Below are 72089 nucleotides of genomic sequence, written 5' to 3' on the forward strand. Positions count from 1 at the left end.
TATGGTTATATGTTATATAGTTTTATGTTTTTGAAATTTTGGGGTTTGTGCAATATGAGCATTGTGTTTCTAAAAGGCTTGTGAATGGAGCCAAACTTTCTCTAGGGTCATTATCTCATTATCTCTATCTGGCAGGCATGTGAAATGAGCCTCAGGCAGGTTTCTTTGTTAAGAGAAAGAAAGAAAAACAGCATAGCAATTTAGGGCTAGAAGGCTACTAGCAGGTCATCTAGTCCAACCCCCTGCTGCAGCAGGAAACTTACATTGTATGGATTATTTTGGTGCCTCTAACAGAGAGGAAAATTGCCAGAAAGAAGAAATAATTTACTAGGACAAGGCTGCCATGCAGGGGAAGGCAGAGATAGTCCTTGATTTATGACTACAATTGAGCCCAAAATTTGGTTGCTAAGCAAGAGCATTGTTAAGTGAGCTTCACCACATTTTACCCAATCCATGACATCTCCTGGTGAGTGACATCAAGTTGGCCACTCCCACCCAGTCATATGACTGCCAAGCAACTCCTACAAAACAGGCCAGGCCTACAGAATAGGTTCTAAAAAAATTGAAACCCACCACTGGGCTATAAGTATCACATTTATGTGGGGATATCACACAAGGGATGGAAACTTGTGAATTGATTTCATGTAGCACAGTTTTATTTCATGTGTGGCACCAATTAAATACAGAGCATAATAATACAATTTTACATTTTATCCCATACCTCAGTTTCAACCCTCTGTCAGCTCTTTCCACAGTTATTGGTTCTTTCTTTTTAAATATGACAGGCAATATGAGTTAACTCTGGATAGATTTGCTCGGACATTTGAATTAATTAATATGGATATGCAGTGAGAAGAGAAAGAGTACCCATAGTGATGTGCAAAGGGTCCAGGTCAAACAGCTGTGCATTTGCCATGGAAAGTGGGCCTCTAGAGATTAAAATTTATATTTACAGCCTTCCACAATTAAAACTGCATGTGTGTGCTTCAGATCACATAAGAGAAAAGCTAGCCAACTGCTTGTCTCCAGGGATGCACTAGAAGCACCAAGACCAATCTGGCCAATTTTCAGGTATATTATCTCTTTTCATGATTTCTCTGCCACACCAAATTTGGTTCCATCTTCAGAAAATTACTGCACAAATTCTCTTATATAACTTACTATATCTTGTATCTTTCTAATGAGCCACTGGGTTGAAAATCAGCATACTTATCCAGAAAATACTAGAAGCATTCTCAAACACTGTGTCAGCTAGCTGGATGTTTGCTGCCATAAAATAGGGTGGGGGAGAATTGTGGGGAAGTTTACATTACAGCTTTGCAACTACAGTTACTTTCAAGGCAATGTCAGTTTGCTCTGGTATGCAGTGGCCTCCAGCTGCCTACTACAAGGGGGCTAGGCTGTATAATGTATCTGAATCTGTGCTGATTCCGCTCTGTGCCTCAGAGTTTGCTTGAAACCATTTGAATTCAGTTTGTTCCTAATAAAAGTACTTTTCTCTAAATCTATGGAGCCAAGGATTTTCCTTGACAGTTCATCCCCTCCTTTGCAAAGATTGCACTGCCAATCACCTAACTTTTAAAAACTAAGGGTAAGGGGAAATCGAAACCGGCCATTTAAATGGACCATGGAGAGCCAAGCAGTGTTTGAAAAGCTCAAATGATTGTGCACAGCAGAACCCGTGAAGCACCCCAACCCAGACACCCCATTTGTAATTCAAACCTCCTCCCCACCTTGTTTGTTAGCCGCCCTAAGTCCCTCGGGAATAGGGCGGCATATAAGTGTAATAAACATTGAACATTGAGTGATATGGCTGTGGTGGTGGTGTTACTGCAAAGGAATGTGCGGGTGGATTGTACAGTTATGTGCATACACTTCTAAGAAACTCACCGAGATGAAAAAGAGATGGGCGATATGGGAGAAGGAGGCATATGCAGTGCGCTGGACCCTACTCACTTAGCGGCATTTCCTGGAAGGGGCAAGGATGCCATTTGAGGTATGGACTGACCATAAAATCTGGAAGCCCTGAATACTCTGCACACAGCTATCTCCTAAGCAAATCCATTGGGCTCAACACTTTAATTGTTTCAACTTCATCCTGCATTATGTCCTAGGGGGAAGAATTTTATGGCGGATGCTTTGTCTAGTTTGCCCCAATACAACGGTGTTAAACCTGAAGTGTTAAACATGTTATTCCCTTGAAGCAACTAGCAGCTCCAGTAACCGCTAGAGCTCATGGGAAGGAGGAGTCTGAGATTCCAAATGAACTGTGTGAGAAGCTCAAAGATTCACTAAAAGCTAATGAATAGCTTACTACTCACAAAAATGACTGCACCATGTGTGATGGACTGGCTTGGGTCGGGGCCAAATTATACATGCTCTCAAGCTTGAGTGATACTGTATTAAAGGGTGCCCATGGCTCTTAAGTCAGCAGGATATTTTGGATTTGTAAAAATTCTGTACTTGGTTAAGAGGCAGTTTTGGTGGCATTCCACCAAAACATTGAAAGGTATGTGGCCAGCTGTCCAGTTTGCGCTGCAGCAAAGAGGGCTCTGAGGAAACCCACAGGGCTTTTATAGACTGTGGCTAACTCCCAGTCCCTATGGAAAGAAATATCTATGGACTTTATTGTGAAATTGCCTGAAAGTATGGAGAACACTGTTGTTTGGGTTGTTACGGATCTTTTTTCAAAACAGGTGCACTTTGTTCCCTGCCCCAAAATTTCCTCCGCAAAGATGTTATCTAAACTCTGTACAACATGTGTATAGGTTGCATGGTACATGCATGGGGGTTTGTTCATGCATGCACAGGGGGGTTGTGCATGCATGCGCAGATGGGGGGCACACACAGTTTTGGCACACCTTTAGAAAAAGGTTAACCATCACTGGGATATATGCTAAACATGTCCATGCGCCTAAACTCCTCCAAACTTGTTTTTCCAATATATTTTTATAATTTTTACATTTAAAACAATGCAGTACCGCGAAGTCGAAGTGATCATACATTCACATTATATACAGCTAGTCTCAACCATTAACAATTAGCCTACTTAATACATTGTCTACCCTTCTGTCCAATCACAATATATACAGTTTGTTCCAGTCTTGTCACCTTGTCTTATACCAGTCATAAAATCTGTTCCAGACTTCAAAATATTCTGATTTCCTTTTATTTTTAAGTTCAAGGGTGAGCCTATCTGCTTCCGCACACCCAACACTTTTCTGATTATATCTAGCTCTGATAGTATATTTTCTTTTTTCCAATATTGTGCATAAGTTATGCCCACCGCAGTTAGTACATGTATCATTAAATAAAGTGTATCTTTCTTAAACCCCTCTGGTATGATACCTGGGAGAAAAATTTCCAGTTTAAACAAGAGTTGGTGTCCCACCATTTGTTCTAACCATGATTGAATCATTTTCCAATATTTTTTGCCTCATTGCACATCCACCACATATGATAAAAAGTGGCTGGTGTTTTTTTACACTTCCAACAATTTGGGGCCCGATTTTTAAACATTTTGGAGAGCCATGTTGGGAAGAAATGCCATGTGTAGAACATCTTATAAAGATTTTCTTTATATGCTGTAGCCATTGTTAATTTCTGATTAAGTATCCAAAGTTTTTCCCACTTAGCCAATTCCACATTGTAACCGAAATTTTTCGCCCAGGCAACCATAGTTTCTTTGACATGTTGCTCCTCTAGCTTGTATTCCAACAAAAATCTATACAACACTTTGATCAGCCTGTTTTCTGTCTGTATCAAAAGTTTATCTAATGTTGTGTAATCTTTGGCAATACCTTCCTTCTTCCTATCCTGTGCAAACCTTGACTGTATCTGTAAATAAGACCACCATTCTACTTGTACCCCTTGTGATGTCAATTCTAATCTAGTTTTGATCTTCCCTGTCTGTTCAATAACTCTTTATATGTAACTATATTTTCCATATTAATTAAATTTGAGTGTGTGTATGCTTCCATCGTAGATAGCCAAATGGGTATTTTGGTGTAGTGGTCGTGTTTAATTTTGTTCCATATTAATAACAGGGACTGTCTGATATAATGTCTACTGAAATATTTATGTGCAGGTCCTTTTTCATACCAAAGGAAGGCATGCCATCCTACTTGGAGGTCATGACTTTCCAATTTGAGTAATCTTTTATTTCTCAACATTATCCATTCTCTTAGCCATGGTAGAGTGGCTGCAGTATAATAAAGTTCCCAATCTGGTATGCCAAATCTTCCTTTTTCCTTAGTGTCTTGCATAGCCTTGAATTTTATTCTTGGTTTTCTTCCCTGTCAAATAAATTTCGAAACCAGTTGATTCAAATCCTTAAAAAAAACCTTTTTCTAATTTAATGGGAATATTCTGAAATAGGAAAAGAAATTTTGGTAATACATTCATTTTTATGACTGCGATCCTACCCATCAGGGACAGTTGTAGGTTTTTCCACCTTTCTAAGTCTTTCTTAGTTTTATTGATCAAATTAGTATAGTTATCTTCTTTGATGGTCACACACCTCGCAGATAAATGTATACCAAGATATTTGACTTTTTTGACAGTTTGGATACCCAATTTCTTCGTTAACTCCTCTTTCGTTTTTGATGTCATGTTTTTAACCAACATTTTAGTCTTAGTCATATTTATCTTTAAACCTGCTATTTTCCCATACTGTCAATTCCTCAATAAGTTTCATACCAGACTTTATAGGATCCTCTAACACAAACACTAGATCGTCCGCAAAAGCCTGTAACTTAAATTGTTCCTTTTTGATTTCTAGTCCCTTTATCTATTCCTCTTTATGTACATTTCTGGCTAAAACTTCTAAGGTTAATATAAACAGCAGCAGGGATAGGGGACAACCTTGTCTTGTACCTTTCTGGATTGCTATACTTTGCGTTAATTCACCATTAATTATTACTTTGGCTTTTTGATTTGTGTATATTGCTCTAATTGTGTTTATAAATTTATCCCCAAATTCCATGTGTTCCAATTCCAATTGTTGATGCAAAAATTCCCAGTACACATTATCAAATGCCTTTTGGGCATCAAGAAAAAATAGTGCAACCTGTTTTTCATTATGCACTTCATAATATTCAAGAATGTTTAGCATAATTCTCATATTGTTTTTAATATGTCTTCTGGGGAGGAATCCATTTTGATCTGTGTGGATGAATGATATAAGGAATTTTTTCAGCTGTTCTGCTATTATTAGAGCAAAAATTTTGTAATCTGCGTTTAGCAGTGAGATTGGTCTGTAATTTTGTATAAACATCTGGTCTGTGTCCACCTTAGGTAATAATACAATATTAGTCTCCATCCATGATAATGGTGTCTTTGCCTCTTTCAACACAGCATTATAAATGTCCAACAGTGTTGGAACAAGCACATCCTGGAATTCTTTATATATTTCCGCTGGCAGCCCATCTGGCCTCGCAGCTTTATTATTCTTTTGTCTTTGTATGGCTTCAATTATCTCTGATGTTGTAATGTCTTCATTGAGCATATCCTTTATTTCCTCTGGTATCTTTGGCAGATCTGACTTTTCCAGATATTGTAATATTCTTCCTTTGTATAGTCTCGGTTTTCTCTATATAATTGTTCATTGAACTCTTGGGTAATCCTTTTCTTTTCCTCTAGTTGATAGCAGATCTCGCCTTTTTCATCTTGTAATTTATTGATCCAATTCTTTTGCTTTTGCTTCTTCAGCCTATAGGATAGACACTGCCCCGGTTTATTTGCATTCTCAAAGTTTTTTTTTTTAATAGACTGTGCCAATTTTGCGTTTTCAAATATAGCCAATTCATGTTTGATCAATTCCATACTTCCTTTTATTTATTTATTTTATTAAAAGTTTTAATAAATTTTACAATTGTGTATACCTTTCCCCTTCCCTCCCTCCCCCCAATCACACATCCCCCCAACCTCCCCCCAACCTCCCAGAGCAAATACAGGGTATAAACATTTAGCAATCATACACTAAAATAAACTAATTAACTTTAGCATCGTCCCTTCACTTGTACTTTAACTCCCCTTTTGTAAAGCTAACTTAGATAAGTTATAACATTCCTTGTTCATTCATTCATAAGCTAACTGAAGTTTCTTAGTCCCATATTTATTTTGAATATAATCAATCCATCTTCTTTATTCCAGCTTGTATTTCTCATCTGAATAGTCCTTGAGGTATGCTGATATTTTAGCCATCTCTGCTAAGTTTGTTACTTTTAACGTCCATTCTTGAATAGTAGGCAATTCTTCTTTCTTCCAGTACAGCGCCACCAACAATCTTGCTGCCGTTGTGAAGTTCAGAATCAAATTAGTCTCTATAACTGTACAATCTGTGATTATACCCAGCAAGAATAATTGAGGAGTAAACTTTATCCTCTTTTTAAGAATATTTTGAACAATCCACCATATTTTTATCCAAAATGCTTTGACCTTTTTACAAGTCCATCATACATGACAATACGTAGCATCAGCACAATCACATCTCCAACATTTAGATTGTAAGTTTAGATACATACAAGCTAATTTTTTAGGATCAAAGTGCCATCTATAAAACATCTTATAAAAATTTTCTCTCAAGTTTGGGGTTTGTGTGAATTTTACATTTCTTACCCATATCTTTTCCCATGTTTCCATCATTATTGGTTCTTCAAAGTTTTGTGCCCATTTTATCATACAATCTTTAACTATCTCTGTTTCAGAATCTATTTCTATCAATATATTATATAACCTTTTTATATGCATTTGACTCTGGTCCCTAATTTGTTTTACTAAGTTATCCTCATTTTGCATAATACCAATTTTCTGGTCTTTTTTCCATCTAGCTTGTAGCTGTCCATACTGAAACCAGGTTTGAATTACCCTTTCCTCTTTTAATACATTCAAAGGTTTTAACTGTAGTACACCTCTTTCTATGGTGAGAAGCTCTCTGTATGTGGTTACATCCTGTTTTTGTTCTATGCTTATATTCTCTATAGTGTATCTGGGTACTGCCCACATAGGTATCTTATCATTTAATTTATATTGGTATTTTTTCCAGACATGCAATAGAGCATTCCTTAAAATATGACTTTTAAAAATCTTATCCACCTTCTTATCGTATATTAAATAAGCATGCCAACCATATACCAAATCATACCCTTCAATGTTCATTATTCTATCTATTGAGTTAATCCAGTCACTAATTGTTGATAAAACTACTGCTTCATAATATAATTTTAAATTGGGCATTTTCAAACCTCCTCTCTCACGTACAACTTGCATTATTTTAAGTTTTATTCTCGGTTTCTTCCCTGCCCAAACAAATTTATTAATACCCTTCTGCCATTCTTCCAAATTTGCAATTTTTTTGAGTATTGGTATCATTTGAAAAAGAAATGGAAACTTAGGCAAAACATTCATTTTTACTTCTGCTATCGTTCCCAACAAAGACAGTTATAATTTTTTCCATTTGTTCATTTCTATCTGTATTCTATGCCATAATGGTTCATATTTATACTTACATAATTTCCCATTTGAGGTTGTGATATAAACTCCTAAATATGTAATCTTTTTTACTATCTCGCATCCTGTTATTTTTTTCTAGTTCTTCTCTTTGATTTGTATTCATATTTTTTATACTTCTACTTTGTGGTTTCTTTTGAAGTTCACTCTCTAAATTTCTATACCTTTCTTTCAACTCTCTTATTTTTTGATTCTCAATTTTTTTCTTCCTAGCTGTAGCCGATATTGTGACCACTCTTATAAATGCCTTAGTTGTGTCCCATAGGTTTTGTATGGATGTGTCTCCTGGCCAGTTTTCTTTGAAGAAAAGTCTTAATTCCTGATTAACTCTTTTAATATATTCCTGATCCTTTAGGATTGTTCTATTGAATAACCAACGATAACTGCCCTTTTGTTTTTTTCCATATAATCCTCATGGGATTGTGGTCGGCCCATAAGTTGGGTTCTATGTCTATCTCCTTCACTTCCGAAATTAACTCCATCTACATCTAAGACCATATCTATCCTTAACCAGGATTCATGTCTATTTGAGTAGAAAGTATATTGCTTTCCCTCTGGACATCTCTCTCGCCATACATCATAGATATTAAGTTCTTCAGCCATTTGGAAGAATGCCCTCGGCAAAATACTCCTAGCTCCTTTTCTCTTCTTTCCACTTTTATAGTCCCATTTCTGGTCAACTATAGCATTGAAATCACCCATTAAACAGACATTTTCATTTCCCATCTCTCGAATAATGCTATGTAGTCTATAATAAAAATTTTCCTGACCTTCATATATTACAACCAGTGACACCTTTTTTTGGTTTAACATTATTTCTACAATTACTATTCTCCCTTCCTCTTCATGATAAATTAGTTTAGTCTGGATCGTGTCTTTAACATATAGTGCTATTCCTCTTTTCTTTTGATCAGCTAATGCCGTGTAAAGTTTACCCAATTTAGGATATTCTAAGATCTGGATCTGTCGTTTAGTTATATGGACCTCTTGCATTGCAATTATGTCGTAATTCAAATGTTTTAGTTTATTAAAGGTTGTTTTCCTTTTCTGGGGTGTGTTTAGACCATTGATATTCAATGATAGAATCTTGATTTCTCCTGACATGATTCTATGTGTATTTAGGTCGTGTGCTTCTTGTTGCCCTTATCTCACTCACTTCTTTTGGTTCTTCCCCTTTTTCTTCTTTCTCCTTTCTTGTCTCCACTAGTTCCTTTTCTCTTCTTATCTGTGCCCTGAGTCCTTTCATCCTTGCTCCTGGCTGTTCTCCTTCGTCTTCTTCATCCTCCTGCCCAACAAGATTGTTGTAAAAATCTTCCACTTGTCCCACTGTGTCTATTCTGAATCTTCTATCTCTCCAAGTTACCATGGCATCAGCCATCTGAAGTTAATTTCATATTTATTCAGGACAAATGTTAAAAATTGATAGGGCCTTCTTAGTTCTCTGATTCTCCTTGGTACCTGTTTTAGGACTGTTAGTTGTCATTGACTGTGTATTATTGGATCATCTCTTGTTCTATTCAGCACCTCATCACGTATTGATTTTTTAACAAACTTTACATGGACTTCTCTCAGTAGATTGTTCTTTTTTGCATAGTTTGTCTGGATTCTATATGTCTCATCGATCTCACTTGCCATCTCATCCTTTCCTATTCCCAAAGCCTTTGCCATAAGGTCTGCCATCGTGTATGGTAAATCCTCACCTTTTTCTTCCTTTACATTCTGAAACCATAGAAATTGGGCTGCTTTCTCTGATTCTAATGTGAGGACCATTAACTCAAGTTCTTTGTTTGCCTGGATCAGCCTAGAACTCAGCTGCTCCATTCCCCCCCACTCATTCTCCAACCTTCCTTCTATTACATTTATTCTTTGTTCGTGTTTATTGATCTGTTCCTGGAACTTCTCAAATTTATCATCCATCTTCTGCATCCTCTCCTTTAGTTCTCCAGTATCATTTCTTATTTCTCTAATATCCTTTTTTATTTCTTCATGATTTTTAGCCATTACCTCTTGCATAGTCTGTAATATCATCTGAAGCTCCTTAGTTGAATTGGATCTTTCTCTCTGTAGCATATCCTCTGAAGATCTTTGGTTCGAAGGGCTAGCAGCCGCTAGAGATGGCTGGGATGCTGGCTTCCTCCCCAACTCCTCCAAACTTTCCATAGAAAAATACCCCGACAAACCCTAAAGGGATTGCCAGTTTTGGTGTGATGTATTGTATGTTGTAACTATATACATGTTATGGGGGGCTGAATGTCAGCTAGCTGGATGCCTGCTGCCATAAAATAGGGGGGAGTTTACATTACAGCTTTACAAGTGTGGTTACTTTCAAGGCCATGTCAGTTTGCTCTGTTATGCTGTGGCCTCTGATTGCCTAGCTACTGGGGGGCTGAATCAGTGCTAATCACACTCTGTGCTTCAGAGCTTGCTTCAGTTTGCTCCCAGTAAAAATACTTTTCTCTAAATCTATGGAACCAAGGATTTTTCTTTCCTAGGAATTGAACAGAGGCAGCCTTGACGCAATGTATTTTTGCCAATAGATATCCTCTTTATTCAGGTAAATGGGGAAACTCATTGAGATACTTTTCAACAGGTGAAAAAAGTTCTCCTTTGTGAATGGAAATAAATCCTACATGTAAATAAGTAAACACAATGATCAAGAACCATAGTCAGAATCAAGCTGATGACTGACTCCCTGATGTTTCTATGCGAGTCTTTGAAGAAATACTCTGGATTTTTTCCCCTAATGACCATGTTACTTGGGTGAAGATTAGTGCTGCAACCACTTCCTGAAATATTTCACTTTTCTTTCTATGCATTGGTACAATTTGTTGCAGCAAGTAGGTCAATTCTTTCCCCACTTTACTTTTTCTTCATTTTTACCTAATGTTTTTAATCTAGATATGTCCAGAAGAAAATTGTAGAAGAAATACAGCCAAGCAATTTAGTAATATATATTTTAACAAAACACATAAAACATTTTTGTTAGTTCCTTCATTGCTTCTTCTCTTATTGTATGCATAGAATAAACTAAGGCAACTCTGCTTACTTTTGAGTTCAGCCCTGAAATGAAAGCAGGGATGCTAAAAACACTTTCATCTTCAGATGAACTATTTAACTATTTAGTCCAACAGATAAGGATATGAGTTTAACAAAAGCCACTTTTTGGGGTGATTAGCTGGAGAAGAAAGAAGACTGAAGGAAAATTGCATGCAACAATAAATTGAAACTTTGGCAGAGATTGAATGTTCCCAATGTGAAGTCTTTGTAATAAATTCTAAATGTAAAAATATAGATATTTATTATTTGTAGCTAAGTAAATATAATGTTGCTTCTAAGCTTATAACCAGTTAAAGTGCAGTAAAGATCAAATTCCTTATAATACATTGCCATTACATTTTTTGTTAAACGTGTATACATAGGTATATGTCTCATTATAAATATCTATATATCTATGTTTAAGTAAACACAGATGCACACACAAAACTCGAGGGATCAATGGATTATACTGATTAAACCTTCCCTGAGATGAATCTATTAAACAATCATGAACTGGCATACATAGAGCAACTGATCTCTGCATCTCTTGTCAAACCACTTTCCCACAGCCACTGCAGACAATGCTACACAGTTTTCTTGCTTCCCTCCATCAGGTTGGGTGGTGATTTCTGTTTCCCAATTCTTATAGCTAATGCTGCTGCTTGTCATGTCCACCCATTTGCCCTCCACTGCCAGGTCATTGATGCCAAGCCAAATTTCCACCTCATTCCCCAGGGTCTTCCTCACATAGTCATAGAGAGCATCATTTTCATCACCTGTCTGTGGTGTACTGAGGGTGCCACCCTGGGAAATGCAATCTTCATTGGCCTCATGATAGGTCTTAGCATGGGAAAAAGCCAGGACACATTTTAGGTTGATCTTTGTACCTTTCAGGCAAACTAATAAAAAATAAGAAAAAGGGGAGAAATAAAATATTATCAAAATTCCATATATGAGGACTTTTTTTAAAAAAAAGTTTTTTATTTTTTTCATTTCCATAAGAAATAACCACATGTATACTGTTACATAGCCAACATTTTTTTATATTATTAAATATTAACATCAATTCGTCTTACCGTCAACCCCCAAAAATGATTATTGGGTCCTCTGCTCTCCATACACCATATTTGTATGGTGTCCTGTCCATCACTTTCTTCTCTCTCTCCTCCTCCTCCTCCTCCCTATCTCCTTTCTTCCCTCTGTTATCTTCTCTTCTCTACTTCCGCTTCCTCTCTTCTTCTCCTCTCTCCCCTTTCCACTTCTTTCTCTCATCCTCTTCCCCCCTACCATCTCTCCTTACCTTCTCTTCTTCCCTTACCACTCTCTCTCTTCCACACTCTTCATCTCATTTACTTGGTGTATTTCAGCCTCTGACCAAGCTCCATTTTATGTTGATGATATTTATAATTTCATGTCAATAAACATCTTTAATCTTAACATCTTTTTTTTGAAGAAATGAAGAAAAAAGTATACATATATAGCAATTATATTTTTAAAAAAACCCATACACATATTTTTGGCCGGAATGTGGACCTGATTATAATTCCCAGCTATTCTCATCATAATATTGTATAGTTATATATCATTACCCACCCCAAATTTTTAATTCTGTCATTATAATCTCATTATAAGTATATTTCACGTTTCCCCTCCATTTTTCCATATCTTAACTTAGCTTACATTTAACAAGCAATACACATCTCACTTTGTTCATCTTCTTAAGAATTCTATATATTTCACATATTTTAACCTATATTTAATTGTCTTCCCATTATCATATTCAATAAACTAATAACTCAGTTTAATTATTGTGTAATATAATATTTCATATATTTTAACCTTTATTTAATTATCTTTCCATTATCTTGTTCAATCAGTTAGCAACTCAATATAATTATATGGTACAGGAGTAAATCACATGCCTCAACTTTATATTTTCCACATAACAATTTATAAATATCTGATTTTTGTCCCAATTCTGTATTCCTGTCGCCCCCCTTTTCTTTGCTGGGACATGTCCACCCTTTTCAATTTTCCCCAAGCCACTGTCAAGCCCAGTGAACTCTTTTATTTGCTTATTATTTTCCATCATTTCTACCATTTCATTACCCACCCCTTTTCTTCCTTCATTTCCTGCTTCTCCTCATTCAAAATTCTGTTTAAACTTAATTTTAATGATTTATGCATATTTTTATAATTTCACGCAATTCTTCAAATTCCCACCTTTCCACAATGTCCAGTTTCAAAGTTACAATTAGTTATACAGTTAATTATAATTTAAGTTTTAAATTTTCCAAGATTCTTTTTATTTCACAATTCCGGTCCAATTTATATTCTAATTCAGTTGAAATAGAGAGGTTCTGATCCAGCTATATATTTCAGTTCAGCTAACATGGAGAGGACAAGAAGGGGGGTGGGCATCTTAATCACGTCACTTTCTTTGTTCTTTAGTCTTTCCTACAATGGGATTGTAGTGAGAGAGGGAAATGGAATGATTATGTATGGTATGTGTATGGTAAGATAGGGAGTGTACCTGAAATTTGCTTGTTTTTGATGTAATTTTTTTGCTCTGAGTATTTTCATCTGGTGTGAGCTCATTTATTATCATCTTTAACCTTTGGGGAAGAAAATGTTAGTAATTTGATGTTTGTTACTATGACCCCTCTTTTTTCCCCACTCAGTTTCTTTGTCAATTATTTGTCTCTGAACTTCCTAGTTTATTTTATGTGAAATAGGTGTTGAAGTTGAAAACTATGAGTTAAAGAATATTTCAACATTTTGAAACCCACAATCTATCTCTGATTTATGCTGAATTTTTGAACAAACATTTATGGGGGTTTTTTTTTTTGTCTAATTAGCCCCAAACAACATAACAGCCATTTTCAGAAAATATCCATGAATCACTCAATATAGCAAATATATCCACTAGTCTAAATTTTTTGGGCCTCCTGAAATAAAACCTGTTTTTTTTTTATTTGTTCCACAACCAAGTCAATTTTGTGATCTAAAAAAGTTACAATGGATGGATTTTATACCTGTTTGAAGTGCTTGCTTTTCCTTTAGTAAGGCCACCTCTTGGGAAAGATTCTCTAGTTGCTCTTTAATGTCTTCAATCATTCTGAGGCTTACAGCATCTATTAAGTCAGTAACAAGATAAAGTTTAACATCTGATTACAACTAATGACTGCATTCAAACTGATGAGTAGAATGAGAACTTCCTCCTCTGTTGACGAGTAACCTCAAGTGAAAAGAAGCAAATTATGTGTACTTGTCCTAAATTTGTATACTCATATACTGTATGTTTTATAAAGTTATCAACTGAAAATATTTCATACATCAGAAACAAAAACAAAATAGCTCCCTCTTTTTACTGCAGTTTTTTTTAAAGAATGAATTAAAAAACAGCAATTCTAATTCCTTGTATATGTTGTCTGCTCTTTCTTATAAATTTATTTTACCAAAATAACATATATTTCTCAAGCATTCCCATTTGGTTTTAACAGTATATTATGTACCATATACAATTATGTAATTTTCTTCCTTCTATTAATGTCACTGTATAATTCTGCAGACTGTAAAACTCAAGATTCTTGTGTAAATCAAACCTTGTTTACATGTACTTTACTTCTGGTTGCCACAAGTTTTAAATCACAATATAACTCCCCTAGGTTTCAAATTACATATAATCTACTGATGCACAACAGCTAAAGTGGGGCTTATTGTTACGTAACTCACCATCTCACAATGAGGGAGAAGTTAGTAGTCTCTAATTAACTAGACTTTCAGGAAACTTAAGCTTCTAATTAACATTTAGATACTGTAAACAGCATGAAAATATAGTAACTGAACTGTTTCTGATGGAAGATCAACAACCATATATAAAAGTTTGCCTACCACAGTGATTTGGAATGTTCCTAAGCATCCTCCTTTATTATGGGCTTGTAGAAAAGTGACTTTTGAAGAAGAATATATAAAAGACAGTTTTGAAATGTAGTAAATATCCTCAAACCTGACTATTTTGTTTAATGTTATCATAATAAAGTGATACGGTCAACTCATTTCTGTCTCATGTTGTATTTAAGGTTCAGTTTTCATTATGAGAATTAAAAGTGCTTTACACATGGGAAAAAAGCATATGAGAAGAGGATCAATGCCAATGGTTCTTTAGGCACTGGTCAAATTCAATGTAATCAGTTAGTCACAGTCATCACAATGTCAGCCTTGTTTTAAACTGTGTTCTTCTTGCCTCTTTATGTAAAACTATTCTAGCATTCTAGTATTTCAGTTTAATTAATGTAATTGCTAATAATCAGAAAAGTATTCAATGTTGACATCTCTTCCAGAGCAATGTTCCCTCTAAGCTGTGCGGGTGTGTGACCGCGCATATGGCAACAAAACACCATGCAGCAGTTTCCAACTGCCGCGCAGTGGTTTTTGTGAGACGCCTTCCATGATAATAGGAGAGGAGAGCCAGCCTGGAGACAACAATCAGTTTTAGGTCCACAAGGCAGAAAGTAGCTGAGTGAAAGGGTGTGGGGGTTGGGAGAAGGCATGGGACGGGCTCCCAGCAGCAGCTGCTCGGATTTGCCAAGAGAGAGAGAGAGAGAGAGAGAGAGAGAGAGAGAGGGAGGGAGGGAGGGAGAGAATCCCTCTTGGATTCTTGGAATGACCTGGCTTGGCTCCTGTTTCACCTCTCCTGCCTCGTCTCTCCTGCCTCTTCGTTTCTCCATTCGGTCGTTGGGCGGCAGATCGAAAGCGGGAGCCAAGCCGGGTCATTCCTTCCAAGAGGCAAGTTTCCCATTGAATGACTCACTGCCGTGGACTCGGGGAGACCCTTTGCAGTCCCTCTTGTCTGGCCGGGATGCCAGCTAGAGTGTTGGGCTAAAGGAAGGAGGGATACACATTCTCTCTCTCTCTCTCTCTCTCTCTCTCTCTCTCTCTCTCTCTCTCTCTCTCTCTCTCTCTCTCTCTCTCTCTCTCTCTCTCTCTCTCTCCCTCCCTCCCTCTCTCTCTCTCTCTCTCTCTCAGAGAGAGAGAGTTAGTTGGTGGGCAGACTTAGCACTTTGTTAAGTTTGTTTCTCTGTGTGTTGTGTATATATACATGGGTGCAATTGTGCAAGCATTTTTTTCCTCTTTAAAAGAATTTTTGGATTTCTCCTCACCAAACCTTTAAGACTGAAAGAGTTAGAGTTGAAATATAAAGAGATTGTCAATCGCCATACTGTTAGATTGATAGGCAATTATGGACTATCTTGATTATATCCTCCTTGGAAAGAATATGCTACTGTATGGTTGAGAAAAAGATCAAACTTCATTCCATGGAAACCCAAAAAAGTTCATAGGGAGGGTTTCTTTCTATGATGGGCTTCTTGGGTCAACAATGAATATCAGTTATCAAAAATGTAGGTAGGAAATTAAGCAGACAATAGGAAATTACAAAAAGGGAAGCCAACTTTCTGAATTCTGTTTCTTTGCACTTAGTGACTTATAAATAGACTAATGTTCTGAAAACCTGACCTAAATTACTATATATTTTAAATAGCTGTAAAGCTATGCAGAAAAAGTTGTTCTCAAGATATTGTGATAAATTCAATAAAAAGAAAGAAATTCTTAATGAACTTAAGGAGAAATGAGAATATTGGATAGTAAATGGACAAATAAAATTACCAATCAAAGAGAATATTTGCACCTCAGGATTGAAATGAGATGTTCTCTCTTACTCTTACCTCTTCCTCTCTTCTCTCTCTGTCTCTCTCATCCTCTTTCTCTTTGTCTCTCTTCTCTTTCTCTCTCCTTCTTTTCCATTCTTCTGTCACTTTCTCATTCTCCCTTCTCTCGCCTCTTTGTCTCTTTCTGTCTCTCCCACCCTCTTTCTCTTTGTCTCTCTTTCTCTCTCCTTCTTTCCCACTCTTCTGTCACGTTCTCTCTCCTTCTCTGTCTCTTTCTCTCTCTTCCCTCTTTTTTCCTCTCTTCCTCTCTCCCACTCTTTTATCACTTTCTCTCTACTGCCTAACCTGTCCCCATACTTATCTTCGACTGATCATGTTTGCAATAATTTACCTTTTCTAAATAGGCGCAGTTCCCTTACCAGATCCCTCCCTTGCTCACTCAAACACACACACACATACACACACAAAACCATTTTTCTCCATTCCAATTCGGATCCTATAAATCAATTGTTCTGTGAAACATCTGTGGAAAAAATTCAGGTGCTCAGGCATGAAAATGTGCTGCTCAAACGCTATACTTTTCCACATACACTGGAAAAAAATTAGAGGGAACATTGCTCCAGAGGTCTGTTGTTCAGTGTACCACTGCACCGACTCATTATAAATGAATACACCTCTTCTCCAGAGGTGGGCTCCTACCTATTCGGTCCGGTTCGGCATCTGGTGTATTTTTCTGAACAGGTAGTAATTGCAGCCTGCCCACACCCCCAAACTGGTTCCCTGGTCACTGCTCGCTCACACCACCCCACCCAGTCTCTGCTCTGCAGCTTGCCTGCCTGAAGCACTGTGTCCCTGATCTGTCTGCCAGATAAGCATGCAAGTCGTGGCTTAGCTAGCTGCCCCTGCCCCCTTCCCCATGGCCCTGCCATGCCTCCCTGCATTCCACGTGGCCTTCCCGGTGTCCCTGTGGCCAGATTGCGAAGGCAAGCAAGTGGAAGGCTGCGTGGAAGGCAGGGAATAATGACAGGACTGTGGGGAAGGGAGCAAGTAGCCTACTCCCTTCCCCATGGCCTTGCCATGCTTCCCTGCCTTTCACATGGCTTTATCAGTGGTCCCCCATGCCCGCTTGCCTTCTGAGGTCGGCATCCAACCTGGCCTGGCCAATGGGTGGGTGGGCAGCCCTTGGTGGAAACGCAGACGCTGTGCTGGGGCTGAGAGAGGCAGCAGCGGTGATGCTGCGGGAGGGCAAGTGGACATCCTGGGGCTGCTGCACACGCACCCACTCTATTTCTGCAAAGGCAGAGCCCCCCATCCCAAGAAGAGAGGAGGATGCTGCAGAAAACACTGCCTTCCACTCGGGCCCACATGTCTCTCATGCTGGCTCTGTGGGGCTTCGGACTCCAAAGCAGCCCAATGGCTTCCCACCCATCCACCTGCCTGCTCCTCGGCCATGGCGCTGCTTACCACAGGTAAAGAAGTGGAGCAAGAGGCAGAAACCACTGGTGGGTGGGTGGGTGGGGCGAAGCCCCTCATGCGGGGAGAGGGATGCAGCTGAGTCTTCTTCCCCCCCAGAGCATTGGACTCCACTGGCTGCAAAGTGTGGAACAAGGGGCAGAAGCCTGGGATCAGGATGGAGATGGACGGGGCGGCGGGCATTGCACATGTGAACCCCATAACAGGCCTGATTCCAGGTGGGTGGGCACTGCTGTTACTGGAGCAGCATTGGCCCATTGGGTTCGGGGGCTTCTGCCCCTTGTGCCACACTTTGCAGCCAGCAGAGTCCTGTGCGGCCCTCTTCAGGATGCTGGCCTTCTTGGAGCAGCATTCAGCCCTGATCTATTCTATTCTTCTTTAGAGGAGCGGAGGCCAGAGCCATGTTGAACCCCCCTCCAGCCTCAGCTCCTCTGAAGAAGCGCAATGTCCGCTTCCTTCTCTTTGAGAGCTGCCTTGCAAAATGTCAGAAAATTCCCCATTTTGCAAGGAGGCTCTCAAAGAGAAGGAAGTGGGTGGGGCGCTTGTTCAGAGTAGCTGAGGCCAGAGGGGGATTCAACATGGCTCTGGCCTCAGCTGTTGCGAAGAACTGCCGCACCCACTTCCTCCTCTTTGAGAGTCGTCTTGTAAAATATGGAATTTTCTGACATTTTGCAAGCAGGCTCTCAAACAGAAGGAAATGCTGTGGCAAGCATTGTGTGTGTTTGTGTGTGTGTGTGTGTGTGTAAGGGGGACATGGACTGTTCACTGTAAAAGCAGTAGCAGGAAGGGGGTGGGGCAAAATGGGACTTCCGGTTTGCTCGTATGTCCATTTTTAGTCCTCCCGAGGCTTCAGGGAAGCCTCCTGATGGTCCCTGAAGCCTCTGGAGAGTCTCTGGGGGGCAGGGAGGCTGTTTTTGCCCTCCCCAGGCTCCTATAAAGCCTCTGGAGCCTGGGGAGGATGAAAAAAGCATGTAAAAAATGGGGGGAGCACCTCTCATGTGTGCATGCGCACTGGGGGTCATGCATTGCATTATGGGTGTGGCACACCCATGCATGACCCCCCCCCCTTGTGGCACGCGAGCCAAAAAAGGTTCACCATCGCTGGGATAGGGCATAGCAAAACGTCTTCAGTTTTGCATATCCCATTCTTCAATACATCCAAAAACCAAGTTATTGTATTTGGTGATAGAGCACTGGAATTTGCTGATGTCTCCAGAGTGATAGAAATAGATCCTAGGGCTGTAGTTTGCTTATTTTGTTATAGGTCTTTACTTGGTTAATCAGGAATGGCAGTGCAAGACTTGAGGAAGAAGAGCAGGGGTGGGTTTCCCTTTTTTTTACTATCGGTTCTGTGGACATGGCTAGGGGGCATCTGACTGAGTGAGCATGGCCAACTTGACATCATTCACGCACATGGAGTCATATTCCGCTCCCCACCTAGCCACGCTCACAGAACCAAGAAAATTTGTTTTGCCAGCTGAGAGGCGGGGGGGGATATGACTGCATGTGCGTGAATGATGTCAAGTAGACCATGTCCACTCAGTCACATGCTCCCTTATCACTCTCTATAAACAAACTGTGAGGCTTTGAATTGCCAAGCCAGACTGTCCAGTGAGGAAAGTGAAAGTACTTTGTTCCCAATACACAAGCCTCCAGCCTCCGAGCAGTAGCACTAACTTTCCCTCTGTTGTTAAAATTCTCTTTGTTTCCTTCTTTTCTTTTCTTTTTATAGTCCGTTAAAAAGTAAAAATCAAATTCTTGAGTAAAATAGAGGAGAAAAAGAGGAAAACACATGTAGTAGTGAGGAAGGAGAATTTTAGTCCATAGGGTTCAATAATAATAATAATAATAATAATAATAATAATAATAATAATAATAATAATAATAATAATAATAATAATAATAATTTACATTTAAAACAGTTAAAAATTGACAAAATCACCATCAGTCAAATGCAAAAAGCCGCACTGCTTGGATCTGCACGCATATTACGAAAATATGTTACGACGTCCTAGGCCCCTGGGTGGGGCCCGACTAGTAACCAATGCCAAATCCAGCGAAACAACTGGCCGCTGTGATACAATTGTATAATAATAATAATAATAATAATAATAATAATAATAATAATAATAATAATAATAATAATAATAATTACTATTGTCAGACGAGAGTACACCAACAGAGTTAGGAAAATTTTGAAATCTAAATTGAATGGTGGAAATACAATCAAGGCCATAAATACCTGGGCAATACCAGTTATAAGATACACAGCTGGCATAGTTAACTGGACACAAGCTGATTTGGACCTTTTGGACCGAAAAACCAGGAAACTAATGACAATGCACTACAGTTTACATCCACGTGGTGATACTGATAGACTATATCTGCCCCGAAAATCAGGTGGCAGAGGATTATTACAAGTGAAGCAAACAGTTGAAGAAGAAAAACATGCACTGGCTGATTATTTAAAAGAAAGTCAAGAACATCTATTAATCGAAGTAAAGAACAAAAATCTACTGAAGGCCCAACAGACAAAACAAGAATACAGAAAAGATGTGATAAAATCAAGAATGGAGAGTTGGCAGAACAAAGCACTGCATGGTCAATTTCTGGAAAAAATAAAAGATAAAGTGGACAGTGAACAAACTTGGTTATGGTTAACAACAGGTACATTAAAGAAAGAAACAGAGTCACTAATCCTGGCTGCGCAAGAACAAGCTATCCGCACAAATGCCATTAAGGCCAAAATCGAAAAATCCTCTGATGATGCCAAATGCAGACTTTGCAAAGAAGCTGACGAAACTGTTGATCACATACTCAGCTGCTGTAAAAAAATCGCGCAGACTGATTATAAACTGCGGCACAATTCAGTAGCACAAATGATCCATTGGAATTTGTGCAAAAATTATAATATTAAAACAGCAACAAACTGGTGGGAACATCAGCCTGAAAAAGTCACAGAAAATCAGATGGTCAAGATCTTGTGGGATTTCCGTATACAAACCGACAAAATACTGGCGCATAATACACCAGACATCACACTGGTTGAGAAAAATAAGGTCACAATCATAGACATTGCAATACCAGGTGATAGCAGGGTCGCCGAGAAGGAACATGAAAAAATCGCAAGATACCAGGACTTAAAAATTGAAATTCAACGACTATGGCACAAACCAGCAGTGGTAATTCCAGTGGTAATTGGCACACTGGGTGCTATTCCAAAAGCACTGGAATCACATTTAAAACAGTTAAAAATTGACAAAATCACCATCAGTCAAATGCAAAAAGCCGCACTGCTTGGATCTGCACGCATATTACGAAAATACGTTACGACATCCTAGGCCCCTGGGTGGGGCCCGACTAGTAACCAATGCCAAATCCGGCGAAACAACTGGCCGCTGTGATACAATTGTACAATAATAATAATAATAATAATAATAATAATAATAATAATAATAATAACAACAACAACAACAACTCCGCCGTTGCCGGTCCCAAGCCCGGATGAGAAAGGAGGAGGGTTGGGGTCAGGTTGGCATCTGGTCCCGTAAAAACAAACCTGCCAACCCATACAATATGGTGAAAAAAACAAATAAGAATTCCATACCGCATCGGTCGTCGCGCGGGTTAACAAGGGCCGCGGCGGATGTTGGGGTCCCTGGACATCCGTCGACAAGTGGGCTACAAGTGGACCAGCCAACAAAACGACAAAAATATAGTGCAGATGAAAACCGTGCCATAATGGCCTGTTACTACAACTCAGAGCCAGAAAAAAGAGGTTATTTAAAGCGAATGTATGAATTATGGAAACAACAATATCCAGATTCAAATGTTAGTGAACAACGACTAGCAGATCAAAGGCGATTTATTATACGGAATAAAGTGTTTAGTGAAGTTAAACATGAGGAAATTCAGGCAAATTGCAAAACCCAAAAAACAATATCACAAGCGGAAATAACTGATATTCAAGACACAACTAAAGACACTATAGTAGAACTCCCAGAAGAAGCTCTCGGGGAGGAAATAACATCACCACCACTAGAACCAGTTATCACTGAACCAACTGATGAACTAACTCAAAAACAAAAAGAATTGAAGGATAAGATCATGGAGCATTTTCTGCTTAATGAGGAAAGGCAACGTTTACCATCACTAAAAACTGTGCCTAAGAAAATTTTGGCCCCTATCATGAAAATGGTTAATGCAGTGTTTTCAACAATTGAACCGGGATCCATCTTGGAAACAAACCAGTTAATGTACAGCGCAGCTGTAATAGTCACTAATGAACTAGGCATTAAAATTAAAGTACCTAGTCACACAACAGAAAAAGCATCAAAGCCAAAGTGGAAAATCCGTTTAGAACAAAAAATCAAAAAATTAAGGGCAGATGCTAGTAACTTAAAGAACATGCATGAGCAACGGCTTAAAAACAACAAAATCATAGATCGGCTAATCAGAAGATATAGATTGGATACAAGAAACATCAATGAAGCTGTAGAGATTGTAAAACAGCAGATAACAGCAACAGCTAGAAAAATTGAAAGATATGAGGCACGAATCATCCAATATAAACAAAATCAGCAATTTCGATCAGACCAACGGCGTTTTTATCAAAGTCTTAATGTGAATGGTGACACCAAAAGTGAAAAACCAGAAAAGCAGGCCACAGTTGAATTCTGGAAAGAATTGTGGGAAAATGCAAAGGATTACAACAAGAAAGCAAAGTGGATACATGACTTTGAGAAAAGCATTGGCAACAAACAAATGCAAGTATTAGAAATAACAACTGAGATGGTCAAAAATCGAGTTAAAAAGGTAAAGAATTGAACATCACCTGGAAAGGAACAATTACATGGTTTCTGGCTCAAATATCTGACCAGTTTACATGCAATATTGGCCAGGCAACTGAATGAAATTTTACAAAAGGGCCAAATTGATGAATGGTTGACAACTGGAAAAACATACTTGATTCAGAAAGATGCAACTAAAGGAACAACACCTGAAAACTACAGACCAATAACATGCTTGCCAACAACCTTCAAATTACTCACAGGCATTATTGCAGATAACATGATGGATTATTTGGAAACAAACAACATCTTGCCAGTAGAGCAAAAAGGCAACAAAAGAAGGAGCAGGGGCACAAAAGATCAGCTTCTAATTGATAAAATGATATTAGAAAATTGTAAGAACAGAAAAACGAACTTGAATATGGTCTGGATTGATTACAAAAAGGCATTTGACTCACTGCCACATAGTTGGATCATAAAATGCTTAGAAACAACTGGCATTAGCAAAAATATTACATCCTTTACTGAAAAGGCGATGAAACAATGGAGAACTGAGTTGGCAGTAGGGAATGAGATCTACGGAATGGTTAATATCAAGCGAGGAATTTTCCAGGGTGATTCACTTTCACCTCTTCTCTTCATCATCGCAATGATCCCACTATCAGTAATCTTAAAAAAAAATGAAATTAGGCTACCAAACAGCCAAAAAAGCTGAAAAAATTTCGCATTTACTATATATGGATGATTTGAAACTCTATGGAAAGTCAGAAATAGAAATCCAATCATTGACAAACACAGTCCGAGTATTCAGCACCGATATTTCAATGCAGTTTGGCATGGAAAAATGCGCCACTGTATCCATAAAAAGGGGCAAAATCACTGCATGTGAGGGAATTGAAATGCCCAATGGCCAATTAATTAAATGCAAAGAAAATGAAGCCTACAAATACTTAGGCATTCTGCAGCTGGATAACATCAAGCATGGAGAAGTAAAAACTATTGTCAGGCGAGAGTACACCAACAGAGTTAGGAAAATTTTGAAATCTAAATTGAATGGTGGAAACACAATCAAGGCCATAAATACCTGGGCAATACCAGTTATAAGATACACAGCTGGTATAGTTAACTGGACACAAGCTGATTTGGACCTTTTGGACCGAAAAACCAGGAAACTAATGACAATGCACTACAGTTTACATCCACGTGGTGATACTGATAGACTGTACTTGCCCCGAAAATCAGGTGGCAGAGGACTATTACAAGTGAAGCAAACAGTTGAAGAAGAAAAACATGCACTGGCTGACTATTTAAAAGAAAGTCAAGAACACCTATTAATCGAAGTAAGGAACAAAAATCTACTGAAGGCCCAACAGACGAAACAAGAATACAGAAAAGATGTGATAAAATCAAGAATGGAGAGTTGGCAGAACAAAGCACTGCATGGCCAATTTCTGGAAAAAATAAAAGATAAAGTGGACAGTGAACAAACTTGGTTATGGTTAACAACAGGTACATTAAAGAAAGAAACAGAGTCACTAATCCTGGCTGCGCAAGAACAAGCTATCCGCACAAATGCCATTAAGGCCAAAATCGAAAAATCCTCTGATGATGCCAAATGCAGACTTTGCAAAGAAGCTGATGAAACTGTTGATCACATACTCAGCTGCTGTAAAAAAATCGCGCAGACTGATTATAAATTGCGGCACAATTCAGTAGCACAAATGATCCATTGGAATTTGTGCAAAAATTATAATATCAAAACAGCAAAAAACTGGTGGGAATATCAGCCTGAAAAAGTCACCGAAAATCAGATGGTCAAGATCTTGTGGGATTTCCGTATACAAACAGACAAAATACTGGTGCATAATACACCAGACATCACACTGGTTGAGAAAAATAAGGTCACAATCATAGACATCGCAATACCAGGTGATAGCAGGGTCGCCGAGAAGGAACATGAAAAAATCACGAAATACCAGGATTTAAAAATCGAAATTCAACGACTATGGCACAAACCAGCAGTGGTAATTCCAGTGGTAATTGGCACACTGGGTGCTATTCCAAAAGCACTGGAATTACATTTAAAACCGTTAAAAATTGACAAAATCACCATCAGTCAAATGCAAAAAGCCGCACTGCTTGGATCTGCACGCATATTACGAAAATACGTTACAACGTCCTAGGCCCCTGGGTGGGGCCCGACTAGTAACCAATGCCAAATCCGGCGAAACAACTGGCCGCTGTGATACAACTGTGTAATAATAATAATAATAATAATAATAATAATAATAATAATAATAATAATAATAATAATAATAATAATAATAAAGATAGAAGAAGAAAACTTAATCCATTCATTTTAAAACGCTTACATAAATTCCATCCATAAAAATAGCATTTAAGAACAAGATAACACACTGACCAAAACCATTCAAAGCTTAATTCCACAGCTTATTTCTTCTGTTTTCAGATTTAAATTAAATTAAGTTTTTTGTAGGCAGTCTCTTTTAAAATAGTAAAAATTCCTCACCAGCTGTAAACACTTTCTCTTTCCGTTTCCTTCCATTTGAAGCCATCCCAACTTCATCAGCCTAGGGGCTGTGCTTTTATCGCCAGCTAGAAGAATTTTGCAGTGTCCCTGAGATCAGCAGGATGTATTCTTCCCGTTCACCATCTCTGCAGGATGGTTTAGCTCCGATTGGACCACTCAGCGATAAACGTTTTGGCAGTGATCTCAGAGCATTGAGATCACATGTCCGTCTCATAGCGATGTTGGCTCCTCCTCCAGGGCCTGTGTTTTGTGCTCCGGAGGCTTCAGGGAAACTCCTGAAGCCTCCGAAGGGCCTTGGGGAGGGGGGGAGGGGAGCTCTTTTCACCCTCCCCAGGCTCCTATCAAGCCTCTGGAGCCTGGGGAGGGTGAAAAATGGCTTTAAAAAAGGCTGAACTCAGCTGGCTAGCACCTGTGCCTTGACAAATGGCTCCGCGTGCCACCTGTGGCACGTGTGCCATAGGTTCGCCATCCCATCCCAGCCCTATCCATTCCATTCTCACTTGTAACACATTTCAAAGTGACCCATGTTTTTCTATAAGAAGTATTTTCTATACCATATCACATCAAATTAAGATTTTAAAATCTTAATGTAAACATCTCTTCTAAAAATATTTTTCTTTACTTAAAAACAATTTAGTTGAGTTTCTGTCTAAGGTTCACTTTCAATCAGTATTTCCAAAAATGTTCAACATGTTACTGTGGTTGTATCAATTTGGGTACATCTGAATTCTCCAATGAACAAAATATTGGAATTATATTATCTATCTTATTGTTTGGGAACAAAGCTTTAGAAATCATATTTCATTTTTATAGTCCATCAGGAAGTATTCAATCATGTTTATATCCCTGTCAATGAATCCAAAGAATTTGAGTTTTCCCAAATCAATAATAAATATATTTTAATCATGCAAGGGCAAAAAGTATCTAACCAAATCCACATTACTGACATTATGGTACAACATATCCAAGTTATGTAGAGAAAACAAAGAAGTTAACTAGCCTCATTTGAGAAACAAGATAAATAATGTATTTTTAAGTTACCAAAAACATCTTTGGATTCCCTAAAATTAGAACAGAATCTGATTCTCATGTTTTTGGCTTTCTTTACTTAATAAACTTACTTAATATACTTAATAAAACAGAACAAATAAAAAAAAATAGCTAAGAGAGAAGAATAAGAAAGCAATATAACCATCTTATGTGCATAGAGGCTAAATATACAAAATAATATATGACAGTTTCAATAAAGGATCTTCTAAAAATGTCACTAAGCCTAACATGCTTTATCAAAAGGTAAAATAGTGTAAGAGTAATGTTTATTTATTGCACATTTATATGATTGCAATCAAATCAAATTCTCTATTTGCCTACATTACAGCACAAAATTATCAAACTGTAAATAAAAGACTTGTGGTATGCATCACTCCTCAGGAACAAGCACTGCAGACTCAAATCTTATTGTTTTCCTATATCAAATACATTAAATAGATATTTCCTTGATTGCATTAAAGACAGATTTGCATATGGAAGAATATGAGTTTCATTTATTTTCAAGCAGATATAATAAATCATGCCTAGTTTATCCAATAATCATAGTTCAGTATATTGCGACTTGATTATACAGTTAGCTGCAATTTTAAACTATATTGGCTACAAATATATTTATACATATATATAAAACAATGTAACCAAACCAAATGTTGTAAAATAAAAAGATTATAATGAAACAGACACTTCTTGGCTCCTTACCTTTTCTTGGTTCTGGCTTTTTCTTGGTTCTGGCGTTTTGTTGAGCTGCTATTTGTGTCACACAAATAACACACACAAGAAGACCAATTCCACGGAATGGCATTTTGCTGCTGCTGCCCTCAAAGAGATTGGAACAAAACTGGACTTGGTCTGCCTAACTTCTTAGTATGGCATTAACTAAAAATGTCTGGCCAAAAAACAGTTCCAATTTCTTCTGTAATGTTCCAGTGATTAGAGGTTATTTTGCAGATTTCTGGAAGGGATTCAATTCTTAAGGCATTCCAACAAGCAGGAAGGGGCGTATATATGGAAACAGAATGCCTCTTTACTTTTCTGGGCATTTTTAAAATTTGCAAATTAAAACCCAGACTGACAAGACTTATTTCCATGAGTTCACAGTCAACACAGTGCTTCTTTTAACAGTGCTTCTTTTAACTTTTAACCAGCCACTGTAGTTGGTTTTTATGAACAAATCAACGTACATATATTTTGTATTAAAATTTATAACTCAGTTTCCCTGTTCAGCAGAGACATTCAGGCTAGCAAAATTCAGTGAACATCTGAAATAAAAACAAGTTAAAAATGAAATAAACAAGCATAGATAATTTAAAAGAAGTTGCAAAGTCCTCTGGCATCTTAGGGCTGTTCTTCATTGCCATGTTAATTTGCATTCTTCACCTCCTTGAACTGATAGAAGCTATGCATCAATTGAGCTGCCCAAAAGCCAATGTCTATTTTGCCTCAGGGACAAGACTGGTGTTATTCTTATAGTTTTAATGAATGACATTTAAACACAATTTACAAGCTTGCTGGATTCTTCTGTACAGCTATTTATTGTGTTAATATTGGTGGAGTGACTTGAGTGATTCTGGGCATGTTCCCAGGATGGCTTTAAACACCTTTTAAGTAGCCTGAATGTTAGCTCACCAATGCATATAACTGCTACTTTAGGGCTTTTGAAACTGAATTTGTCAAGCTTCTGGAAGACTGCTAGTCCTATGAGATTTAAACACATGAATATCACTCATTTGGAAAGATACAAACTTGTGCCCCAAAAGTAGTCCAATTGATAGGAGAGATGTGTGGCAGAAGAGCATAATTTGAAATAAAATTTTCAATCTGAGCTTCTCTGCCATGCATGAGATGTAATGGGTGTAATAAATTGGGTAAATCAAGAGAGAGCAATTATAAAATGTTGCAAGGGAGTGGTAGTATTTGGAGTAGCAATAGGTCACAATCAAGAGCATCTTAATCAATTCATGCCCTTCCAATGCTCTTATGTAATCTGTCACTCAAGCTAAAAGACAGATTTTCTATCATAACTCTCTTAATAGAAACTGCAAAGGAGCAGCAGTCATAACAACACCCAGCCAACAGCACTCTGAATGGAATGGGACAACTTGCTGCAGTCACCTTGCCATGGTCAGCTCACCATGGCCAACTTGCCATGGCCAACTTGCTGCAAGATAACTCACTATAGCTAACTCAACACAGGCCAACTAGCCACGGGACAATTCAACAATTTAATTATTTAAAATAATAATTTAAAAATAGTTTTTGTTATTCGCATTTCATCTTGTCTCTCCTTTGGCATCCTTTCTTTAATTATTCTGTTCCATCATTTCTTTGATATAGTTTCTTGTCATGCAGCAAGTTATTCTGCAGCTAGTTGCCACATCGAGTTGGCTGTGGTGAATTGACCATGGCAAGTTGTCCTAGACACATGATATGTTGTTTAGACTTCTGAGAATTACATGGATTAAACCAAGAAAACAAACAATAGATCATATAACATATCAATCCAGAATTTTCCCTTAAAATATAAACGTTCTAGTTCAATTTATCATACTTTGGACATCAACAAAGCTCTCTGGAGAAAGCAATGCTGGTAACTGTGGAAAGAAAAAGAAGAGGACAATTAGATGCAAGGTTGATAATTTGATTATAATGGCAATAGGTGCAGTCTTAGAAGACCTAAAGGGCTTGATTGGAGACAGGTCATCCTAGAGAAAGTCTATGTGGGCATTAAAAATCGATATCAACTTGATATAATACAACCAGTAATCAATCAGTATAGCAGAATATATATAAAGCTGTATTAACATAAAAAAATGCACAGATATCTCTTGCTTGAAGAAATCTTCCATACCAAGTATACAGAGGTTGGCTAAACTATCTGAGTTCTTCACCTCCTGATCAGTAAAATCAGGTTAAGATAGTCCTACCTAAATATCATAATATCGGAACTAAATATAGCATATAGCTCTATAAAACAAGCAATTTGATTTCTTTTTTAGCACCAAAGGTGGGTACCAATTTGATTTCTCCCTTACCACCAAAGGTGGGTTGCTACTGGTTCACACCAGTTTGGGCAAACCGGTAGTGGAATGTTGGCCTGGGTCACAGAACCGGCAGTGATCCAGGCTGGCCACTCCTCCAAACTGATTCCATGGTCAACATTGCATGTTTTTTTCTCCTTTTTAAATGTTCTGCGCATGCACAGAACTATTTATAGGCAACTGTATATGCATGCACACACACAGCAAATCAGCAGTAACACTGGCAGCAACCCACTCCTGCTTACCACATGGGTAAACATGCTGTTGTTCTGGAATGTTGCAAAACCTGCCCTCCAAAAAAGCAGAGGGAGTACCAATATAAAAGCCCTTCCAATATATTTTGAAAAGTATCATATAATAGGTAAGTGCAATCATTTTCTTCCTTTTAGTCTCACTGGTATCATATATGCGGCTTGTTGCTTTAGGAATGATTCCATCTTCACAGATCAGGGGTGGGTTTCAAAAATTGTTCGAACCTACTCTGTGGGCGTGGCCTCCTTTGTGGGAGTGGCTTGCTGCCCATGTGACCAGATGGGAGTGGCCTGCCACCCATGTGACCTGGTGGGAGTGGCCAAGATGATGTTATTACTAGATATTACTAATTACTAGATATTATTAATATTACTAGATATTATTAATGCGTAGATAACTGCGGGACATTACACACAGACACACAGACACACAGACACACAAACTATGACAGTGCCAGGAAAACACAAAAAAAAATAAGAATCCCCCCTCCCCCAAAAAGACTGCCAATGAAACCAGTTTTTTTTTTCTAAGCCTAAAGACAAGAAAGACAAAGTCACTGGAATAAAACCCATCAAGGCAATGTGGAAAATTATAAAGGACAGGCGCTCACAGAACCATCAACCACCTCAGAATTACCTAAACAACGAGGGTGAAACACACTAAATCTGGCAAAGCTGCCTTGCACCAACCTAGTCTGCCCATAGAAAAGCAGCCACTTTGAGAAACATAAACCTGGTCTGAACACTTAAAAGCAACATATTGCATCACAAATAAAACATTTGCAAAAAGGAATAACATTTCTTGTAATAAACATTCTATAAACAATAAATAAATAAAAATTCCCTAAAATAATTAAAAACCACCACGTTCAGAGAACATCAAAGGTGTCCTCTCCCTCATCTTTTTCTTTTTTGTCTTAACTTTCTCCTCCAAGGCTGCAGGCACCCAGGGATGGGGGCAGGGGGAAATGCTGCCTATCTGTCCCCTCCCAAAGCAACCTTGCAGGTTTTCAAGATCACCCGGAGAGGCCTTTTTTAAAAAGAAAATCCTGAAAAGCCACAAGATCTGGAGAGACGGGCAACCAGTCTTTTGGGGGGGCAGGGGGGGGAATCCCCAGAACCAGGAGCGCAACCCACACAGCTTATTCAAACAGCAAAAGAAAGGGACAGGAGAGGAGTTCGGCTGCTTGAAAAGCCCGGTTTGGAACTCCTCTCCTGTCCCTTTCTTTTGCTGTCTATACATGCAGTGCGGGTTGCGCTCCCTTTTCTTCCATAGCCAGCTCGTTTCCAATTGGCGAAGGGGGGAAGAAATCGATTTTTTCCGTCCCTCTCCATGGATCCCCACCCCAATAGGAAACGAGCTGGCTATGAAAGACAAGGGAGCACAACCCGCACAGCTTGTTCAAAGAGCAAAAGAAAGGGACAGGAGAGAGAGAGAGAAAAAAGAAAGGGACAGGAGAGGAGTTCGACTGTTTGAAAAGCCCGGCTTGGAACTCCTCTCCTGTCCCTTTCTTTTCCTGTTTCTACATGCCAAGCGGGTCGTGCTGCCTTGTCGGCAAGGGCGCTTTGCAGCGACAGGGGCCAGAAGCGGTACCGGTGTTCCCGGAAGTTAATTACTTCTGGATTCACCAACCATCCGGTTCGCATGAACCGGGGCGATCGGGAGGAACCCACCCCTGTCACAGATAAACCTTTTGAACTGTTGCCATAAGAGTTTACAGTAATTGCTTTAAAAGTAAAATCTACAAAAAAAATCAAGAAAAGGATGGTCATCTCTATTGGCCCTTATGTGCAGCCTTTCAGAGGCATGTCATCATCCTAATTAGATTCTGACTTAAAACCAAATATTTTAACTCTCTGTACTGGGAAGGATATTTCATTTTATCTTAAGTTTTAATGAACTACTGAATTACTGGGCTTATGTATAAGACTATATACCAAGCAAGAGAAATTATATATTTATGGAACAAAGGCTGAGCTTTTTGTTTAACAGATGTTTCTGTTTATGGCTGTGCTGGATACATGACAATGAAAACGTGGCAGCAACTGCACAGTTACACATGGAAATTTCCACTAACCATAATGGCAACAGCTGCTACGGTAAACAAGTCCAGCCATGGGTCAGACAATAATTTCAGTTCTATGAGCAGGCAATTTGGAGAAACATACCCATAATTTCTGTTAGATAGACTGAATGTTGGTACTTACCTGAACATTGTTTCTCGTGACATCTGTGGGGAGGTGCTACTGGTAAGTGCCACTGGTGGTCCATAGACTGAGAGAAAGTGTTGCAGCCACACCTCTACTCCTTGTGCCCCAGTTTCCTCAAGGTCGTGTGGAGTAAAATGATCTACTAGGGTGGGATGTGGCACCTCCCGCCGATGTCATGAGAAGTGATGTTCAGATAAGTACCAATGTTCATTCTCCATGGCATACTGTTGGAGGTGCCACTGGTGGGACCTACCCACACTATCATCCACAGGATGGGAAAATACGAATCCATAGTGGCTGTGGAGGTCACTACCTGCTGCAACACCCTGCGTCTGAAGGACACTTCTGCTAACGCATAAGCATCTAGATGATAGTGATGTATGAAAGTTATAGGGGAAGCCCAAGAGGCTGCCCTACATATGTCCTCAAATGGAGCTCTTGGTGCCAAAGCCACCATCGTGGCTGCACTCCTAGTTGAGTGGGCGATGATGCCCTGAGGTGGGGGGCATCCTTTTTTCTCATAAGCTAAGGAGATGGTCCTCTTCAGCCATCATCCTATGGTAGTAGACATGACTCTAGCTCCCAATGTGCTGGTTGGAAAGACACCAGCAAGGCCTCTGATCTATGAATGTTCGCTGTTCACCTCAGATAAATTCTCAGTGCTCTATGGACATCTAACCTGTGCCAGAGCCGCTCTCCTGCGTGGGATGGAGCCGGACAGAAATTAGGTAAGACTACACTTTGAAGGAGGCCTTGGGACTTCCCTTGTGGTCTTTTTGCGGTCACACATACAGGACAACTGACTATGTAGGACTCAATGTCTTTTTTCAGGGAAGGCCACCAAAATTGCTTCTTAATCAAATGCAAAGTTTTTACAAATCCAAAATGACCCACCATTCTCGAGTCAAGGACCCGTTGAAGGACAATTTTTAGGCTGTCAGGAACATACAAGCCAGTCCATCTTTCATGATGCATTCATCAGAATGTTTTTTGAACCAGTCATCGGACTCGAGACCTTTCTTAAGTTTGTCCATTAGGTCTGTGGTCACATCTAAGTCCACTGGCTCCTGGCTCCTAGTAACCATTGGCGCAGCCAGGTTCTTAGCCAGGATGACTGGATGAACCACGGTTGGTCTGGTGCTGTTGTATTGAGGAAGCCTTGACAAAGCATCGGTCATAAAGTTCTTCCCTCCTGGGATGTATTTTAGGGTAAAGATGAACCGGTTGAAATGCTGTGCCCAGCGCACTTGTTTAGGTGATAGCCTCCATCTTCAATGCTTCCAGGTTTTTATGATCAGTCCATACTTCAAAAGGATGTTTTGCCTCCTGCAGGATATTTCGCCAGGTCATCAAGGCCCATCTGACAGCAAAAGCTTCCTTTTCCCATATGGCCCACTTTCTTTCTGTTTCTGTAAGCTTACATGAGGTGTAAGTGCTAGGTTGCAATTTGCCTTCCATGTTTGTTTGTAGCAATACTGCCCTCAAAACTGCATCAGCTTGAATCACAAATGGTACATCCATATCTGGGTGTTTTAAAACAGACTCAGCAGTGAACAATTGCTTCAATTTCTCGAAAGCTGCTTGACATTCCATAGTCCAATTCAGAGGCTTACCTGGCCTAGGTTTAACCTCTCATTTTGATTTTAGGATATTTGTAATTGGCAGTGCAATGCTCACGAATGAGGGGATAAATTGGCGATAGAAATTTGCAAATCTCAAAAAACTTTGTAATTGCTTGTGGGTGCGAGGTGGTGCCCACTCAGTGACAGCCTGGACTTTTGCCAGGTCCATCTCAATACCTTTGTGGGAGATACAGTATCCCAAATAATCGATCCTCCCTGGGTGAAATTCACACAGACAATTTGACATAAAGTACAGCAGCCTGGAGTTTTTGAGAACCGAGCGTACCAAAGTCACGTGTTCATCACGTGTTTTCGTGTTGATAAGGATGTAGTCAAGGTAAACCAACACTCCCTTGTACAGGTGTTCAGGCAAGACTTCATTTATTAACTGCATGAAGACTGCTGGCGCCCCCTGAAGTCCAAACAGGAGTACTTTAAACTGGAAGCATCCCAAAGGGCAGTTGAAAGCAGTTTTCCACTCATCTCCCTCCTTTATTCTGACTCTGTAGTATACTTTCCTTAGGTCCAATTTAGTGAAAATTTTCCCTTTACCCAACTGGGTCAACATGTCCTTCATGAGTGGCAGTGGTATACATTTTCCATGCATATGGCGTTTAGATTTTTATAGTTCACGCATAAACGAAAGGAGCCATCTTTATTTTCCCTGTGATTTAGCCAGTTGTATGAACCCCCTTTTTAAATTTTTGTCAATGAACTTTCATAATTCCTCCATCTCACGTGGGGTCATCAAATAAATCTGGGGCTTAGGGAGTTTTTCCCCTGGGAGGATTTCAATGCTGCAATCAGTGGCACGGTGGGGGGGGGGTGTAGTTTGTTGGAGGCCCTTTCACTTAAAACCCCCCTAAGGTCCCAATATTCTTTGAGGATTTTCTCTTCTCCTTCAATCTTTTCCTGCACTGCAGCAGCTAGGTTCATTTTAGCATTGGCTATGTGGGTCATCCTCCCCTTCAGGGGCTTTAGCGGAACAAATGTGTAATCACCCTTTCCTCCAGTTCACATAAGGGTTCCATTTCCGTAGCCATGGCAATCCCAATATGAGGGGCCAATCCATCTCAGGTGCGACGATGAAACTCAGGGTTTCTTGGTGATCTCCCATCCACATTTCTATTGGTTCAGTTACAAAATGGGCAGGGGCACCCCCAGTGATTGACCCATCCAGCTGGCAAAAGGCAATGGGCACTTTCAAAGTCCTCAGTCTTAAACCCATTTTCTCCACCACCTCCAGGCTGATTATACATCAGGTGCACCCAGGGTATAAAAGGGCCAGCATCATAACCAGGGCACCAGTTGATGGCACTTTTAATTCTACTGGGATGGTCATGGGACCCGATCAGGGATTCACAGAGTGGTCATCATCTGAATCAGTTTCACTTTCTCCCACGGAAGAGGAGGGTTCCTTCTTCTCCTGGCCTGGAGGAAGGACATCAGCCAATTGCATGCCTTCAGGGACAGTTTCACAGCGCCTCTCTAACTGCCAGCCAGTTTCCTCCCTACCAGCTGGGGTCAGTTTTGGGCCATGTCTAGCATAGCAGTTGGGCTTCCAATGCCCCTCCTTTCCTGCTTTTGGTGCCTCCTCGGACCTTCCCCTCATATGCACAAACAGCTCAAGAAACTGTGTGTACTCAGCCTCAGGCCTCCCCTCCTGGGTTAAGGGTTTCATCCTGCTTTTCGTCTTTTAATTTAGGAGGGGGGTCATCAAATTGTTTCCTCAGGGCAGTCATAAACCCTTTGTAATCCCTCAGCAGGGGCGGGATCATCATTACGCAAGGCTATGATCCAGGCAGCTGCTTTGCCTTCCAAAGCCATAGTAACACTTCTCACTTTGGCAACTTCCGATGAGAAATCCTCTCCATACTCTTGCATGTAATCCCAAAGTTGCAGTACCCCCCCTCCCCCAGTTCTTTGGGATCTCCTCTGTACTTCACACCAAGTGGAGGAATCTGACGCATTTGGTGCCTTCGGCGGTTTTCCCCCATCCTTGGGGGAGCTTCAACTGTTGCTGCTGTGGCTGGAGTCCCTCCCTCTTGCCCAGCTCTGGTAGCTGTTCTCAGGGACATTTCAGGGCTAACCAGGTCTTCTGCTAACCAGGTCTTCTGCTGGCTAATCCACTCTCCCTTTTAGCAAGACATCCTGAGATCCTCTCTTTCAGCTGCCTGCCAGTCATCCTCTGGCTTTCGGCTGGTTGTGAGCCTTGCCATTGTCTTCTCCTGCTTGCTGCAGGGGTTAGACATTTGGGTAATCCCCCCACGGAAGCTTTTAACTCCGGGATGGATGCGAGGTGTGATCTTGCTTAATGTCAGGCATGCCTCCCTCAATAACCAAGAAAAAAAACTCTTAACTCCATTTTTTGTGGAATACTTTTACTGGTTATGAAAAGATAGCGGCAAAAGTAAAGCAAGATCTGAGCCAGGAAGGTGCAAACAAATACATATCAAATGATAACCCAGCCCCCTCCCTCCAACGACCCCAATCTGCAACTCTCTTAGGTGTCATATGGGGTGCATCTCCAAAAGGCATCATCAGGTTGGTATGCAGGATGGTTGGCCTTGACCAAGTCCAAACACCAGCATGCATGGAAGATGGTGAGAAAAAAACTCCCTTTTCCATTCACTCCTGTACCATTTATTCCCATCCCAAACACCATGCTCCCACTCTCCCTGTTTCTTATGGCAGCCAATAGTAAGTAAACAAAGCAGAGGCTGACAGCCCCTGTCTATACCATCCTGTCAAAATTCCAGAACTTGCGGTATCGAGGTGTCAGATGGTGTTATGGATGCCGATCAACACCACTTGATGAATGCCAACCACGTGGAATTATAGATTCTTGTAGTCAATGGCTGCCTGGATGCCTTCAAGGTCAAGATGACCCTAGTGGAGACGTTTGCATCCCTCAGGAGGCCCCGTTCAAGTGCCAGGCAGTCAGGTGGAGCCACTGGGGCTCTGGATGTATCGAGGCCCCCTGGCACAGACAGACCTCTTCCTTGGGAATTCTCCAAGGTGCGGAAGTGCACATCTGCACTAAGTCTGCATACCACAGTCTCCTGGGCCAGTTTGTTGCCTTCAGGATTACCTCCACCCCCTCTGACTCTATCTTCCTGATGGTCCCTGGAAGAAGGGAGAGAAGCGTACAATAGGCCTCTCGGCCGGCTGCATCTCATAGGGTCCATGCCCTCTGCCTCTTGGGTCCGGTATCTGGATATGAACTGAGGAAGCTGTGTATTTGCCAGGGTGGCAAACAGGTCCATCACCGGGGTTCAGAATCTGTGGCAAATGTGATGGAACAGATCCGGATGGAGCTGCCACTCCCTATAGTCCATGGTGGTCCAACTGAGCCAGTCTGCTTAGAGACTGAGCAGTCCCCGAAATATGGTCCACTACAATCAAGGCCACGCATGTCTCCACCCATGAGATGAGTCTGTGTGCTTCTGTCCACAAGGCCCTCAAGTGTGTGCCGTCCTGCCTGTTTACGTGTCTTTGGTGGCAATGTTGTCGATGAAAAGTAACACTTTTGCATTGTAAGTCTGGTTGACTGGCGAAGTGCCAGTCGAGCTGCTTTCAGCTCCAGCCATTTATATTGTGGTGCAGGTCTGTGGCAGTCTAACATCCCTGCACCAGTTTTGAGCCCATCAATGCCTCCCAACAATAAAGGCTCACGTCTGTGGTTACTCTTGTTGGCTCTCTGAATTCTGATCCCTGATCGGGTGCTGCAGAGAGCCACCAAAAGGACAGGTGGACCTGAAGAGACACTAGAATGGTCAAAGGTGAATTGCTCATCATATGTCTTTGATATGAGATTAAGGCTCATTGTAATGTCCAGGCATGAAGGTGTGCTGAGAGCACTATCCCAGTGCATGAAATCATTATGCCTAACAATCATGAAAGGTCTACTATTAGTACTACCCGCCTGGAACGCACCTTATGAATTAATTTCTGCAAGTTGGACCATTGTCCTGGGACAAGAAAACCAATCTTGTGCCTGAGTCTATAATTGCTCCCAGGTGCAAGATTTTCATGGTCGGTGCGAGATGGCTTTTGGGAAAATTGACAGAAAACCCTACTCGATGAAGTGTCTGAATAGTAAGTGGAAGATCATGAAGAGCTTGGACTGGGCTTGCACTAAAACATCATCTAAGTAGCATTGGAGTCTCACCGGGATGGACCATAGGTAAGCCACCAATGCTGCCAGGACTTTAGTGAATGACCTCGGGGCTCAGGCCAGCCCAAAGGGCAACACCTGGTATTGATAATGAGATCCCTCCTGAGCAAACCTGAGGTACTTGCGGTGGGATGGTAGTACTGGGATGTGCAGGTACACCTCAGTGAGGTCTATTGATGCAAGATAGTCCCCCTTCCTTGTCCCTTGTAATATGGATCTCAAGGAGGCCATCTTGAATCATCTGTAGACGATATACTGGTTGAGACGCTTCAGATCAAGGATCGCTCTCCACACGCCTCCCCCTCAAAGTCTTCAGGACAACAAAAAGATTGGAGTAAAACCCCAATCCTGCTCCTCTGATGGAACCGGCTCTATCACATGGATCTCTAATAAGTGGTGGATTGCAAATTTCATGAGTTTCTGTTTTGCCGGGTTCTGAGAGAGGGGGGGGAACGACCGGAAGAGTGTCAGGGAAGAGGAGAGGAATTCTAATCTGAGGCCGTCATACTGTTCCGCGGACCCATGCATCCATCATAATGCATTCCCATTGTGACGCAAAATGATTCTATGGGAAGGGTTGGATTAGACTAACTTCCCTCTGCGGAAGGGGCAACTGCCTCCCGCACGAACAGGCAGCTTAGATTGGCCCTGGAACTTACTTCTATAGGGGAAGTAAGACCTGTTCTGAGAACGGTTCATTTTAGGAAAATAATACCTGTTCTGGTGGAAATCAGGTTCACTGAGATGGAAGGAAGGTTGTCTGTGATACAGAGTTGACCGGTTCTCCTGGCGCTTGGCTGTTGTGGGAAGCACTTTCTTTTCGTTCTTGTTCTCTACAAGGATAGGGTCTAAGGACTCCCAAAAAAGACCTTCCCACATATGGGGCAGACGCCAGGTGAAACTTAGACTTGTTGTTTGCCTGTCAGCTTCTGAGCCACAAGAGACATCTGGAGGTGACAGAGGCAGACAGGGCCTGGGAGGCACACTTGACAGTCAAGTGTAGCATCCACCGAAAACTGCGTGGCAGCTATGATTTTGCTAACATCTTTTAGCATATGAAAGTCTTCAGGAGGGATGTGCTCCTGTAATTGCTGCAACCATAAAAGGAAGCAGCTACTGCCAATTTTATGGCCCATGCTGAAAACTTTTACGTATGGTTAATTCCACTTTTTTACCTTCGGCTTTGAGCTTATCTGCAACATCTTGAGACTATAGAGGAGGAAGATGTCAAGGCTGTGACTGGGGCATCAACTGTCAGGACCTGGAGGGCCTGTGAGAACACCTGGGCTAAGTTATAAAAGCATCTGCCATTGCCCCCACTGGGTTAGGGAACGCCCCTGGATGAGACCACTGTTTTTTACTACTTCCAGGAATAAAAGATGAGCAGCAACCTCCTCCTTATCCAGGGCAGTCTTGGAAAACATCACGTGGTCAGATCTTTGCAACTATCTGTAGCAGCTGCTGTGGAACTTCCACCCAGTTTTGTGGTGGTCTTGGCCTTGCTCAAAAGGTTTGAAGAGAGAAGGTGGGAAGATGCCAGTGAAGGTTGGTGTCTGGCTTCCCGGACTCTTCGTCCTCCGACAATTCTAAGTAGCGCTTAGGTTCCTCGCCTATCACTGAACTCTCACAGGCCAGTGAAGGAGACCCGGGCCGGTGCTCACTATCTGCTTGACTCTCTGTGGGTAAGACTATATCAGACTGAGTTTGAGATCTCTTGGTCCCCTGGGCCCTTTTCCCTTGCTGTCTGAGCCCTGAAGATATCCCTTAAGAAATTGCTGAGGCAATTATTTTTTGCAAACTTGGAGGGGGATGCTCTAGTGCCTTCAAATCATCATAAGGATCATCTACTACAGTACGCTCCGCAGACTGAGGAACTAGAGTAGTCCTAGGAATAAGAACATCCTGGGATGTGCCCTCTAGAGGATCACCTATAACATCCCTAATTGCACTAGGTGACACCGAGTGAGAGGGAGATATGTCAAGTGTGGACATTCTAATACCCCTGACAGGAGATAGGTCTGGGGAGGAATCTGGACTAGAGGCCCTTGATGGAGATCTGGATCTATTGTCTTTTTGAGCCTCCCTTAGGTGTTCTGTCTGAGCCACCCATTTTTTAAGGGCCGGCTGCCTGCATTGTTCATCTCGGAGTGCAGCCCTCAATGGGTGCTGGGCAGTGGTAACCTTGGTAGCCTTTGACTGGGTGGCCAGTTTAACTAGCCCTTCCTCCGCCCCATGGTCTCCCAAATCAGAATCCAGCATTGGTCCTGCCAGCCGCCATCTTGTGATCACATTCCACTACTCACAGCTCAGTAATCAGAGTCCTTTCTCTTGGATTGCCTCTGTATAGTCCTGGAATTGTCACTAACAATATTGGGCCTGGCGCAAAGTTTTGAGACTGTTCAGAGCCTCATGGCGGTGAAAAAAAATGGTGGCCCACTGTTTAGAGCAACAAAATGGCCACCCATCTCTGCAAACCGCCGGTGCGTCATTTTAAAGCAAGTGGCGACCAGAACTCGTAGCTGAGGTGAGTGGTGGCGAGAGGCTTTTTCAGAGGGCTGCCAGCTGGTTGGCACCCTCAATCAAGGCGAAGACCGATGGCTCGTTGCCAAGGCAAATGGCTGGCTCGCTTGCTTGATAAAAACTGCTGCTGCTGTGATCTTTAAATTACCAGTGGCATTTCCCAATGGAAGGGCCACAGCCATGCAAACCTCCGCAATTACTGACTCTTCAAGCCAGCCGCTGTCAGTGCCGGATTCCACATGACTGATAAGTCCGACTCTCGCTGGAGCGGCGATCCAGCACCCCGTGAGATGGCTATTCTAGGCAGCCCCTCACTCGCCCTGCAGCTCAATTTTAAAATTTAGAAGAAATCCAAATTGATCAATTTAATATATTAAATATATATAATATTAGCTTTCCTACACTAGAGCCTAATTGGACCATAGACTGAGAGGAAACTGGGGCAGAAGGAGTAGAGGCATGGATGCAACACTTTTTCTCAGTCTTTTCTCAGTCTACCAATCAGCACTGATAACAGCCCACCAATAGCACCTACCAGTGGCACTGCAGTATGCCATGGAGAACAGAATATTCACTCTGAAACATTCAAATATGGGTTTAAGTCTTCAACATCAGTCCACTTGTTTATACAGCATTTGGTTAATTTCAGAAAATTAAGGACTAACGCAGGATACATCCTATGAGCATGCATGTCTGTTGCTCTATTTGTGTTCCACCCACCATATATCCCTGGGTCAAAATAAGGTTAGGTAATGCAGATTCAAGAATTGACTATACTTACCGCATTATTAAAAGTATTGATATATTCAGTGTCAATTCCAAAAATGAAAAATAGCATAAAATAAAAACAGAATGAAAAGCAATCAATAAAAAATATTGGAAGGCGAATATAAAACAAAATATGAAATTGAACTAGTGAAAAATACAGGGCATGGGTACCAAACATATCATGCAGAAACTTTGACAACACTTGAACTTTATAGGGCAAAGGAAGAAATGGCATTTGTACATTTTTTGGAGTTTTTTTGGAATCTAATTTCTTTTGTTTTGTTCTAAATATTTAAGATCCACTTAACACAAGTTTATATGAGTAATCCTTTATTTAAAATATATTGAATTCTGTAGAAACAAACAAACCAATAAACACACACTTTTAAGTAAAAATTCAACTGATTGAAGTTGATGATGGCACTCATCCCAGAAATCCAACTTTTTTTTGTGCTGTTCCAAGACTCTCTTCTTTATCTAAAATAGCTTGCAAGGAGGTGTGCAGCAATTTGCCTACTCTTTTTCCAGTCTAGAATACAAATGAAAAACAAACTATATAAATCAGCCCAAATGAATTAAAAGAAGCAAAATTCACTAGAAGGTTTCTCTTTACATATTCACAATGGGTTTTCTGTTGAAATTAATTCATTGGAATAAAACATAAAATGCAAAAAATAACCTAAATTATGTGTTTGTAAGAGCCATCCCTAATCACTTTTTGGCTTATTATTCTATAGGTAGTTCTTGACCAACAACCACTATTTCTGTTGTTAAGTCACTGCGGTTGTAAGTTGAATTGAATTTTACAATTTTTACAGCAATCATTAAGCAAATTACTGCAGTCTTTAAGTGAATCAATAGGTTAGCAAACGAATCCGGCTTCCCCAATCAGTGTTTTTTTGCCAGAAACTCACAAAAAAGATCATATGAGCATAGGACATTCCATCCATCATAAATATGAGTCAGTTGTCAAGGGCCTGAATTGCGACCATGTGATTGTAGGGGCTAGTGCAATGATCATAAGTGTGAGTGCAGGTACTAAGTCACTTTTCCCAAGGACATCTTAACTTTGAATTGTTGTCAAACAGTTGTAAGTTTAGAAACACCCATATGCTGAATTTCTTTACATCCATTTAAGCAAATTGCTAAACAATATGGGGTAGGCTTAGATTCTCATATAGTATTTTGTGAAACAAAATGCTGAAGACCATTGTCTGGTCTATAACTGATGAATTTTTTTGCCATAAGCCAGAAAGGAAGAATACAAGGAAAAGATATATTAGAATAATGTCATAAAATATCTTAAATTTCCACTAGAGTGGTGTTTTTCAAACTGGGAAATTTTTAAATAGCTGGGACTGGGATTTGAAGTCCACTCATCTTAATGTTGCTAAGTTTAAAAAACACTGCACTGGAGAAAGCTGGTATTTTGTAACAGCATTCCAAAGCTCTTGATTTGCACATGATTTGTGAAGAAGATGAAAAATAGAGGCTATAGGATCAAGGGGTACAGCAATAGGACTATACTAATACTGCATGAAAAGTAACAATAATTCTTTTATTTAATGCAAATATCTTAATAGACAAAAAATTGATTAAAATTTGAAAAAAGTAAAAAAGTATAGCAATGTAGTACTACTATAAATAAAAGCTGGCATGACGTTTACATGCTAAATGTTTCTAAGCATATGGGATTTATAAACAAAAATGAAGCTATTGTTTGCCTCAGGCCACTAGAGTCTAATGCTCCACTTGAGTCCATGATGATTTTTATCCCACATTTATTATTTTTTCATAAAAAAATCTCAAGGCAGATTGTTCCTGACTCTTAAATGCATCATTATTTCAAAGGAATAATGAGTCAGAGAGATAAAAGTAGTGGCCCTTTAACTCCATTTCATTTGAACCTTCCTGAGGCTGGTGATTGGAGCTGCTGGCTACAAGGGTTGAGTCAGAGAGACAAAGAGGACTAAGTAGTGGCCTGTGCGCCTAATGGCACGTGAATCATATATCTATAAACCAAAATATCAATAATACATTCTGGATTAGTGCGCTTGAGATTGTGATTTTATTTTATTTCAAAATGACGGGCTTAGTTCAATGTAATAGCTGTTTTGCATCTGTCTTTCACAGTACACTTTTCAAATTTGGATACTGTCCCCTTTGTAAACAAATTACTAGTATACATAGACAGATTACCTATCTAGAATCTCTAATCTGTGCTCTCCAAGCAGAGGTTAGGTGCCCAATTCGGCCATTCCACTCTATGGAGATGCCACACTATCAGCCCCCTCTACCACAAAGATCCTGCAGGGGAAAAGGTTTGGACAACCATGGGATCTGGCAGGGTGAGAGCTGTGAACCATAAATACAAAGCTTTTGCTGTGACCCAGCATAACAGATATAGCATCCTTGCTGACCTTAATGGGGACACTAAAGAGACAGGTCAAGATAGTTGTGATAATGATGACTCAAAATAGGCAGGGGATCGTGGTCCAAAATGAAGAACTTTCTTCGGAAAGGCGAAATGGAGACCCAGGTATCACACATCAGTTGCACAAGAAGATCAAGGTATGCAAAAAGAGAAGTCACCTTCTGGTTGGTGATTCAATTGTAAGGGATGTAAATTTAGGAAATGATAGGGAGGTTTAAAAAGAGGTCAGGTGTCTGCCAGGTACTACTGTCAGTGGAGACAAGAGGTGTATTCTTAAGATAGTCAAGAATGCAAGTAAGGACTGTGACGTTGATGCTATTATACATCTTGGCACAAATGATCTGTCCCAAAAAGATGTACTTTCTGTGAAGAATGATTTCCAGAGCTTGGGTTATGAACTTAGTAGTATAGATTGTAGGGTTATCTTTTCAGAGGTTTTACCAGTATATAAGGAACAAAAAGGGAAGGGCCAGTGTGTAGCAGAGTTTAATGTGTGGCTAAAGGAAGGGAAGGCTTTGGTTTTATTAGTCATGATGCCTGCAGCTAGTCCAATGAAAAACTGTACAAAAGAGATGGTTTGCACCCATCCAAGAAAGGGAACTGAGTTACTTGGCATTAAATTCACAGATTTTCTGGATAAACATTTAAACTGAACAGCGGGGACAGAGAATTAATTGATACAGAACATTTCTGTCCCCAGCAATCTAAAACTCATCGGGTTATCAGTGCATGTAACATAGGTGGCGCAGTGGTTAAATGCAGCACTGCAGGCTACTGCTAGATCAGCAGGTCAGCGGTTCAAATCTCACCGGCTCAGGGTTGACTCAGCCTTCCATCCTTCCGAGGTGGGTAAAATGAGGACCCAGATTGTTGGGGGCAATATGCTGACTCTCTGTAAACCGCTTAGAGAGGCCTGAAAGGCCTATGAAGCGGTATATAAGTCTACTGCTATTGCTATTGCTACTGCTATTGTGCAGGTAAGATTATCACTCCTGCTGTCAAGCAAAACCAAGCATTTAATTAAAAAAAATTGCACTGTAATTTTAAATCTAATCATTTATCCAGTGCTTGCTTACCTCCATTATCTCAAAAATGCTTTCTGGGTCAAGGCTCCCTCTTCCCACTTTTTTCATGCAAGTGATAATACCCTGACTTGTTACAGAAATAAGGAGGCTAGCCAAGGAACACGCTTCTTCCTGAAGAGTGGCGTCGACCACATGTCTATAGCCAATCTGTGGAAACAAAGGCATATATACTTTATTATATCTGTACTGAACTGTTGAGGCATTGGGTCAAATTCTAGTGAAATCTGGAAGTAATGTTGTAAATATAGAATTGTCAAATACAAAGAAACTTCCTACTCATTTCAGGATCAACAAATAAAATTTTTTCCAAGAATATGCAATATACTGCTAACAACATCAAAGTATTAATATGGTCTGCTTGAGAATCTGCTTGCCACTGTGATTAAACTGCTGGACTAGAAATGGGGAATCATGAAGTCTAATCTTGCATTAGGCATAAAAGCCAACTGAATGATTTTGGGTTGATCACTCTCAGAAGAAGTTGAAGAGGAATTTTAAGAGATTTTAGATGTAACCCCCAGAATAATATTAATAGTAATAAAAATAATATTCAAAACAAAAAGCTTGAAAGTATTAGCATGCTTTGTAATACAGCTTGCGGGCCAAAAACCACAACTTCCTAGTTGCGCTTCAAGTAACAAGGTTCTCAAAAGATAAGAGAAACTATTAATCCCAAGAATACAAACCAGCCATAAGTTTGAGGCTGGGAATTATAGAGGTTACTGCTGGAAACCAACGTATTTTCATTAACACCAGTAGTTAAAGAAATTTATTAGTAATAGGCTTTTTTCTAAGCAAAGCCTCATTGTGTAAGAAGAGTGCCTTTCTCTAACCCATATTTTACAGACTATATTAATATGTAAAATCAGATCAAATCAGTCTGTTGCTAAAGGGAAATGACCAATTAAATGTATGCTGATTCAATGTAATTATAATGTAAACAATTATACACGTCTCTGGTAAACTATGTCAATGAATCAATTTAAATTTCACTTAGGTTTCACTTAGCCTTGCTCTCCAGCTTTAGCAACAATTTCAGGGAATATTTTTTCTATTATAATGGTAATGACAAATCACTTCTGAAAATGCTATCAAGCAAACCACATGATCTTGTCTATTCAGTTTCCAGGAGTTAAATTCAACCTGAAGACAGAAAGAAAAAAGAAAGTAATTTCTATGTCTTCACTCAATCTATCTGTCTTCAAAACTCCTTTGCTAGATGACCCTATAATTCAAGATGAAATATAGCAATTGGATACAAAATCAGCAGATAGAAAATCTTATTAACATCACCCATTGTGGTATTTTTCTCAGGTAAATTCATGAATGATCTTAATATTACACTGACAATCTTCTTTTTATTCTCCCAGCCATTTTCATTAATTCACTAGCTTGAGTATTAATTCTTGATTAGTCTTGATTATATTAAGTTATTACTATTTTTAGAATATTATTGATTCCTTGGTATTGAGGATATTTCCTTCTAATGCTATTTTAATAAACCAACTTGAGATTAAAAGAAGTTTTAAATAAGATAGGATGGAAATCCCTATTTACTGTAATGCTTATAATAATGAAAATTATGTTTAAAATTAAGTCTATACAAATTACACTTTGTTATTTTAAAAATATTTTCTATGTTTTAGAAACCAACTCAGTATATACTATATACTTTTAAAGTCTGAAATTATGTATTTATATAAAGAACATTTTATATAATGTAATTTTAATATATTTATATAAAACACCAAAAAGTGGTTTTTTTTTTGTTCTAAATCCTCTGTCAGAAATGACCTGTTCCTTTCCTGAGTTTGCTACGTTGGGCAGTAAAAAAACATTGTGACAGGAAAAGCCATGCTGGCTCTGATCTTGTAAACCACTGCCTTGGGTTTCAGCCATCACAAGCAACCAATTCCCAACAAGTATTTTCAAAATATTTTTCAACAGGAAAAAAACTTCTCTATCCTTTTCTTAAATGTAACAATTATAATAACATTTATATATATTTATATATTGACTTTTATTTTAGAGTCCATGGAGCACTAATCACTTAAAAATGGAATTGAAAAAAAGGATCTGGAAAAACCTAGATAGATAGATAGATAGGTAGGTAGGTAGGTAGGTAGGTAGGTAGGTAGATAGATAGATAGATAGATAGATATACATAGAGATAAATATATATAAAGATGTATGTATGTATGTATGTATGTATGTATGTATGTATGTATGTATGTATGCATGCATATAAATATCCAAATGAGAAATATTTAGACCAACATAATTTGCTTACAAAGGATGATTTGAAGCTCCAGAAGCATACCTTCTGCATTTTTGCATACCTAGTTTTATGTCATAACATATATAAATCTTCATAAATAATCTGCTTCCCAAAGATGCTTAAGGAACAAACAAAATTCAATACTAAAAAGGAAATTTCTCTACTTGAAGAAGAAAGAAGATCAAAACACCCTGTGTATGGTTTCCATGAACTTTCCAAGGCTGTGGTCACAAAAAACATAAGTCACATTTTCTGCATAATTTTCAGTTTAAAATAAGCATCAAAAGAAAAGTTCTGAATTTTTACAGGCTTACTTTGCTTAAGGTAACAATACAAGGAATATTATAAACATTGAGTCGAAGACAATCAAAAGGATCATCAGACAGTTCAATTTCATGTCCTCCTTCATCCTCCAAAACACGTACTTTGGGGATCCTAAAGAAAAGAGAAATGATTATCAAACAATATGACATGCCTGTATATTTTGTTAAGTAAGATTGATCCAACTCCCAACCAAATGTAAGTAATAAGCAAGGACAGAATTTATATAAATTACACCTGCTTTTGTATTTAACTATATAACCTAACCATTACATAAAGTGATGGAATATGCTACTTTAAAGTTTTGTAGTAATAGCTGCTTCTTCCTGCAAAAAGCGGAGATACAGATTCCATATCACCTATCTGTACTTTGGGACATAAGATACTTTTGGATATCCCAAACATATAGGACAATGGTTTATTATAATCCATTTTAGCATTGAGCTAGCATTACCTTGCATTAGTCAACTATTACTATGTGTAGGAGACCTAGCATAAAATACTGCTGCTGTTAATTGATCATTAATTGGTGATGTGTGAATAGGCACAATGACAATATCACATTTGCTTTTTATATACTATGAATAAACAGAAACATATATGACAATATCATATGATATCAAAATGTGTTAACACATTCATGGAAATATCTTATTTATAGCAATGCTGCGAATAAAGCACTAATCCTCATTGTGTTGAAGTGGTTACATTTTCCTGAAAATATGATCCAGCTTCTTTGAGGGCTTTCCCAAGTTCATGTTCATGCATATACAGAAGACAGAAGACTATTTAGAAGAGCTGTTCTGGCAAGAGCTTCAAATTCACTGTACTGAACCTTTAGAATTGTAGGTAGTAGTTTGATACTTCCAAGAGACACCCCTCTGAATTATCCACACAGCACAGCAGAAGAAGCATTATTATTTAAATTATTACATACATTTGCTCAATATATTGTAACAATTCTATGTGCAGTGATTTGCACTAAAGTAACTATTTTGTATGAGTACAGCCAATTTCAATAATCTGCCTTAGATGTGCATTTTCATTTGGTGACACATCCTGTAATGTACTAGATGAGATATACCATACTATTGATAGGGTGATGGTGGCATTAGGTTTGCCTAAATGAAATAGATTAACTAAATCTATTACAATTCAAAGTTATCACAGCATTTATCAGCTATTTTGCCTATTTAACTTATTATCATGACTTAATCAAATTAAGTAAACTGGAACAAGATTTGACCTTACAATTTTACCATGGCTCCACATTTTTCTTGAGAAATTCTACCTTTTTACAAGGTAGTTCTGGAGCTTTTGACAATAGCTTGACTATGTAAATATTGTATTGTTCCTCAACCTATGTTCTATCCCTATGTATAAACTTCCAGAAATTTTGAGGAATAGATTATAAGAACTGGTCCATATATCTGGAGGACATCCAGGTTGGGTAAGACTAACCTATAATATCACACTCTTTCTTATCTCTGCTGTTCAAGTTTAATACTGAAGACAATCCTTCAGGATATTGGCTTTGATGCCCTTAATATGCAGATGATAGCTAAACCTTTCTGTCCCACTTTTACCACATTACAAAGAGGTTAGGGAACTGCATATGTAGGCTGCAAACTGAAGCTTAATTCAAACAAACTAAGAATACCATTAGTTCAGGAATTCTTATTCAAGGTTGGATGGGATAGAATTCCTCTTAAAAGCTCAGGTTCATAGTTTGACCTTGAATCTTTGATCTGGCAGTGAACTTGTTGTACATGGTTTTATGTAATGTTATAATTGTGTTATGCTTCCTAGTTTAAAAGTGGATTGCAGCAGTGATCTAACAATGCATCAATTAATATTAATTTGTTAATTTTTCTTGCAGAATGAAATGTCTTTTACATTGACATATTAGGTATAATACGTGTCCGGGATTATTTTATAATGAGAGAAATGTGGCAGACATTTTGGCCTGCAGACAGTATCAAATTAGCCATGGTGACATCCAGGATGTACAAATTTAAAGTGGACCTTTAAAAAATATTGTTTGGCAATGTATGAAACTTCTCCATTCCTTTTAACGGCACCATGCTACCTACAATGTATTCCATTAATCACTTTTAAAATGTAACATCAAAGGTGTGAAGTTACTAAAATATGTCAAAAGACTAATCTGTGCCCTGGATAGAACATTTTGTCACCAACTTGGAAAATATTGTACTCTTCTTAGCTTTCAAAAAATATGTAATTTAGAACGGCTACCCATCTTTAAAGAAGAAAATATAGAGTGCCAAAATATGGATTCATTCCAAAGCCAGGGCTAAGGCACTTGGAAATAGTAGCCTGCAAATATGTGTCAAACAGCTATGGGGCTTTTATATAATATAGTGGAACACCCCGCTTCCCCAGACTAGATATTCTGAATCAGACTATTTGGCTAGGAAGCTCAAAAGAGTTACAGGATTTTGGTAACTGCTTCAATTCATTAAAAGTAAATAAATCTTTCTAAGCAAATATAAGTGACCCATCCTGGGCTAGCCAATTTTTCAGTAGATGAGATCTCCAAATCACAGGAAAGGGGAAAGAAAGGAAAAAAGTAGGTAGAGGAGATGATGCCCTGTGGGTGTATCTGGCCTGCACACATAGGCATGGCTAAAATTTCCAAATTTTTATTGTTTTTTGTGGGAAATGTTGCATATGTTCTTTAAAAAAGTCTAAGTTATGTTTATTTTAGAGTTGACACTGCTATCTAATAAATTTGTGTTTCATTTCAAATTAACAAAAAATATGCTATCAATGTTTGGCAACCACGATCAAGGGATATAGCTGCCTTTTCCCAGTTACCCTCTCATTTGTACAGAATTGCTTTATAAATCTCTTTCATCAAACAGTTCAATGAAAAGGAAAATCCCTGTACAAGAAAAAAACTAATCTAAAGAAAAATGCAAATATTCAGGCCTATATTCACTTTTATTCCTATGCTGATCTACAAACTAATAATTAGTTTGCAGGTAGTACCCCAGAAACTGCCTTTTGAAGAGATGTGTTTACCTGGTATTAAAGAGTGCTGCCTTCACTGCAATTGAGATGGCATCGAACAAGTTACCACCACACTCCAATAACTGAAATTTTGAAAAAGTAGATTTTAATTATTATTCTATTATTTTAATAATCATTTTCTATTCTAAAAGCCATGATTTCATCATCTCCCTCTTATAATAATTCTGATATAAATGTATAAGTTTAAACATTTCTCTTTGTTTATAATAATGTAATATGCAAACAACCATGAAAGATAGGAAAATATTTCTCTGCCATATATAGAAATGCTGAGAGATGACAGTTTGAAAAAGGCTAGTTTCAGATTTCCTGGCTTCAATCTTAAATGCTAATTATTCTATTCATTCTTTCCCTGAATTGATTTTTTTAAAGAACAATAGGGACTAGATAAATGTACCATATTCAACATCAAACTGAAAAAACTCGTAGCTGTGAAAACTGAAGTAATCAAAATGCCCTACAGAATAACATCAAGAGTCTGAAAAAGGAGAAAGAGAAAAAATTGATAAGTAAATTACAAGATAGGAAGGGAGACTCACAGGAGGGTGACTTACAGAAAATTATATGACCAAGAAAAAGTGCAAATATTGCAATATTTAGGAAAAGCAGAATTACTAAAAGTACCTGAAATGGTGAAAACTATGTTAAATGAAAAAATGACAATGATGGAATTGACAGAGGCAATTAAAAAACAAAACAATGATAAAACACCAGGGCCAGATGGACTGCCAGCAGAATTTTATAAATATCTACAAGACATATTAAGTACATCAATATTACAGGTCTACAATGAAGCACTGTTAGAAGCTAAGATACCAAAGAGTTGGAGGGAAGCATATATTACACTAATCTCAAAAGAAGACTTGAATTTAACTCAAATAAATAATTACAGGCCAATATCACTATTTAAATGTAGACTACAAAATAAAAGTCTAGATAAGCTGTCTGCACTTGGGACCAGTCTGTTGAATAAAACACATAGAAAAAGAGTAGAAAAATTACAAGCTATAAACACTGTAGCTCTTTGATTGGACACACAATTGAGTATTTGCACAATTGAGTATTTGGAACTGGGGAATAATAGAGACTGCTAAAAGATAAAAGAAGAGTTTTATAACCTAACTTTCAATATCTTCTCTCTGGAGATTTATAAGAAATGACTGGAATAGTAAAGGAATTGGATTTACTCTTGCAAAATGCAACGGGCAGGATGGAGAAAATATTTAAAGAAGCTATGGAAAAAATTGAAAACTCCATACTAAGACTAATAAGTGGAGACCAAATTCTCCTGGAAAATGAGGAACTAATAGAAGAAAGGGAAGAATTAACAAAAAAAAGAGAAAAAGGAAGGAGATAAAGAGGAGAAAATATAAAGCCAATAGTGATGGATGAAGTAAACCTGGGGGAAAATATACTGAGAGAGTTGGATGGTATTTTGGAATGGAAAAAGAGGCTGGGGTAGTAAGCTTTGAAACCAGGCAACTGAAGAGGGTGGATATGGGAGGAATATTTAGATAAAATATTCAGGAAATTAACATAAACAGAATCAAAGATGTAAGGGAGGAATATGGGAGGCAGGAAAAAAAAGCATAACAAATAAAACACTGAAACAGGCAATAGACAATGGTTAGATGTTCTTTTTCTATTATCTAGCATTGTTTGGTGTTGCCTTTCCCCTCCCTCTATTTTATTTAAAGCATAGTAACTATAAGGCTGAAGCAGGCAAGAAATGATGAAGGGGTGATCCCCCTTTTCCTCATGTTATATTGAGCGGCTTCTCACTCTTTCTCCCCACTTGCCTGCTTATTTTACTGAGTGTTTTTTTTATATTTTCTGTTGTTTTTTGAAATGGGACAAACTGACTATTAGATAAGAAAGACAGAAGTTAGAAAAGAAGAAATATTAAAAGAGGAAATCTTAAAAAGAAGAATTGTTAAAGCAGAGGATGTTAAGTATCATTGTGACTATGTTATTGCACTACTACTATAATAGTGATGAATATTATAACAAGAATGAATACTATGTCTGAAGAAACATTACTGTACCCAGACCAAACATTGTTTGATGAAAATTGGATTGAATATAAATCAATAAAACATTAAAAATGTTGGAAATGCAATGTTACCAGGTTCCTACTATCACATGTGGTGGACTTGTTCAAAAGCAAAAAAATTCTTGACGAGAATACATACATGGTTAGAGAAATGGTAAAACAACATATAGATATAAAACCAGAAATATTTTTGCTAGGTATATTACCAGAAAACTATAATAAAGGGACCACATATTTAATAATACATGTGTTGACAGCAGAAATGTATTTGCACAACATTGGAAAAATGAAGATACACATACGGATGAAATATAATTAGAAAAATCTTAAGACTGTGCAGAGATGGATAGACTAACATTAATTATAAAGGAAAAGGAAAAAACAATATTTTCTAAAATGGGATATGTTCAATCAATGGTTGGATAAAAGAGGTGGAAACTAGAAGAAAGATTAATACTATATATAAGAAAAGAATGTAAGAAATTGTATTACATATAAACATTAATATTAATATTACAGTTATATACTTTATTTATTAAATATGAAACTCAGTCAACTGAATATTCAAAAATGCATCACAAATACTATTGACTAGTGCTAATGGTTGAAATGCTTTGCTGCCAGCATCCTAGATATCAACCAAGTACCTTCTTAAAATATAAAATGTTCCGAGTAGTGTAGTTTTTTGCAGTTCTGCTGGTGTTATTGCAGAAAGATGCAATTTGTTGACGTATCTTATAAAATTCTTGGACATGGTGCCAAGTGGCCCAATGACAATAGGTATCACTGTTACATATTCCATCCATAATTGTGTAGTTTCGATGGCCAAATTATGGTATTTCGTGAATTTTTCCAGTTCTTTTTCTTCGACTCTGGCATCTCTTGGTACCTCAATGTCAATATATTGTGCGTTTTGGTTTTTGACAACTGTGATATCTGGCATGTTATGTTCCAAATGACGATCAGTCTGTATTCAAAAGTCCCACAAGATCTTCATCTCATTTTCGATAACTTTTTCCACTTTATGTTCCCATGACTTTCTGGATACAGGTAAATCGTATTTTTTACATAATGACCAGTGGATTAATTTAACAACTCAATCATGTCTAGCTTTGTGACCAGTTTATGCAATTTTGCTACATTCACATGTTAACTGTGAAACAGTTTGGATTGTTAATGGATTTTTGTATCTTCGCTTTCATGGCATTAGTTTGTAGTGCTTGTTTTGGTTGTTGTTTTTGTTATTATTCTTATTACCAGTATTATCATTATTGTATATTATAAGTAAATAATGTAAGAATCATATTACAAAGAAGCCATTATTAGTATTTTAAGAACAGTTATTATTATTACTCTCACTATTAGTTTATTAATACTTTGTATGAACACATGTAACCAGACAATACACTGCTAATTAAGCATTTATGTAATTTAAAGAACAAGAAAAATATATAAATAAACAGTTTTTTAAAAAAGAATAACATTAAGAGTTTGGAAAAAGATGATCACTGCAAATATCTGGATATACCTGACAATATGAAGTGCACTGAAATCAAGAAAAAAGGTTGAACATGAATACATCAAGAGAGTGAAGAAGATCTTAAAGTTCAAACAGTGAAGGAAATGCCATCAAGACAATCAACACCTGGGCAATTTCAGTCATTAGATACACAGCTGGAATAGTGGACTCAAGCAAAATAAAAGCCCTGGATAGGAAGATCAGAAAAATAATGACAATGAATCATGCCCTTCATCCTCGCAGGGACATAGACAAACTTTAGCTAAGAAAGAAAATATGTGGGTATGGAATTTGCAGGAACATCAGATGGTTGAAGAAGAAAAAAGAGCATTGAAAAAATATCTGAAGAACAGTGAAGAAACTAATATACCAGAAAGACTACTGGAGAGACCAAGTGCTGCCTTCATTGCAATTAAGGTGGAATCAAACAAGACCAAATGAAGAGCAGAGTGGAGGCATAGGAAGAGAAAGCATTACATGGTCAATATATTAAAAAATACCAGGTAAAGCAAATAACAACAAGACTCTTTGTTAGAAACAGAATTCTGGCTGCACAAGACCAAGCCTTAAGAATCAATGCATACAAAGCCAAATTGAGAAGACAGCAACAGACAGCAAATGCTGCCTATGCCAAGAAGCAGATGAAACAGTGAACCACCTGGTTAACTGCTGCAAGAGTATTACACAGACTGACTACAAGCAACGGCATGACAAAGTAGCAACAATGCTGCATTGGAAGAACTGCAAGAAATATCACTGCCTGCAAGCAATAATTGGTGGATGATAAAATAGAGAAAGTCATAGAAAATGAAGAAACTAAATTGCTCCGGGACTTTAAAATTCAAACAGAAAGGCAGCTGTCACATAACACACTTATTGTCAATAAGAAAGACAAAAAAAAATCTGGCTAGTGGACATGGCAAGTCTAGAAACAGGAGAATAGAAGATAAAGAACTGGAGAAGATAAAAAAATACAAATATCTGCAAATAGAAATAGAACAGCAAGCAAACAAAGATAATACCAACAGTAATAGTTGTCTTGGATGCAACCCAACACAACTGAAGCATCATTTGAACACTCAGCACTGACAAATTCACCATCAATCAATTGTAAAAGGTGGCTGTCCTCAGAACAGCTTTCATCCTGAAACAATATCTTTAATACCATCAAACATCTATATCTGCCTATCCTAAGTCCTTGGAAAGAACTTGATATACAGCCAAAAATGCAAATCCAGTCTGAACATCTGGCTGCTGAATCATATGATGAATCATCATCATCATAAACACAACAGGAACTATCTGATATACAAACTGTTTTTAGTGTTCCATTTAGGAACCAGAAATACCAAATTTTTCCATGGCGTAGTGAATAACAGAACAGAATAACAAAGTTGGATGGGATCTTGGAGGTCTTCTAATCCAGCCCCATGCTCAGGCAGGAAACCCCATACCATTTCAGACAATGGTTGTCCAATCTCTTCTTAAAAACTTCCAATGTTGGAGCATTCACAATCTCTGGGGGCAAGCTAGAATAAAAAGAAGGCCCAGGCAATTGAGGAATATAAAAGAGATATAAAAGGTGAATAACTGAATACTGGCTGGATGACTTTGGGGCAAGTTGTTCTCTTTGAGCCTAACTCACTCACAGGATTGTTGTTGTTATGGAGAAGGAAGGAGTATTGTTCCATGTTTGAGTTACTTACAAAAGTAATAAATGCAGGATAAAAAAATCTAATTAATAAAATAAATGCATCCAAGAGTGTGGTAATATTTAGACTTCCAAAGAAACAAGCTATTGAGCTTATATTTAATTTATATTCACTTAGAACATACTCACCAAAACATCAACATAAAGTATCCAGCAATGCTGTCTGGGATTAATACAGAGGGTTTTCAAGTCGATACTGCTCTCATTATTAAATATCCTATAGAGGGTATTTGCGATCTCAGTGCTAAGTTCTTCACCACCACGTCCTTCAAATTCTGGAGTAGCATTTGCTGAACTAAAAAGAAAAAAAATATTATAATTCAGAAAATTTAAGCCACCATTCGGAATATTAAGTATTCATTAAATATAAAACCAAGGATATAAATCACAATCAAGGATATGGACTATAAAAGTTCTCGAACTAGCTCCAAACAATTAAGTTGGCTATCTTATTTTCTATTCTTTAATAATTTCTCTTTGTTACTAAATTAAGTCCATTAGGTTGGTGGAAATTATTCTTATGAAATAGAACTACTGAATAATTTAATTGCTAAGTTCAGAATAAAGAATAATGTTTGAAAACCAGCAACTCTATAACCTGTTAAACAAGATTGATTAAGAACACAAATGCAGTGGGTGGAACAGATAAAGTAATAGGACAATTGGCATAGTTTTAATATATGCTAGTCTATGACAACATTTATTCAATTCGTTTTAATTGTCTATAATAGAAAAATTATATATAATATATCAAATTGCTAATTTGCCCCATTTCCTATAATAATTACAACTGAATGTCAGTTAATAGAGCATTTTTTCCTATTTTTAGAATAACTTAATAAAGATTACAAAGATACAATAGTAAAAGCTAATAGAAACAAGATACAGGTGAAACTCAAAAAATTAGAATATCGTGCAAAAGTTCATTTATTTCAGTAATGCAACTTAAAAGGTGAAACTAATATATGAGATAGACTCATTACATGCAAAGCAAGATAATTCAAGCTGCAATTTGTCATAATTGTGATGATTATGGCTTACAGCTCATGAAAACCCCAAATCCACAATCTCAGAAAATTAGAATATTACATGCAATCAATAAAACAAGGATTGTACATAGAATATCGGATCTCTGAAAGGTATAAGCATGCATATGTACTCATTATTTGGTTTGGCCCCCTTTTGCAGCAATTACTGTCTCAATGCAGCGTGGCATGGAAACTATCAGCATGTGGCACTACTGAGGTGTTATGGAAGACCAGGATACTTCAATAGCGGCCTTCAGCTCTTCTGCATTGTTCGGTCTCATGTCTCTCATCTTTCTCTTGGCAATGCCCCATAGATTCTCTATGGGGTTCTGGTCAGGTGAGTTTGCTGGCCAATCAAGCACAGTAATTCCACGGTAATTGAACCACGCTTTGGTGCTTTTGGCAGTGCGGGCAGATGCCAAGTCCTGCTGGAAAATGAAGTCAGCATCCCCATTAAGTTTGTCTGCAGAAGGAAGCATGAAGTGCTCCAAAATCTCCTGGTAGACGGCTGTGTTGACCCTGGACTTAATGAAGTACAGTGGACCAACACCAGCAGATGACATGGCTCCCCAAATCAACGCAGACTGTGGAAACTTCACACTGCACTTCAAGCATCTTGCAGTGTGTGCCTCTCTTGGTTTCCAAATGAGATGCAAAAGTTGCTCTCATCAGAAAAGAGGACTTTGGCCCACTGAGCAGAGCAGGTCTGTTTTTCTTTAGGCCAGGTAAGATGCTTCTGACGTTGTTTGTTGTTCAGGAGCAGCTTGACAAGAGAAATACGACATTTGAAGCCCATGTCCAGAATCCGTCTGTGTGTGGTTGCTCTTGATGCACTGACTCCAGCCTCAGTCCACTCATTGTGAAAGTCCCCAACACTTTTGAATGGCCTTTTCCTGACAATCCTCTCCAGGATGCGGTCATCCCTGCTGCTTGTGCACCTTTTTCTTCCACACTTTTCCCTTCCATGTAACTTTCTATTAATGTGCTTTGATATAGCACTTTGGGAACATCCAACTTCTTTTGCAATTACTTTTTGAGGCTTTCCCTCCTTATGGAGGGTGTCAATGATGGTTTTCTGCACAACTGTCAGGTCAGCAGTCTTTCTCATGATTGTGATTCCTACTGAACCAGACTGAGAGACCATTAAAGGCTCAGGAACCCTTTGTAGGTATTATGGCTTAATTAGCTGAATAGAGTGAGACACTTTGAGCCTAGAATATTGCACCTTTTCACAATATTCTAATTTTCTGAGATTGTGGATTTGGAGTTTTCATGAGCTGTAAGCCATAATCATCACAATTAATGTAATGAGTCTATCTCATATATTAGTTTCACCTTCTAAGTTGCATTATTGAAATAAATGAACTTTTGCATGATATTCTAATTTTTCAAGTTTCACCTGTACAATAGAAAGGCTGCTTGCTGTAATAATAGAAAGAATATATAAAAAAGAAAGAACAGAAAAAAGAAAAGTAAGATGATAGTAAAGAAAAAGAAAATAAAGACTTCCAATTTTTATTACAAGTATAAACTATTTTAATAACACCAACACCTCTTAAATAAAACAAATGACTTTTCTTCCCATATCCCATCTCTTATTTATAAACAATTCCATACAGCATTGTTATTTCAGTTCTGGTGTCAGCAGAAGTCCATTAATGGTTACCAAATATAACAATGTAGCTACATTAACCTTGAGCAAATAATCCAACTTTATATTCCTCCATTTATTTCTAACAATGTTAATGTGTAGTCCATTCAAATAATGTCACAGATTTTGATTTCTTTTCATGTTTTTTGTTGTTGTTTTTCATGAGATTCAAAACTTTTCCTTTATTTGGAAAATATAATTACAGAGGGCAGACAGACTTGCAGAAACATTCGGTAAAAAAAAGGCAGAAGGTCTCTGCTTTTATATGAACAACTGATGATGCCAAAATGTAACTACACTAAAGAAATTCTGAGCTGTGGACTTAAGAGACATTAATTATTAATTGCAAACCATTTTATTCTTCACTAGAGTTTTCCTAATTTCTACTATTTACAGTGTATGTTCCTCCACAGGTTTGCATAAACAATGCATTACAAACTCTAGCTGACCAGTTTATGTGGGCTGAAGTAAAATACCCATTCACTCCTCATTGTATTAGGAGATTTCATCAGTGCTAACCTAAGCCAAGAGCTACCAAAATACTTTCAGCAGTCAAATGTCTCATTAGAGGCAAGAATACTTTAGACCACTGCTACACAACATTAAAAGATGCTTATCAGTTTTGACCATGAGCAACTGGGGGACAGTCTGATCATTGTATGACTCACATTGTACCTGTTTATAGACAAAGGCTTAAAACAATAAAAACCAACAATTAAATCAGTGAAGTCTTGGACTGAGGAGGCAAACTGTCTGGTTTGGCACTGCAACCAGTCAAGACAAACACAGACTTCAATGGATAATTAGAACTGCAGAAAAAAGAATTGTTATCTATCTGCCTTCCATTGAGGATCTATATACTGCACGAGTCATCAAGAGGGCTGTGAAAATGCTTCGCATGCTGGACATAAACTGTTTCAACTTCTACCCTCAAAGCGATGCTATAGGAAATTGCACATCAGAACAACTAGACATAAGGACAGTTTCCTCTCCCGTGCCATCACTCTGCTAAACAATTAATTCCCACAACACTGTCAAACTATCTAAAAAGGCATTACCATCATTATTCTCATCTTTCCTATTATCTATCTCCTATTTTTTATGACTATAAGTTTGTTGCTTGTATCTTACTATTTAATTGTTTACTTAGTATTCTAATATGATTTATGTTGATTGCTTATTTACCATATTATTTGGAGTATAAGACACACTTTTTCCCCCTAAAAGAGGCTGAAAATTTCAGTGCGTCTTATACTCTGAATGTAGCTTTTTGGAAGCTTTTTTTCAGCCCTAATGAGGTGCTAATGAGTGAAGCATATTCCTTTTCAGGCAAATCACAGAAGATCAGAAGATTGCTTCACTAGTTAGCACCTCATTAGGGCTGGAAAAAAAAATCACTGTTCCAGCTGGGAGAAGCGAACAACAAAAGATTTGAAGACTGCCTTAAGAGGTACTTCTGTTGTCCAGTTTCTATTTTTGGGAGATACTGTATTTTTTGGAGTATAAGATGCACCAAGATTTTGAAGAGGCAAATTAAAAAAAAAGTTTTTGCACTCTGCAGAACTCCCCAAAATGGCCCATTTTTCGTGAAAATGGGCCTTTTTTTCACAAAAAGGGCATGAATAGACTTTAGGAGGCTTATAGAGTGCTCCTGGGGACTGGGGTAGGGGAAATTGAGCAAAAAAACCAGCCATTTTTGCTCATTTCAGCCCTCCCCAGCCCCCAGGAGCACTCTGGAAGCCTCCTAAAGGCTATGCACAGCCATTTTGGTGAAGGGGCGGGGTTTCAGAAGGCAAAAAATGCTGCATTCTGTGTTTAAGATACACCCAGATTTTCAGCCTCTTTTTGGGGAGAAAAAGGTGTGTCTTATACTCTGAAAATACGGCAATCCTGTCAAGGGCAAGACAGAGAGTTCTTGTAACTATGTGATTTCTATTCTTTTGAGGATAATCCCTTTAAGAGCAAGGCAGGGATTTTTCCTATTGGCTGTCTGATTTTTCTCAATGGTTTCCTTTAGGCAAGCACTGAGCTGGTTTGTTGATTCAGCTTTATTACATTTTCACAGGTGTGAAATGCTTTTGGCTGAATGCCAGACATCTAGTTAAGCTTATTAAAAGTTTCCCCGGCTGCCTGCGGAAAGAAAAAAAGTGGCAAAAAGTGTAGTTTTATTATACTATTGTGTTTGCTTGCTTTTCTGGTATTATAGGAATAAAAATGAATACCTGGTAGGCAGAATCCCCCCCCTTATTTTCCTCCCCAAAAACTAAGGTGCATCTTATACTCCAGTGCGTCTTATTCTCCGAAAAAAGGTAGTATCCAATCTAGTATCCATGACTAACACTAAGTGTTGTATCTAATATTATGAGAGGTATTTAATTTATTCATTTATCCATTTAGTCTACAGACCCAGTATTTCTGGTTGTATTTCTTCTTCATACTAATCAGGACAGATCATCCTTTGTTAAGGTGGAGAATAACAGTTCTAATAAGAACTTAATTGTTCCTTTTCCCCCTTAAATTTAGCATTTTGGAATGACATTGAAAAAAATGGATAATTTGGCAATCTAATGAAATGGACACTCACTTTAATCAATCTAAGGAAGTAATTCACAGAGAAGTTTCAGATGGTAAAATTTATTCAAGTGGTAAGATCCCTAATATAATATGCATACTGTCAGAGTATGTTCAGAGACTGGAATAGAAATGATAACAGGTCAGCCAATGGGGACTCTTAGTGAAACATAGTATTTGTTTCAGTGGTGGGATATGACTGGTACACCCCGGTACAGGCATACCGGTGCCTGTTCCGGTACGGTGCTCCGGAGGGCCCACCTGCCGTCCTTACCTGTATTTGTGCCAATCGGCGCTTCCATGCACGGAGCATATGGCCCCTGTGTGATGCTCCACAGAGCAGGTGGAGCGTTGTGGGCAGTGAGTATGCATCCGTGTGCATATGGTGGACACCCAGCCCCATTGCACCGTACCTGTTGCAATGGGATCCGGAACCCATCTCTGATTTATTTTTATGGGGCCTTAAGAGACAGTTTGGAGTCTGGGTGTGGTTTAGACTTGCTAAATTGTATAGAAGAGTTGGTTAGGCCTCTGTAACTTTGCTCAGCCTTCTGTACAATGTAGGCCTCTGTATCTCTCTACTCTGTAATGACTTGCTTCTATGAATATTGCTTCTGTGTTCCTGATATTGTATGCTGAATCCTGCTATTTGGTATTGTATATAAATAAATTTCTTATAATATAACTGAATCCTGCTGAAGTTCATTTACTTGTGTGCTTGCTGGATGTGCTGCTGCAAACAAAAAACTCTTGACACATACTCTAATCTTGTGATGCCTATGGCATGCGTGCCAGAGGTGGCATGCAATGCCCACTCTGATGGCATGCGAGCCATTGCACCAGTTCAGCTCCGCTACACATGTTCATGTGCCTACCACCAGCCAGTTGGTCTTCAGGTTTCTGTTGTGCATGCATGGGGGTGGGGCATGTGCAGGGGAGCTGCACGCACATGCATGGGATGGGGGACACGCATTGCATTTTGGGGGTTCGGGCGTGCATACGTGCATTCACACACTCACGCTTGTGCTTTGGGCCCTCAGTCCGGAAAAGCTAAGCCATCACTCCTCTAGTCAAACTATTTAAAATTTTGACAGTGAAATTGAGCTACAAGCATAAGTAGCAGATGCCTGTGCAATATACATAGGAATCATCATCTCAGAAATGACAATGGTTTTCTGCTACTACTACTGTATAATATCATACTTCACCCAAATGACGAGTAATAGAACTAGGTAACTCTTTAGCTAAAGCTATTTTTTCTTAGGACTTTGTGTCAATTTTTAAAGGATGGGGAATAGAGAATTCTTATTCTTACAGAGAATTTGGTAATCTTTACGATATAAATGTTAGAGAGGGAATTAGAGCAATGTAGTTTTTGCAATCAATCCTACATGTATGAATAGGACTTCTATTTTACTTCTGCTATTGAGGGAATTCATCTCTCTGCAACCAAATAATAGTAAAAGCCCCTGAGAAGTTCAGAAGAATCGACACACATAGGTCCCTTTGTTCCTCTGGCAGATAATCTACTAAATTGACCAACAATATTTTAATACCACACTCAGGTTTGATACTAGATTGAAATAATCTGATTTTTAGCATTATTAATGAATTATATAGTTAACTAGATTTGTTTAAAATTATGAATTGATATTTTATATGTGTATTCTACCCTGATTCATCCTTGGAAGATGTATATACAATTATGTGATCCATCCCTGGAAATTTCTGTTTTTCTTCCCTGCCTTCAGGAATAGTTTATTTCTTAAATCAAATCTTCTAGAAATAGAGGGAATTGTTTTCACAATGTTTAATCTGTTTAGATCTTTAACACATTTTGGGAAAGAACCAAGAAGATATGCATTTAACTATAACAATATTTTTTTTTGAAAAATAAAAGATCAAAGAAAACTTGTTATAAATTGTGATGTATATCTTATGTACACAAAACTCATCTACGTTCAAAGAAACAGATTTGGAACAATCAATTTGCAAACAATTTCAATTAAGAATTGGTATAATATATAACTAATCTTAACTATTAACTCTCTCACCCTGATTATTAGAGATCTGTCTCAGTCTTTATTATTATCTTCTGAGCTTTGAGGGAGAAAAAAATCAGTTTCTCTAACCTTTTTATACACAGCTCAGTGTAAAATAACGAGATAGCCATACAATTCCAGGGACTATCCTGGTCCTGAGCAAAGATAAGAAAAATAATGGAAAGAAAGAAAAGAAAAACCTATTATATTAGCTTGCTGAATGTATCTAATGATACATTTGAGTTTTTCAAGCAAATACATATTTTTTTGCAAAATGAGTAACTGGAATACAATTCAAATTAACCTGGATGCTTTTCAGGGCACTTCTGAATCCTTATTTTCTTTCTGTATAAAAACAAGACATTCTATCACTAATGTGACTTTTGTGTATGTGTGCCTTCACTTGGTGCTGACAAGATTTGCCTTTGGTAAGATTTTGGAAATGGTTTGCCATTGCTTTCTTGTAAGAACTGAGAGACAATGACTGGCCAAAATCATCCATCTGGCTTCAGGCCAAAGATGGGACTAGAACTCATGATCTGTAGATAACATGATGCTTAACCCCATACATAACTAGCTTAACCACCATATGTAACTGGCTCTCAAGATGACTTTTACCTGGCAAAATCATTTTAAATATTTGATAATCAAATACAAGCCTCCACTGTGAATACTTAAACTAACCAATCAACAAAGAATTCCAAGCAGCCTTCATTTGGTTTCTCCAGCTTTGGTGTTCCCATTTCTGCCTTGACTCCAACCAGGATGTCTGTGTGTCCCTGTTATAACAGAGATAGATAGGTTTTCCAAGTTATTTGATCTTACTAACTTATATTTCCACATGAATAGCATTATCCAGCAATTCTCCTTAAACATGAACTCTGAAAATAAAAAGACAGTTTTAAATTCCCTCAGATAACCAACCAACTTAAATACAGCATTAGATAGACATCAATCATGGTCAAGAATTATCCATATCTGATATGAATGACACTGGAATTAAGAGCAAATGTACAAGAGATAGAAATTAAAACAAATGTATGGGCAGATCATAACCCAATAAAAATAAAATGAAAAGGACAGAAGAAAAATTGAGGTGGATGAATCAAGCTATACTAAAAGATAAAGAATTTATACAAACAATAGAAAAAGAAATGGATTTCTTTTTTAAAAAGAATAGAAACAAAGAGACTTAACTACAAAACATATGGGATACGGCAAAAGCATATATTTGGTGAGTAGTCATAATCTACACAGCAAAAAAGAACAAGAAAAAGATGCAAACACAAAAGAGATTAGCAGAAGAACATAAAAGACTTGAAATAGAATTACAGAAAGAACCGGAAAAAGAATTTTAAAAAAACAAATGGAACTAATAAAAGACAAACTTAACTTAATGGAAACAGAAGAACTAGCACAAAAAATTAAACTAGCAAAACAAAACTACTTTGAAAATGCCAATAAACCTGGAAGATGGTTAGCATATAAACTAAAATAGAAGAAATTGATAGTTTGTTACATGAAAAGGGAATCCTTCACTACCAAAATCAAATCAAAAAGAAAATAATTCAGAATTACTATGAAAAATTATACAATCAAGAGAAGGTGGTAGAAGAAAAAATAAAACAATATTTGGAAAAAGCTGAACTACCCAAAGTGCCTGAAACAGTGAAGGGTATGTTACATGAAAAGTTAATGATAATGGAATTAAAAGTGGCAATATGAGACAAAAACAAAACAAAACATCAGAACTAGATGGATTATCAGCAGAACTTTATAAACACTTACAAGATATTTTAGGTTTGCCAATGTTAGAAGTCAAAACACCAAACATGTGGATGGAAGCAAATATAACTCTAATACCGAAAGAAGAATCAGACAGAACACAGAAAAAAAATTACAGGCCAATATTACTATTAAATGCATATCACAAAATATATGCTTCAATAATTGCAGAGAGATTTAAAAGATTTTTGAATGAATTTATACTAGACCAGAATGTATTTTGACCTAAAAGGCAGATTAAAAATAATATGAGAATCATCCTGAAGATGTTTACATTCCGAAAAACAAATGTCGTTGATTTTTTTAGATGCACAGAAATCATCTGATAATGCAAATTGGCAATTTATGTTACTACAATTAAAATATATGGATTTGGGTGAGAAATTTATCAACATGATTAAGGCAATATATTCTAAACAAACTGCAAAAGTAATGGTCAATGGGGAAATGACAGAGAACTTTAACATAAGGAAAGGCACGAGACAAGGATGTCCCTTGTCCCCTTTACGATTTATATTAAGTATTAAACAGAAACATCAGACAAGATCCAGAAATAAAAGGAATGGAAATTAAAACAGAAAAATATAAACTGCAGATGACCTAGTATTTATTTTAGAAGAACCACAAGAAACTGGATCCAAGTTAATAAAATGATAGCAGAATATGGTAAAGTTGCAGGATTGAAAATGAATAAAGAGAAAACTAAAATATGAGTAAAAAATGTTACAGAGAAACAATAAAAAAGAGCTGGTGGAGAAGATAGTTATTCAGATAGTTAAGAAAACTACTTAGGAATTCAGTTAATAGCAAGTTGTGCAACTATTAAAGAAGATAATTATATGAAAATGCTACAACAAATCAAATTAGACGAAGAAATGGAAAAACCTGCAGTTATCGATGATAGGAAGAATAGCTACAATAAAAATGAATATCTTGCTGAGACTGTTATTCTTATTTCAAACAATTCTGATAAAATTAGAAAAAAAAACTTTGAAGAACTAAATATAATGATATTAAAATATATTTGGCAAGGGAAAAAAACAAGAATGAGATTGAAACTACTATAATATATCAAACATAAAGGGGGGGTTGGGTTGCCAAATTGGGAGTTATGTTACCAGGCCTCTGCACTTGCCTTGATGAAAGAATGAGTAAATATGAGACATAAAAGATTATTAAATTTGGAGGGACATGATCTCCAATTAGGGTGACATGCTTTTCTCTGGTATGGTAAAAATAAAATACATGGATACTTTCAAAGACATTTTGTTAGAAATGCATTGTTGTTAGTATGGGGGAAAATCAAAGAAAGACATTGTATGAAAATACCAGTCAGCTCTCCATGATGGAGGCACTGATACATCCAAATGTGATTAATATGGAAAAAAATATAAGATATAATGTCATCTCGAATGACAAAGGGGAATTTAAACAAGAATTGACCAATCAAGGGATTGATTTAGCATGGTGGCCATATGTGCAAACACAATCAAGACATGAGAAAGATGCAAGAATGTATGATTTTTATAAAGAACCAACAGAACTAAATCAGATATTACTAGGGACAGATAAAAAGGGCGGTACTTATCTGATACGCCTCTTCTCATAGTGGGGGGAAGAGTATCCAGAATGGGTTGACCTTGTCCTCTCATGATTGGATGAGTCAGATAAGCTCTTTGGGCAACGCCCCCGGGCCAGCAGATATTCCCCATATTTGACAAAGAGCTCTATCTGACTCGTTGCACCATTCACTCCAGACTCTTAATTCAGTTCTTAGCTTTATCGTCTTCGACATCAATATTTATATAACTTCATAAAACAATGAACATAACACTTAGTTGTACAAACATAGTCAGGGAGGGACTGGATACTCTTCCCCCCACTATGAGAAGAGGCGTATCAGGTAAGTACCAACGCCCTTTCTCCATAGTGATGGGGGAGGAGTATCCAGAATGGGACGTACCAAAGCCTGCATGTCCCTAGGGAGGGAGATCCCTGAGGCCCCATGTCCCCCCCTCATGCCAGTTGAGGCATGGGCCCCGCCCTGTGAACCGTCTGTGGCTGCACTCCGCGTGGAGTGAGCTGTGATATGATTGGTGTCTGTAAGCCCTGCGATTGGTATGCAGTGGCAATGCAGGTTCGCCACCACCTGCCTATTGTGGTGGAAGTCATTTCATTACCCAGGACCTGGTTGGAAGGAGACAAACAAAGTTTCGGATTTCCTGTTTGGCCTGGTTCTCCTGCGGTAAACCCTCAGAGCCCTCTTTACGCCTGGAGTGTGTCACTTCTTCTCCAACGGATGAGAAGTGTCTGGACAGGAGTTGGGCAAATCAGTTTCTGGGCTCAATGGAAGCAGGGGCCCACCCTGGGGATGAAGGATGGATCCAGTTGTAACCCCACCCTGTCTTGGTGGAAGACACAGAGATCCTCCCTGGTGAACAGAGCTTGCAGTTCGTATATCCGCCTGGCGGAGGTGATGGCCACCAGAAAGGCCACCGTAAGAGTCAGGAACTTAAGGGAAACTGTTCGTAAAGGCTCAAATGGAGCGCTGTTGAAGCGTCCCCTACCCTATGTAAGTCCCAGGAAGGGTACCTGAACACCGTGTGTGATTTGGAGTTGGAAGCCTCCTTGAGGAATTGCCTCACCATAGGATGGTGAGTCAAGCTCTGGCTCCTGCCACGCAGGAGAACTGACAAGATGGCTGAAACCTGTCTCCTAATCGTGTTAGGAGCTAACCCTCTGTCCCGCCCTGCCTGGAGGAAGTCCAGAATCTGAGACACTGAGGCCTGGATAGGATTGTACTCCAGGGAGTTACACCATGAGGCAAAGGCCCACCACATGGAGCCATAGATACGTTCTGTGGAGGGTGTGCGGGCAGTCTGGATAGTCTGCATCACCCTGGGGGGGGGGGAGAGGTCTTTCCCCAGGATGCTCCGCTCAAGAGCTAAGCGGTCAGCTGGAGCCATTGAGGGTCTGGGTGCTCCAGCGACTCCTGGTTAAGGGATATCCCCTCCTGGGGGATTCTCCAGGGCCTCTCCCCTGAAAGCAATTGGAGATCTGCAAACCATGGCCTCCGGGGCCAGTGAGGTGCCAACAGAACCCCTTCCGCCCCCTTCCGAAGGATTTTCCATATGACCCTGGGGATTAGGGGTAAGGGCGGAAAGGCATACCGACGACCTCTGGGACAGGGGCTTCGCAGAGCGTCCATCCCTTCTGCCCCCCGTGTCTGGTACCTGGGGAACTTTGGGAGCTGAGCGTTGAGGGCGAATAAGTTGACCTCTGGCCGTCCAATGCACTTCGCCAGGTCCTTGAAGATTACTGGCTGCAGCTTCTGCTCCAAATTGTCCACCTTGATCTGGCTGAGCCTGTCGGTTCTGATGTTCTCCACCCCTGCTATATGTTCTGCCCTCAGTGAATGCTGTCTAAGATCATAGGCTATCTGAGGTGCTTCTGCGATTTCTCATAGTCGGACATCCCATTTTGAGTTTGTGGTGGGTTCTGGCATGGGGACTGGCCTGTCTGACCCTTTTCCCCCCGGCCATAAGGGTGCTATGATTCTATGGCTAGGATTAGCGCAGAGATATTCTGAATGTAAACACAGACGGAGTTCAATGGTCAGCCACTAGAGTGTGTGTAAAGATGAAGTGAGGGAAGCTAAGGCTCACAATAAAGAAAGGCCTGCTGCAAAGGTAAAATAATAATAATAACAATAACAACAACAACAACAACAACAACAATACGCCGTTGCCAGTCCCAAGCCCGGATGAGAAAGGAGGAGGGTTGGGGTCAGGTTGGCAACCTGGCTTCATTAAAAAAAACCGCCAACCCATACAATATGGTGAAAGAAACGAATAAAAATTTTATACCGCATCGGTTGTCGTGCGGGTTAACAAGGGCCGCGGCGGATGTTGGGGTCCCTGGACATCTGTCGACAAGTGGGCTACAAGTGGACCACCCAACAAAACAACAAATATATAGTGCAGATGAAAACCGTGCCATAATGGCCTGTTACTACAATTCAGAGCCAGAAAAAAGAGGTTATTTAAAGCGAATGTATGAATTATGGAAACAACAATATTCAGATTCAAATATTAGTGAACAACGACTAGCAGATCAAAGGCAATTTATTATACGGAATAAAGTGTTTAGTGAAGTTGAACTTCAGGAAATTCAGGCAAATTGCAAAACCAAAAAAACAATATCACAAGCGGAAATAACTGATATTCAAGACACAACTAAAGACATTATAGTAGAACTCCCAGAAGAAGCTCTCGGGGAGGAAATAACACTACCACCACTAGAACCAGTTATCACTGAACCAACTGATGAACTAACTCAAAAACAAAAAGAATTGAAGGATAAGATCATGGAGCATTTTCTGCTTAATGAGGAAAGGCAACGTTTACTATCACTAAAAACTGTGCCTAAGAAAATGTTGGCCCCTATCATGAAAATGGTTAATGCAGTGTTTTCAACAATTGAATTGGGATCCATCTTGGAAACGAACCAGTTAATGTACAGCGCAGCTATAATAGTCACTAATGAACTAGGCACTAAAATCAAAGTACCTAGTCACACAACAGAAAAAGCCAAAGTGGAAAATCCGATTAGAACAAAAAGTCAAAAAATTAAGGGCAAATGCTAGTAACTTAAAGAACATGCATGAGCAACAGTTTAAAAACAAGAAAATGATAGATCGGCTAATCAGAAGATATAGATTGGATACAAGAAACATCAATGAAGCTGTAGAGATTGTAAAACAGCAGATAACAGCAACAGCTAGAAAAATTGAAAAATATGAGGCACGAATCATCCAATATAAACAAAATCAGCAATTTCGATCTGACCAACGGCGTTTTTATCAAAGTCTTAATGTGAAGGGTGACACCAAAAGTGAAAAACCAGAAAAGCAGGCCACAGTTGAATTCTGGAAGGAATTGTGGGAAAATGCAAAGGACTACAATAAGGAAGCAGAGTGGATACATGACTTTGAGAAAAGCATTGGCAACAAACAAATGCAAGTATTAGAAATAACAACTGAGATGGTCAAAAATCGAGTTAAAAAGGTAAAGAATTGGACATCACCTGGAAAGGACCAATTACATGGTTTCTGGCTCAAATATCTGACCAGTTTACATGCAATATTGGCCAGGCAACTGAATGAATTTTTACAAAAGGGCCAAATTGATGAATGGTTGACAACTGGAAAAACATACTTGATTCAGAAAGATGCAACTAAAGGAACAACACCAGAAAACTACAGACCAATAACATGCTTGCCAACAACCTTCAAATTACTCACAGGCATTATTGCAGATAACATGATGGATTATTTGGAAACAAACAAAATCTTGCCAGTAGAGCAAAAAGGCAACAAAAGAAGGAGCAGGGGCACAAAAGATCAGCTCTTAATTGATAAAATGATATTAGAAAATTGTAAGAACAGAAAAACGAACTTGAATATGGTCTGGATTGATTACAAAAAGGCACTTGACTCACTGCCACATAGTTGGATCATAAAATGCTTACAAAAAACTGGCATTAGCAAAAATATTACATCCTTTACTGAAAAGGCGATGAAACAATGGAGAACTGAGTTGGCAGTAGGGAATGAGAGCTACGGAATGGTTAATATCAAGCGAGGAATTTTCCAGGGTGACTCACTTTCACCTCTTCTCTTCATCATCGCAATGATCCCACTATCAGTAATCTTAAAAAAAATGAAATTAGGCTACCAAACAGCCAAAGAAGCTGAAAAAAAATTCACATTTACTATATATGGATGATTTGAAACTCTATGGAAAGTCAGAAATAGAAATCCAATCATTGACAAACACAGTCCGAGTATTCAGCACAGATATTTCAATGCAGTTTGGCATGGAAAAATGCACCACTGTATCCATAAAAAGGGGCAAAATCACCGCATGTGAGGGAATTGAAATGCCCAATGGCCAACTAATTAAATGCAACGAAAATGAAGCCTACAAATATTTAGGCATTCTGCAGTTGGATAACATCAAGCATGGAGAAGTAAAAACTACTGTCAGGAGAGAGTACACCAACAGAGTTAGGAAAATTTTGAAATCTAAATTGAATGGTGGAAATACAATCAAGGCCATAAATACCTGGGCAATACCAGTTATAAGATACACAGCTGGTATAGTTAACTGGACACAAGCTGATTTGGACATTTTGGACCGAAAAACCAGGAAACTAATGACAATGCACTACAGTTTACATCCACGTGGTGATACTGATAGATTATACCTGCCCTGAAAATCAGGTGGCAGAGGATTATTACAAGTGAAGCAAACAGTTGAAGAAGAAAAACATGCACTGGCTGATTATTTAAAAGAAAGTCAAGAACATCTATTAATTGAAGTAAAGAACAAAAATCTACTGAAGGCCCAACAGACGAAACAAGAATACAGAAAATATGTGATAAAATCAAGAATGGAGAGTTGGCAGAACAAAGCACTGCATGGCCAATTTCTGGAAAAAATAAAAGATAAAGTGGACAGTGAACAAACTTGGTTATGGTTAACAACAGGTACATTAAAGAAAGAAACAGAGTCACTAATCCTGGCTGCGCAAGAACAAGCTATCCGCACAAATGCCATTAAGGCTAAAATCGAAAAATCCTCTGATGATGTCAAATGCAGACTTTGCAAAGAAGCTGTTGAAACTGTTGATCACATACTCAGCTGCTGTAAAATAATCGCGCAGAATGATTATAAATTGCGGCACAATTCAGTAGCACAGATGATGCATTGGAATTTGTGCAAAAATTATAATATTAAAACAGCAACAAACTGGTGGGAACATCAGCCTGAAAAAGTCACCGAAAATCAGATGGTCAAGATCTTGTGGGATTTCCGTATACAAACAGACAAAATACTGGCGCATAATACACCAGACATCACACTGGTTGAGAAAAATAAGGTCACAATCATAGACATCGCAATACCAGGTGATAGCAGGGTCACCGAGAAGGAACATGAAAAAATCGCAAGATACCAGAACTTAAAAATCGAAATTTTTTCTTATTGGAAAGAGAACACTCTAAATTTGGAAACTTAGTTTAAAATAAGGCTGATAAGTGAGAAAAGCGGCGGTGATAAATGTTTGCCATTTGGAAATTTATTTTTCTGTTCCTTTTTTTTTAATTCCTGGAAGCCGGGCTGGACTTTCCTGTAATTTAAATCGGCTTTTTGCGTTCCTTCTTTTTGTTGTCGATATCTTTAACTTCGAATCTAATGGGGCACTAAATTTTAAACTTAAAGTGCTTTGAAGATCTGGTTTTTTTTTTGTTGTTTGTTTTTCTTCGTTGTTTCCTAGCCCTTTTGATGTTTTTTTTTTTAACAATTAGTAATTAACAAACGCCACGGAACGGACTAAAACAAGCTGTAAACTACAAATTACAAGCCAACACTGCCATCTTGTGGACTTGAACTTTGTTATTAAAATCCCCCCTGTAATGCATTTGATTTACGTATTTACGCAGCTGGAAACCTGTTAGATAAAACAGCAAAGCTGAGTGTGACCTTGGAGAGACTCTTATCTTAGGGGGGGAAAAAAGAGTCCGGAAAAAATCATTTGTTTTAACTTGTTGGCATCCTTTCATCTCTCAACACCATTTTCATATTATCTGCTGTGGAGACATCGACATAGAGTTTTTCTTTTTTGAGCATCACCATCGACCTTTTGAACGTTTACATTTTTTTTTCTTTTCTGTTTTGATTATTCTTTTTAACCTTTGGATCACCTCTTGACTATTTACATTTTTTTCTGCTTTTTCCTTTTCTCACTTGTAGCTGAAGCACCTCTTCTTCCCTTTTTGGAGGGGGGGTGTTTTCTTTTTCTTTTTTACTATTTCATATTCTTTTATTTAT

The 72089-nt window shown here is 38.5% G+C and overlaps 3 protein-coding genes across 3 annotated transcripts in view; all 3 read right to left on the reverse strand.

The window, feature by feature from the left end:
* Nucleotides 1–5956: 5956 nt before the first annotated feature.
* Nucleotides 5957–9680, reverse strand: LOC148045860 (uncharacterized). The gene has a single exon (XM_087712977.1). It carries the CDS (start codon nucleotides 9667–9669, stop codon nucleotides 8989–8991), a length of 681 nt encoding a protein of 226 aa, XP_087569103.1. The 5' UTR covers nucleotides 9670–9680; the 3' UTR covers nucleotides 5957–8988.
* On the reverse strand, nucleotides 9681–28837 carry CLEC3B (C-type lectin domain family 3 member B). The gene is made up of 3 exons (XM_087712978.1): nucleotides 26778–28837; nucleotides 13581–13679; nucleotides 9681–11444 (listed from the first exon to the last, which is right to left on the reverse strand). Exons 1-3 carry the CDS (start codon nucleotides 26878–26880, stop codon nucleotides 11044–11046), a joined length of 603 nt encoding a protein of 200 aa, XP_087569104.1. The 5' UTR covers nucleotides 26881–28837; the 3' UTR covers nucleotides 9681–11043.
* Nucleotides 28838–40962: 12125 nt separating this feature from the next.
* Nucleotides 40963–72089, reverse strand: part of EXOSC7 (exosome component 7) — a 73267-nt gene continuing 42140 nt past the window's right edge. The window contains exons 3-8 of the mRNA XM_087712981.1: nucleotides 63097–63191; nucleotides 55250–55415; nucleotides 49829–49899; nucleotides 46777–46897; nucleotides 44176–44331; nucleotides 40963–41194 (exon numbers count right to left, since the gene is read on the reverse strand). Coding sequence (XP_087569107.1) covers nucleotides 41090–41194; nucleotides 44176–44331; nucleotides 46777–46897; nucleotides 49829–49899; nucleotides 55250–55415; nucleotides 63097–63191 — 714 coding nt within the window. The 3' untranslated portion in view covers nucleotides 40963–41089. The remainder of the gene's footprint in view (nucleotides 41195–44175; nucleotides 44332–46776; nucleotides 46898–49828; nucleotides 49900–55249; nucleotides 55416–63096; nucleotides 63192–72089) is intronic.

This window comes from Thamnophis sirtalis, unplaced genomic scaffold (assembly GCF_051295495.1).
Source record: "Thamnophis sirtalis isolate CommonGarterSnake01/CBP01778 unplaced genomic scaffold, rThaSir2_p1.2 scaffold_4, whole genome shotgun sequence".
Classification (NCBI taxonomy): domain Eukaryota; kingdom Metazoa; phylum Chordata; class Lepidosauria; order Squamata; family Natricidae; genus Thamnophis; species Thamnophis sirtalis.

Coding starts and splice junctions, on each gene's coding strand:
- LOC148045860 (XM_087712977.1), bottom strand. CDS start 9,669: ATGGAAAGTTTGGAGGAGTTGGGGAGGAAGCCAGCATCCCAGCCATCT.
- CLEC3B (XM_087712978.1), bottom strand. CDS start 26,880: ATGCCATTCCGTGGAATTGGTCTTCTTGTGTGTGTTATTTGTGTGACA. Junction 13,680..26,777: donor AAAGCCAGAACCAAGAAAAG/GTAAGGAGCCAA, acceptor CTGACTTAATAG/ATGCTGTAAGCCTCAGAATG. Junction 11,445..13,580: donor AAAGCAAGCACTTCAAACAG/GTATAAAATCCA, acceptor ATTTTTTATTAG/TTTGCCTGAAAGGTACAAAG.